Genomic DNA, 72,089 nt, shown 5'->3' with positions numbered 1-72,089 from the left:
CATGTTAAAGCTGTGAAAACGGGTTCAAACGTAATACCTTTTGGCCGCATCGGCATTAACATCTGTCTTGGGGTCATTTCCTTCAATGTCTCCCAAATACAGTGCTCCCTTCGGCAACACTCTTATTATAATGTACGGACCTTTCCAATTTTGAGAAAGTTTTCCTTTGTCTTCTTTATGATACGAGAGAATACGTCTCAGAAGGAGTTGCCCCACTTCGAATTTTCTAGGCCGCACTTTCTTGTTGTAGGCACGGACCATTCTTTTTTGATACAACTGCTTGTGGCAAAATGTGGTCATCCTCTTTTCATCGATCATAGTCAATTGTTCCAACCGGGTGTTGACCCATTCGTCATTCTCGATCTCGGCTTCAACAATGATGTGAAGAGAGGGAATCTCAACTTCTGCAGGTATTACGGCTTCAATGCCATAAACCAATAAGTAGGGGGTGGCCCCAAATGATATGTGCACGGTTGTGCAATATCCCAATAGTGCAAAAGGCAAGTTTTCATGCTATTGTCTAGAACCCTGAACCATTTCCCCGAGGATCTTCCTGATGTTCTTGTTTGCCGCTTAGGCCGATAAGGAGTAGAATTGTGACGTGTAATTTTAAATTGTTTTCCTACCTTCCTCATCAAGTGGCTATTTAGATTTACAGCATTGTTTGTAATGATAGTTTTAGGAATACCAAAACAACAAAAAATGTAGGAATGAACAAAGTCCATTACTGCTTTCTTGGTGACGGTTTTGAAAGCGACTTCTTCGACCTACGTAGTAAAATAATCAATGGCAACCAAGATGAATCTTTGCCCATTTGAAGATTTCAGCTTGATTGGCCCAATAACATACATGCCCCAAGCAACAAATGGCCAAGGTGCTACCATAGGATGTAACTCTGAAGGAGGTGCATGAATCAGGTCACCGTGTATTTGGCACTATGGCATTTTTTGACAAAACTAAAACAATCTTTTTCCATGGTCATCCAGTAATAACCTGCCCAGAGGATTTTCTTTGCAAGGACATATCCGTTTATGTGAGGCCCACATACCCTAGAATGCATTCCGCTCATGATCTTTTCAGCTTCTCGGGAATCTACGCACCTCAAAAGATTCAGATCTGGAGTTCTTTTGTATAGGACCTCTCCACTCAAAAAGAAATTGCTTGCAAGACTTCTGATAGTTCTCTTTTGATCTCCACTGGCCTGCTCATATTCTTTTGTTTCTAAAAACCTTTTGATATCATGATATCATTGTTGAACATCTGGCTCCATTTCAATTGTGTTACAATAACCATGTCTTTCTCCAACCTGGATTTCTAGCGGGTCAATATAAACATTACACAGGTATAATAACATTGACGCGAGAGTAGCTAGTGCATCAACTAACTCATTGTAAAATTAAGGTATATACTTGAACTCGATGAACTTGAACCGTTTATTGAGATCTTCCACATGTTGCCTGTGCGAGATGAGTTTGATGTCTAGAGTTTCCCATTCACCTTGGGCTTGCCGAATGATTAAATCAGAATCCTTCATGATTAATAACTCCTCTACATCCAGATCAACTGCCATGTTCATGCCTATGATGCAGGCTTCATGCTCGACAGTGTTGTTTGTACTAAAGAAACGAAGTTGGGTTGTTAACGGATAGTGCTGACTTGTGGGAGAAATCAGAATTGCTCCGATTCTGACGCCTTTTTGCGTTTACAGCCCCATCAAAGAACATTTTCTAGGCATTGGTGTTCTCTGGAACTACTTCAACAAAGTTTACTTCCTCATACAGAAAGTAAGTAATTAAGGGTTGGTATTCATCATCGACCGGGTTCTCAACTAGATGATCTACCAAGGCTTGGGCTTTCATCGTCGTGCAAGTGACATAGACAATGTCAAACTCGATGAGCAGGATATGTTATTTTTCTAACCTTCCTATGGGCATCGGCTTCTGAAATATATACTTCAAAGTATCCATTCTGGTTATGAGATACATTGTGTAGGCCAGCAAGTAATGTCTGAGCTTTTGGACGACCCAAGTTAGGGCGCAACAAGTTCTTTCCAATAAAGTATACTTGGCTTCATAATTGGTGAACTTATTTCTCACATAATATATGGCTTGTTCCCAGTTACATTGTGTTTCCCCAGGACACAGCCGAAAGAATTTTCCAGAACTGTTAGATATAAGAACAAAGGTCTTCCTGGTTTGTGCGGAACCAACATTGGTGGATTCGACAGATATTCTTTGATTTTATCGAAAACTTCTTGGCACTCGTATGTCCATTTAACTGCTGCATCTTGCTTCAACAACTTGAATATGGGCTCACAAGTTGTAGTAAATTGCGCGATGAATCTGCTCATGTAATTCAACCTCCCTAATAGACTCATGACATCTTTATTGCTCTTCGGAGGTGGCAAGTCCCGAATATACTTTATCATTGTTGGATCTAATTCGATACCCCTCCAACTGATTATAAACCCCAGGATCTTCCCAAACGGAACTCCGAATACATATTTAGCTGGGTTCAATTTGAAATCATACCTGCATAGACGCTCAAAGAACTTTCTCAGATCTCGCACATGGCCTTCTTGCGTTCTGGATTTAATGATCATATTATCCATATATACCTCTATTTCCTAATGCATCATGTCATGAAATATGGCAGTCATAGCTCTCATGTAGGTTGCCCCAGTATTTTTCAAACCAAATAGCATGACTCTATAACAGTAAGTTCCCCAAGGTGTGGTAAAAACGGTCTTTTCTACATCTTCTTTATCCATCAAAACCTGGTGATACCTAGCATAACAATCCACGAAAAACTATATCTTATGTTTAGCATAGTTGTCAACAAGAATTTGGATATTTGGCAATGGAAAGTTGTCCTTGGGACTCGCCTTGTTCAAATCTCGGTAATCAACACACACTCGGGTTTTTCCATCTTTCTTTGGCACCGGTACCACATTAGCTAGCCATGTGGTGTATCGGACCGCTCGGATCACAGTAGCTTTCAGCTGTTTGCTGACTTCTTCCTTGATCTTATCACCGATGTTGGTTTTGAACTTTCTTTGCTTCTGTTGGATGGGTGGATAAACGTGGTAGGTAGGCAATTTATGTACCACCAAGTCAATACCTCAGCCCTGGCATATCATCATAAGACCATACAAACACGTCTTTGAATTCAAACAAAAGTTGGATCAAGGCATATATATTTCTTTCATCAACGTGAATGCTTATCATGTTCTCTCGGATCTCTTCTGAATTGGCCAAATTAACTAGCTCGGTTTTATTTAAGTTTGGCTTAGGCTTATTCTGAAATTATTTCAATTCTCTATTTATTTCCCTGAAATCCTCATCTTTATCATATTCTAGCTCTTGATTCATTATTTCAAAGTTAGACAAAACTTTAGGATCTGGGCATGAAATCCACAAGCATGTGATGTTATTTAAGTCCTTATTATTCGAACTAAAAAGAAAAAGATAAGAAAAATAGTAAAATTAGAACAAAAGAAAAGAGACATCTATGAATGATGAAATATTGATTCCATTTCATTGAATTGAAAGATATGAGGGTTTACATCAGAATTAAAGACAATAAGGTAAAACATTCGAGTTACACCCTGAAATAACTCGTAATGCAGAAGAGATGGCAAGATTGAACTACCGGGACTCCTACCTGATAGGGAATGGGGTAGCCTCCCAGTGTTGGAGCTTGAAATCTGGTCACATATACTGCACCTCGGCACTGCTTGTGCCTTCCCCTGGGTGGACCATGTGGGACTCATATAACATTTGTTTCAAGGCTTCGCAAATATCATCGGTTTCTTCGGCTATGAAGGCCTCTTCTTCTTCCAAACACTTTGGTTTGACAAATGTTAGGGTGAGATGTGGAATGGGCTGGGACAGGACCCACCCATTTTCTTTGCGTTTATCGGACCGTTTTCTGTCAGTCTCTGTTGCTCGAAAACCCAAACTAAAACACTTCTCATTGCGATTGGGAAATGGGCTCAGTAATGCCTTGTAAAGATACTTCGAGCCCCTTTTCGGGCTTTTACCCATTTTCAAATCATTTGGGTGACGACCATGATCGAAGCATTAGATAGGCAAGGTTGAGGTAATGGAGCCCCTTCTTCAAATTGGTCAGCGACCACAATTTCGAAAGCTTGATACACAATGTGCTCACTGCCTAGCTTCAAGACATGGGACCGAGGGGTCTCGGTAGATGGATTGCTCTTCTTCTCCTTCGACAACAATCTCTTTATTATCATATTCAAACTTGACCATTTGATGAAGAGTGGAGGGAACAGCTCCAGCAGCATGAATCCATAATCTACCAAGGAGGAAATTGTATGAGGCTTCCATGTCCAAAACTTGGAAGGTCACCTCAAAATCTACGGGGCCAATAGTCAGAATTAGATCAATTTCTCATATTGTGTCTCTCTTGACACTATCAAAAGCTCGTACGTAGACGTTGTTAGCCTGAATTCTTTCTGTTCCAATATCCATTCTCTGAAGTGTTGAGAGAGGGCAAATATCTACCCTAGACCCACCATCTAACATCACTCTTTTCATATAATAGCTCTCATATTTGACAATCAGGTGGAGGGCTTTGTTGTGGGCAGCTCCCTCTGGGGAAAATCATCGCGGCTGAAGGAAATCTTGTTGACCTCAAAATATCTTTCGGCCATTCGTTCCAATTGTTCGATAGAAGTATCAACCGGGATATATGCTTCATTCGGTGTTGTGAGGAGCACTTTCTGGTGTTCATCCGAACTCAGCATCAGAGATAAAAGTGAGACTTAGGAAGGAGTTTTCCGGAGTTGGTCAATTATTAAGTATTCTAAACTTTTCATCTTTCTAAAGAACTCTTCTGCTTCCTCATTGATTACAAGATTCTTGGATGGCATCTTTTTATCCATGTTCTGTTTTGACTTCTTTAGCTCTTCTGGGGTATGGTACATCCCAGACTGATTCATTTCATTCACTTCCTCCATAACTTCTTTTCTTTTATATGTAACCACAGTTTTGTTGTAGTTCTAGGGGACTGCATTAGGATCTTTTATAGAACTCTGTGGTGCAGGGCTGATAACTATGGACTCAATCAGCCTTTGTGAAATTATCGGCCCCGAGCCACATATGTCCCTTTTGGTACATATAATCTTGGAACATTAATTATATCTTTCTTTTCATTAAATTTCTTAGGAGTACTGAGAATAAGATGTTCTTTTCCTGGGGCCTTAGGAACATAAAGAACCATGTTCTTGGCAGTTACTGCCCCACTTTTCGTTTTAAGGCATTGAGGGACCGGAGCAACTTTCTTTTTGGTTTTGGCCGGTTTTACCGTTGCTTTAGGTCTTGCCTCTGAATTGGCGATGGAAACAATGGCCTTTAATTCCGGGTCAAACTCTTTGTCATCATAAATCATACAAATGATCGGCCCATTATTGTGAGCTGGTAATGGATTGTTGGTCACATAAGGTATCTTCTCATCCCTCAACACAATTCTTTTTTCTTCGATTAGGCTTTTAAATGCCCTCTTGATGGTCCAATCATCTTATGTGTCATGGCATTCTACTCCTAAATGGTATTCACATCTGGTACCATCTCTGTATGATGGGGATTCGAGATTTTATCGATTGGGAGGCATAGGTTACAATAGACCAAGTTGGGTTAACTTCTGAAGCAGATTGGAGTAGCATTCACCAATTGGGGTGAAATTGTTTCTCCTGGAAGGCTCTCGAGGGCATGGATTATGTTAGTGTGTATTTTGTGGTGGGCGAGGGTTATAGGGAGCTTGGTAAGGATGGTTATTTCTGGGAGGTAGAGCTCGGATTTGGTTGTAATGTTGTCGGAGCTGTGTACAGAGTTGGGCATTCATCACCGCATAGTGAGGCGGTGTCACGTCATAGGCTACATCTTGATATGGATAATAGTGTTGTGGGGTTCTTGGTTGCATGTAAGAATATTCAAATGACCGGCGAGACCCCCTCGAAGCCATCATGGCTCCCTCTTCTATCTCATTGCGATTAGCCAAACCCCTTGAACCATTCTGAATGGCTTGTGATGTGGCTATCAAGGTGTATTGACTCAAGATCAGTCTTGTTTTCATACCATTCTCTACCATCTCTCCAATCTTGATCCTAGTAAATGGCTTGCACATAGCGGACATCATATTCTAGAAGTAATCAGCCTCTTGGGACTATGGAAAGACTGTAACTATTTTTTCTTCGTCCATCGGAGGCTTTACCCTGACGGCTTGCTCGTGGTAGCATACTCGTGGAAACTTTCCGTGATTTTCTTTTTCAAGTTGGACAAGGAGTTTCTGTCGGGAGCGATGTCCACGTTATACTAGAATTGCCAGACAAAATATCGGGCCAAATCGTCCCATATGTGCCAGTGGGTGATTTCTTAATCTATGTACCACTCGGAGGCGATTCCTGTTAAGCTTTCTCCGAAGTAGGCCATCAGAAGCTCTTCTATTCCACCAGCCCCTCTCAGCTGATTGTAGTATCTCTTTAAATGGGCGATTAGGTCTCCATGTCCGTCATACTTTTTGAACTTTGGTCTTTTGAAACCAGCAGGTAAATAAAAATTGGGAAACATGCACAAATCCCAATAGGAAACGTTTTTTAGCCACTCAAGCCTTGCATGTGTTTTCAAGCTCTATTCCAAGTTTTTCGTCTTCCGAGCCATTTCTTCCTGCCCAGAATTTCTAATTGTTCTTTCATGCTCAATTGGAGACTCAATTGTGGTTGTTGGGCATACAAATCCGGAGTGACATGAGTCATATCAGGTTGAGATTGCGGACCTTGGAAGGTGAATGTTAGGGGTTCAAAGCATGTCCTGAGTACAGTTGGTTTTGCCATGGTGAAAACCGATGGTGCGGAGAACAACGTTGAAGGTTCCCCTGAAAACGGTGCCTAGGGGCAAACCACAGAAGGCATACCGGTAAAGTTGGATGATATTATAGGGTATCACAAGAGGTAAATGGGTTGGTCATAGGGATGTTGGTGGTTCCACTCGTCCTTGGGATCAGCTCGGGGAATCCAGGAATTTAACTTGGCGGTTCTCTACTATTGGACCAGCAACCCACACTCCAGCATACGGAGATGCAACATCATATTTTCTTTGACAGTTGCCGATTCAGGTTGTGAAATAGCAAGTTCAGGGTTATCCTTAGTATTAATAATGCGGAGATTGCTTTCTAAAGCCATTGGATCCTTTCCTTTAGATCTTGTAAAATAATGTGAGAAGCCAGATTACCAATAAAACCAACCACCTGAACAGAACCTAGCTTATTTGCACACACAACAACCTTGTCAGTTTTGAAACATTTAAAAGATAGGGAATCGCACATTGGGAATGCAATGCACCTGAACAGTTAAACGTTTCTAAAATATTTTTGTAACATCTGCGTGTTTCATCCCTACTTTCATTATCTCTTTTCTGCTCTATAATTCTTTTTTTTCATTTCCACTCTCTTTTCACTTTTGTTTTGTCATTCCTGGTTTTTTCTTTTGTTTTTATCACACTTTTCCTCCTTTTCTATTACTTATTGTCTCTCAATTTTTTCTCTTATTGGTTGGTTTTCACTCAGATTAATTATGGTTATGATTGCATTCGATGGGGATTGCCTATGTATCATGATGCCGCATGAATCAGACAATTACGTAGTTCAGGAAAATAAATGCAAAATGAAAGCGAAGAAAATTTTAGGGTTTTTCAATATTTCATTAAGAAAAATATTTTTGGTTTTTTTCATTACAAAGACACGAAGATATTGATTACTGACGTAAAAAGGAACACATACAGACTCAAAATAAAACAACACCAGAATCTACATGGATGAAAGGACAAACAGACCCGACGCAAGAAACAAGTAAAATACAGAGTCAGTCTGAAAAATCAAGAACACAAATTGGCCTCAAATGTTATTCCGGGGGCCCGCGGGACATCAGTTGGTCTCGTCATGGGCCCGGTTGGAAGCTCTTCTTGAGGGAACTCTAGGTTGGTCATGACCTGGTGAGTGAAAGACTGCACTAAAGCAAAGAACATAGCTCAAGTCATACTCTCACACTCGATGCATTTCATTGTATTTCTTTGATTCTAAGTTTGATGGCGCCTTCTCCTGGAGCAATCGTCCAATTTGTTGTTCCCAGGCTTCCACTACCTGCATGGCCCAATTGTTTCGATCTTGCAACCTTAGCACACTCTCTTCCAATTTGTTAATCCATGAATAGCAGTGTTCTCTTTCCATTTTGAAGTCTTTGACCTGCTGACCCATTTCATTTTCGAGAGTGGCTAACTCTTTCCTCAGAATCGCGACTTCTCTATCGTAACTTTCCTTTGTCTGGCGAGCTAAACTTTTCTGTTCTTCTGCATCTTTCTCCACCCTTGCCCAAGCTTTTGCCAAATCTTTCTCGACCTTTGTCAGGTCGGCCTTATAGTCATGCACCTTTTACCTCAAGTTGCTCATGATTATTTCATCCCTTTCACTTCTTACCGGCGTCTCGGCAACTATCTTCATTTCCCGGAGCTAAGCTCAAAGGCTTCGTTTTCCCGGACCAACCTTTTCTTTTTTTCCCTCATCTTCAGCGATTTGCAACCCTTTCAAATTTGATGGTTCAGTCTTGGTGTTCAAGTTTGATGATGGTGGTCTGGTATTTCTTCTCTTTGGCTAACCAAAGTTGCTTTTGCGTTGTATCAATAAATTCCTGGACATGGGGCCTTTTAGTCGAACTTTCGAATTTATCATTTATTATGACTCTCTTTCCGTACCAAGCGACATACCCAAGTAGAACCTCGCCTTTAGACAAATCATGGACTCGAGTATTTGCCCCAAATACTGGCACTCGCTCCAAATTTGATGGATCGCGTCTTTGGAAAATTGAGCATCAGAGCAAATTTCAACCACATGAGTATTGAGGTCCACATCCATAGAAATTTTCTCACATCTTCCAAGTTGTCTCAAAACCCGATATGGGACATATGAATAGATGGTATGGATGCCTATTAGAAGGAAGGGTGGACCAGTGGCTAGCATATGAACAATCTTATCGACAAGGAGCCAACCTAATGTCCATTCTATCTGATCTGCGGTCAAAGACTGAAAGCGGGTGATCCAATTTTTGACTCGCCCTGGCATTACGAATCCTGTCATTTGCGTACCAAACTCTTTGATGCAGTTTTTCCCTGTAGAACCATAATTCATGTATCGGGGATGGTGATAAAGGTGTTCGATCATCCACATTTGTACTAACAAATTGCACCCCTCAAAAAATTTGACTCCAGCCTGACAGGATGTAAGGGCTCGAAATATATCTGATAAGATCATGGGTGCAAGGATACTTTTGGTTAGAGTAGTCAAAACATGGACAACTCTGACTATATGCAAGTCAATGTGCCCATCCTCCATTGGAAACACCAAAAGGCCTAGAAAGGCCACCATGAAGGTAAAACATCTATGCATCTCCCACTTTGACCGGTTACCTTTACTGCAAAGTACATTTTCTAGGTCTTCGAATCCGCCTAGATGCCCGTACCGCTGGTATAAAAGTGAAAGGTGCAAACTCCACCTGCCAGACTTTCTATCTTGATCAATCTAATTATTTTCAGTAAGTTTAGAAACTTGTGAGAGAGACGGTCCTTGGAGACACCAGATACTTGTGTCTCAATCCTTCCGTACTCCTGCCATAGCCTGCTATTTCTTCTAGAGTTGGTGTAAGCTCAAAATCTGAGAAGTGAAAAACATTGTGGGTTGGGTCCCAAAATGACACTAGCGCTTCTATCAGATCACTTCTAGGCTGAATCTTTAATCCGGTGAGTTGTGATGACCCGGCCAGTCGTCTCATGAGTTACTACTCCATTTTCCCCATTTCTACTTCTTTATGTTTTGTTTATCCGTGTTATGCGATATCGGGTTGGTCGGATCGAATCCGGAAGGAATTTGGTAAGATTTGAGACACTTAGTCTCTTTTGAGGGAGCTTAAGTTGGAAAAGTCAACCGAATGTTGACTTATGTGTTAGATGGCTCGGAAGTGAGTTCCAATGGTTCGGTTAGCTTTGGAAAGTGATTTTTGACTTAGGAGCGTGATCAGAATAAATTTTGGAGGTTCGTAGTAGATTTAGTCTTGAATTGGCGAAGTTGATATTTTGGCGATTTTCGGTTGGTAGGTAAGATTTTGACATAGGGGTCGGAATGGAATTCTGAGAGTTGCAGTAGCTTCGTTGGGTCATTTGGGAAGTGTGCACATTTTAAGGTCATTTGGACGTTGTTTGGTTGGGTTTTTGATCAAAAGCGAAATTCGGAAGATTTTAGAAAGTTTGGCTTGAATCCGATGTGTTTTGGGTGATTTGATATTGTTTGAGGTGTTTTGATGATTGGAACAAGTTTGATAAGGTTTTAGGATATGTTGGTGCCTTTGGTTGAGGCCTCGGGGGCCTCGGGTGAGTTCCGGGTGGTCAATCGGATCATTTTGGTGTTTAGGAAATTGCAGAAATTGCAGGTTCAGCTGTTGCAAGTTTTTACTCTTCGCGTTCGCGAGTGGACCCTCGCTTTTGCGAAGAGTCAGAGGAAGTCAGTGGAATTTTGGTCTTCGCATTCGCGAGAAGGGATTCGCATTCACGGAGGGATGGGAAGTGAAGCATTGCATTCACGTGAAGGGCTTCGCATTCGCGTAGAGGAATTGGGTCAGCTGGGTTTGAGGTCGAGTTGTTCATCGCGTTCGCGGGAGGGGAGAGCCTTCGCAAAGGTTCAACTGGGTAATGCATCACGTTCGTGAGGGCTTGGTCGCAATCGCGTAGGAGAAAAATTGGTCAAAGTAAATTTGTGCTTCGCGAACGGGATTGTTTGACCGTGTTCGCGAAGAAGGAAATTGGGCCTGGGCAGAAGGTTTTTAAACTCGGCTTGTCCGCGATTTTGGGGCTTATTTCCTCCATAGTTGATTGTTTTTGGAGATTTTTGAAGGAGATCGAAGAGTGATTCAAGGGGAAACGTTTGGAGGTAAGAATTTTGGACTTAAAACTCGATTATTATGTGAATTCCACCTAGAAAATCATGGAAATTAAGCCAAAAATTGAAGAACTAGGGCTTGAAATTAGACCTTTAATTGAGGAGTTAAAGGACCATTTGGGGTCAGATTAGAGAACTTTTGATATGTATGAACTTGTGGGAAAATAAGGAACTATTGGTGTAAAAACTTTTGAATTTCGAGATGTGGGCTCGGGGTTCGGGTTTTGGTGATTTCGGGATTTGTGCCATTTATTGATTATTTTTGCTTGGGCTTCGTTACCTTAGCATATTTTGACATCCTCATTCTGATTTTGGATAGATTCGACGCGGGTGGAGGCTGATTCAAGCGGCAAAGGCATCACGAGCTACAGATTTAGCTGGTTCGAGGTGAGTAATGATTGTAAATGATGTTCTCAGGGTTTGAAACCCCGGATTGAACATCGTAGTGCTATATTGAGGTGAGGTACACGCTGGATGACGAGCGTGGGGCCGTGCACTGTTGGGGATTGTGACTTGGTCCGTCCTAAATGACTATTTTACTGCGTATTTGATTGAAAACTATTTGCTATCATCATTATTTGGGATGAATGCCATATTTGGGCCTAGTGCCAACTATTTGAACCCTTCGGGGATTTTTATTGATATTTCCTCACTGTTTTGACTTTATACTTGAACTCAGTCATATTATTTTCTACTGTTTTACTACTCAGCCATGTTTACTCAATTTTAATACTTAAATGACATTTTAAATGATGTTTGGGCTAAGAAACACTGTTTTACTATTGCCCGAGGGGCTTTTGAGGATTTTGACTGAGTAAGGCCGAGGACCTATGTTGTGAGGATTTGACACTGATTATGAGGTCGAGGGCCTGAGATATGTATGCCACGAGGTGGCTTGTTTGATATGAGGCCGAGGGCCTAGTGATGATGCCACGAGGTGGCTTGATACTGCGATTGGGCTGTAAGGGGCCCCTCTAGGAGTCTGCACACCCCAGTGAGTGCGGGTACCCATTGTGATGTGAGATTGAGTCCGAGGGGATGGTGCTATTCTAAGATATTGCCCGAGGGGCGGATTTATCGATACAGTGCTCGAGGGGCGAACTTCTATTTATTTACTTTTCTTAACTGCTCGTCAAATTACCTATTTACTTGTTGAAAAAGGATTTTACTAAACTTTTCACTGGTTTACTGCTTTAAAAATGGTTTTACTGCTTCATTATAGAATTCCTTGTGCCTTACGTGTTTTATTACTTTCAGTCGTTATTTACATTTGTTACTCACTGAGTTGGAGTACTCACTTTACTCACTGCACCCTGTGTGCAGATTCAGGCGTAGCTGGTCCCGCTCCCGAGTGCTGATTCATTCTAGCTTCAGGCGGAGCTCGAGGAGTCTTTAGGTAGTTGTTGGCGTTCGCAGCTCGGAGCTCGTCCCTATATCTTTCCTTTATGTCCTTAGTTCAGTATTTAAACTCTGTAGTTACATTTGAGGACTTAGTGTTGTTAGATGCTCGTGACTTGTGACACCCCGTTTAGGGTTGTGTCGGGTTGTACTTCCACACTTTAATGATATTATCCGTTACTTAGTATTGCTAAATCATGTTTTAGACTACTTTTATGTTGTTTAATTGTTTAAAAAGTGAATTGGGTTTAATTGGTTGGCCTTGTCTTCACGAGAGGCGCCATCACGACCGAGTTTGGGTTTAGGGTTGTGACAAGTTGGTATCAGAGCCTAGGTTACATAGGTCTCATGAGTCATGAGCAAGTTTAGTAGAGCCTTGCGGATCGGTACAGAAACGTCTGTATTTATCCTCGAGATGCTGCAGAACCTTTAGGAAAAACTTCATATTCTTGAAATTCTTGTCGTGCGAACTTGTTGATCCGAGTACTAAACTTCTTTTGTTCTACTCTCTCACAAATGGTGAGTACACGCACTACTTATCGGGGTAGACGACCCCCAGTACCACCAGCTGTGGCCACCAAATGCCGAGGACGCGGTCGTGGTCGTGGTAGGGGCAAAGAAGCACCTACAGATCCACCGGCTGCCCCAGTTCAGGATCAGGTCCCAGTTATGGACACTCCAGCAGCACTAGCTCAGGCACCAGCTGTGCCTATCCTGATTCCGGGTCTTCAAGAGGCCTTGGCTCAGATCTTATCAATTTGCACTGGCCTAGCTTAGGCGGTTTCAGCCACTACAGTCGCAGCTACTTCGCAGGCCGGGGGAGGCAATCAGACTCCCGCCGCTCGCACATCTGATTAGGTCGTGTAGGGACTTCAGACGCTGGGGGCACATCCAGCCCAGCCGGTTGCAGCTTCTCAGAATTATGTAGTTCCTGCCATGCCAGAGGACGAGTAGTGTAGGTTGAGAGGTTTGGTAGACTTCAGCCTCCATCATCCAGCGGTGCAGAGGGCGAGGATGCCCAGGGCTTTTTGGACAAGTGTCAGAGGATGCTTCATACAACAGGTATTCTGGAGACCAGCGGAGTCGCTTTACCACCTATCAGTTTTCAGGAGCTATTTTCACTTGGTGGGAGGATCTTGAGAGGAGTAGGCCTGTTAGTGCAGCACCTCTTTCCTGGTAGCAGTTCTCCATTCTCTTTCTGGAGAACTATGTGCCTCAGTCTCGTAGAGAGGAACTACGTAGGTAGTTTGAGTGGTTGCGTCAAGGGGAGATGACCGTGTCACATTATGAGTTGAGGTTCTCTGAGTTGGCTCGTCATGCCATCTGGTTGGTTCCGATAGATCGAGAGAGGATCAGGAGGTTTGTGGATGGTCTTACTTATCAGCTCTATATTCTCATGACTAGGGAGATGGTATCTGGTGCTACTTTCGAGGAGGTTATGGATATCGCCTGTGAGATTGAGTTTGTTTGTCGCCAGGAGTGAGAGGAGAGGGAGGTCAAGAGGTCTTGAGGATCTTGTAGCTATAATGGTGCTCCTTCGAGGCGTCAGTTTCAACACAGCAGAGGCCATCCATTCACGTCTACTTAGCCAGCTCGCCCAGGTTATCGTAGGGCGTCGTCGGGTCATGGTTATCACAGTTCTCAGCAGGGCCAGTCATCACTTAGTGCCCTCCCAGCTCAAAGTTCGACCCGTGCTCCATCAGTTCAGGTCTCTTCTATGTCGAGTGCATCTACTAGTCACTCTGGTGTGAGGGGTTCCCTTCAGTCCCCTTCTCCAGCACATAGGATTTGTTTTGAGTGTGGTGAGATGGGTCACATATGGAGGCAGTGTCCTCATCGTTTTGCTAGTTCATCCCAATAGAAGGGCCAGGCATCGGCTTTAGCGCCAGTTGCTTCATCACCACCCGCCCCGCCAGCTAGGGGAGGAGGTCAGTCAGCTAGGGGTCGCCCCAGAGGGGGAGGTCAATCAAGGGGCGGTCAGTCCTGTTTCTGTGCACTCCTAGGCAGACCCGATGTTATTGCTTCAGACGATGTTACTATAGGTATTGTTTCAGTCTGCCACAGAGATGCCTATATATTATTTGATCCTGGTTCCACTTTTTCTTATGTATCATCATACTTTGCTCGTTATTTGGGTACACCCGTGAGTTTCATGCTTCACCTGTTCATGTATCTACCCCGGTGGGTAATACTGTTGTTGTATACCGTGTGTGTCAGTCATGTGTGGTGATTATTAGAGGTCTGGAGACCCGTGTGGATCTTTTATTATTGTGTATGGTAGATTTCAATGTCATTTTGGGCATGGATTGGCTATCTTCATGTCGTGCTTTTCTAGACTGTCATGCTAAGACAGTCATATTGGCTATACTGGGTGTGCCACGGATTGAGAGGCGAGGTATGACTGATTATATTCCCAGTAGAGTGATCTCATTCTTGAAAGCCCAGCGTATGGTTGGGAAGGTTGTCTTTCATATCTATCCTTTGTAAGGGATGTCGGTGCTGAGACTTCCAGTATTGATTCTATTCCAGTTGTGAGGGATTTTCCCGATCTGTTTCCTGCAGACCTATCGAGCATGCCACCGGACAGGGATATTGATCTTGGTATTGACCTGGTGTCGGCACTCAGCCCATTTCTATTCTGCCGTATCGTATGGCACCAGCGGAGTTGAAGGAATTAAAAGAACAGCTTCAGGAACTCCTTGATAAAGGATTCGGCCTAGTGTGTCACCTTGGGATGCGCCGGTTCTGTTTGTGAAGAAGAAGGATGGCACTATGAGGATGTGCATTGATTATAGGCAATTGAACAAGCTAACAATTAAGAACAAGTATCCTTTGCCTCGCAGTGATGATTTATTCGACCAGATTCGGGGAGCGAGAGTATTCTCCAATATTGATCTCCGTTCAGGTTATCACCAGTTAAAGATCAGGGACTCGGATATCCTTAAGACAGTTTTCAGGACCCCATACGGTCATTATGAGTTCTTGGTGATGTCTTTTGGGCTGACCAATGCCCCAGCAGCGTTCATGCATTTGATAAACAGCGTGTTCCGGCCTTATCTTGACTCATTTGTCATAGTCTTCATTGATGATATTCTGGTATATTCACGTAGTCAGGAGGAGCACACAGAGCATTTGAGAGTTGTGTTGCAGAGATTGAGGGAGGAGAAGCTTTATGCAAAATTCTCCAAATGTGAGTTTTGGCTCAGTTCAGTGGCTTTCTTAGGGCATGTGGTGTCCAGTGAGGGTATTTAGGTTGATCCAAAGAAGATAGAGGTGGTTCAGAGTTGGCCCAGACCGTCCTCAGCCATAGAGATTCGCAACTTTCTTGGTTTGGCGAGTTATTATCGCCGGTTTGTTCAGGATTCTCATCTATCGCATAGCCCTTGACTAAGTTGACTCGGAAAGGTGCTTCATTTGTATGGTCGGACGAGTGTGAGGAGAGCTTTCAGAAGCTTAAGACAGCTTTGACCACAGCTCCAGTGTTGGTCTTGCCATCAGTTTCAGGTTCATATACCGTGTATTGTGATACTTCGAGAGTTGGAATTGGTTGTATGTTGATGCAGGAGGGTAGAGTTATTGCTTATGCTTCTCGTCAGTTGAATCCCCATGAAAAGAAATACCCCGTTCATGATTTAGAGTTGGCTGCCATAGTTCACGCGTTAAAAATCTGGAGGCATTACTTGTATGGCGTGTCTTGTAAGGTGTTTATTGATCATCGCAGTCTTCAGCATTTGTTCAAGCAAAAGGATCTTAATTTGAGGCAGCGGAGATGGTTGGAGTTGCTTAAGGATTATTATATCACTATATTGTACCATCCGGGAAAGGCCAATGTGGTAGTCGATGCCTTGAGCTGAAAGGTAGTGAGTATGGAGAGTTTGGCATATATCCTAGTTGGGGAGAGACCTCTTGCAGTTGATGTTCAGGCCTTGGCCAATCGGTTCGTGAGGTTAGATATTTTGGAGCCCAATCGGGTATTGGCTTGTGTGGTTTCTCGATCTTCCTTATATGATTGCATCAGAGAGCGCCAGTATGATGATCCACATTTGCTAGTCCTTAGGGACAAAGTTCAGCATGATGATGCCAGAGATATGACCATTGGTGATGATGGGGTGTTGAGGATGCAGGGCCGGATTTGTGTGCCCAATGTGGATGGGCTTCAGGAGTTGATTCTGGAGGAATCCCATAGCTTGCGGTATTCCATTCATCTGGGTGCCACGAAGATGTATCAGAATTTGAGGCAACACTATTGGTGGAGAAGAATGAAGAAAGATATTATGGGATTTGTAGCTCGGTGTATCAATTGTCAGCAGGTGAAATATGACCATCAAAGACCGGGTGGCTTGCTTCAGCGGATAGATATTCTAGAATGGAAGTGAGAGAGGATCACTATGGACTTTGTAGTTGGACTTCCACAGACTTTGAGGAAGTTTGATGCTGTTTGGGTGATTGTGGATCGGCTGACCAAATCCGCACACTTTATTCTTGTGTGTACTACCTATTCCTCAGAGCGGTTGGCAGAGATCTATATCCGGGAGATTGTTCATCTACATGGTGTCCTAGTTTCCATCATCTCAGATAGGGGCACCCAGTTTACATCGCAGTTTTGGAGGTCTATGCAGCAAGAGTTGGGTACTCAGGTTGAGTTGAGCATAGCTTTTCACCCTCAGACGGACGGGCAGTTCGAGCGCACTATTCAGATATTAGAGGACATGTTGTGTGCTTGTGTCATTGATTTCGAAGGGTCATGGATGCGTTTCTACCACTTGCAGAGTTTTCTTATAACAACAGCTACTAGTCGAGTATTCAGATGGCTCCATATGAGGCTTTTGTACGGGAGACGGTATAGATCTCCAATTGGTTGGTTCGAGCCCGGTGAGGCTAGGCTATTGGGGACAGACTTGGTGCATGATGCTTTAGAAAAAGTGAAGGTGATTCAGGAGAGGCTTCGTATAGTGCAGTCGAGACAAAAGAGTTATGTTGATCGGAAGGTTCGAGATGTGTCCTACATGGTTGGCGAGAAGGTTCTGTTGAAAGTTGTAAGCACGTGATTTTTGCCCTATGAAAGAATTACTCCAAAAATTCAAAATAAAACGATTTTCCTTTGTGTGCAATTTTGAGAATTTTTGTGACATTTTGGATAATTATTTGTATTTGTCTGTGCATGTTTATTTGTTAAATTAACAAAAGAATACAAAAATATGTTGCATTTGCATTTAGGATTTAATTCTACAATTAGTAATAATTAAGTTTGCTTTACAAGAATGAAAATTACAAAAAATATGCATCGTTTGCATTTTTAGCATTTAATGTCCAATTGTACAATTTTATGCTTAATTATGTGTTAATTGTTTTTGGGAGTTAATTTGCGCTTTTATGAATTAATTTAGTTCTATATGATAATTTAAGGATTTTTAGAATTTAGTTTTAGAAAAATAAAAGAAGAAAAGAGAGCAAAACATAAAGAAAATCGGAATTGGGCTCTTCTCCCATTTTGAACCGAGGCCCAAAACACTTATACCCAACCTTCCCCTACGACCCGGTCCATTTCAAACCGGGTCGACCCAGTCCATAACCCAAATACCCAACACCCCTATCTCCCTATCTTACATTTCACAAAAACAAAAACAAAAAACCCTAAACCTAAAAGCTAATCCCATCTGCCACCCTCTCTTCTTCTTCTCCAAGACTTCACCATCTCCAAACCTCAGCCAACCATAGCTGCCCCCCCCCTCACACCTCCATCACCTTCGACACAAACACCACCACCCCAGTCCAACGACGCCTCACCACCACACTCACACACACACACCACTACGAAGCTCGTTTTCTCCATGTCGAGCTCGAAGCTCGTTCATGGCTGCCCTCTCCTTTCATCTTCGAACCAGCTCCAAACGACCACCTCCTTGCTACGTCTTCTTCTCAATCCCGTCACTGCTGCGTCATCTTCTTCGTCTCCGTCGAGCTCGAGCCTGAGCTCTCATGGCTGCTGGTTGCTGCGTCTTCTGCTTCACCACTGTTGCTTCTGCTACGTCCGTCGAACGACCATGGCTGCTGGTTGTTGCGTCTTCTGCTTCATCTCCAGCTGCCTCGTCGAGCCCCCATGTCCAGCAGTAATGGTTACTGTTGTTCCACTGCCATCTCCTCACGCCCAGCGGCGAATCAGCAACACCATACCAGGCGACCACCCAGTCGCCACCCTCACGTTCATACATGACCAAACAAACCATCCACCTCCCCTCCTTCTCTTCTCCGCGAGCACCAGTTAACCCATGGCTGTTACTTCCTCGTCGATCTCCAACAGACCCAAACGTCTCACCTTCCATGCTGCCTCGTCGAGCATCTGGTCCAAAAACGAGACTCAACCATCTCGTTTGTTCGAGCTTTGGTCGGGGTTTGTCGAAGCAGTTCATACACGGTCGAGGTCGTCGAGTTGCAGCGCATCGAGGTTGCCATTCAAACCAATCCCTTTAATATGGTAGGATTCCGACCTATTTTTGTGTTGCTGTTAGCTTTCGTTCATTTTCTGTTCAATTCTCATTCCGGGTAAAATTAAATGTTTGGTTTATTCTTTTTTTTCTCCTTCTTTGTATCGTTGCATATTTCAAGTTAGGAAGTTCAAATGTTTGGTTTAAATTGTGGCTATTCCCATGAGTGTTTATTCTTGTATTGGTTCAAATGGTTTCGTGTTGTGTATTGTTTGATTTCCTGCTTTTTGTTGTTCATCATATGATTTCAGTTTGCATTTTCGTTTCCGTTAATTGTGATTCATGTTGTTTCAGTTTACTTTTGTTGTTAATATTGTTGTCTCCTTGCTCGTTCATTTTTATCTAAGTTAACCAGGATTGGTTCCCAATATGGTTAACTTATTCCCATTAATTTGATGTTGTTCAATCTGTGTTCATGTGATTTGTTGTTTGAATTTGTTTAGAAATTGGTTATTTGCTATATTTTGGTTGGAATTGATTAGGTGAATTTGTTATAGCTGATGGGGGTAGATTGGTAAATTGCAGTACGTTCAGGGGTAAAATGGTAATTTCAGTAAGGTCGGAGGGGTATTTTTGGAATTGAACATTTGAACAATTATTTAATCTGGGTGCTTTGTCCACTAGGCATTAACAATACTAAAATAATACATTGTGGGGACAAGACATAAATTAGTGAGGAGATGATATAATTGTTTAATATAGTGGGGGACAAGACATAATGTAGTGAGGGAATAATGTAATTATTTAAGTTAAATATGGGAGACAAGATATAATGGGGTGAGGTTGATATATTTATTTAATGTAGTGGGGGACAAAATATGTGGGTATGGGGGAAAGGGGTTTAAAATAAAGAAGACATAGGGTAATGGGGAACAAAGCATGCAATTAGGAGAATATTTCGGGTTGGGGGTTCAAGACAAGAGTCTTGTTATAAATAGAGTCATTTGACACATTTTAAGGGGGGGATTTTGGAGAGAACATTTTAGGAAGACATTTTTTCACAAAGATAGTTTTAGAGAGGATTATTTTTGGAGAGAGGAAGACATTCTGAAAATCCTAAGAGAGTGTTGGAGAGTTTAAAAAGAGAAAACAAAAACAAAATGAGAAACGAGTTTAGTTTCGGGTTTAATACATGCGTGGGTTGTTGCTGTTTAGTTTGTTTACATACTTTTGGGTTTGTTCTATTGAGTTGTTCGGTTTTCTTCAAACTTTTCTGGGCCTTGAATCTGGTCCGAATTGCTGCTATTGGGTTGCTGTTGGGTTGTTGTGTTATTACTGCTGCTGACTCCTCCTTCTTTTTTTCTTGTACTGCCATTTCCAGGTACACATTTGTATACTCTCGGTTTGAAGCGAAATGAAGTATTAACCAGGCTTTGTTCCTGTTGAATGCCTCTTGTTTAGATTTGTGCTTGAATAGAATTTTCCTTTCTTTGTATAAAAATGTAGTTGACTGATTAATGAGTAATGGGGTTGCATATGTATAATTTTTTCATCTAATAATGTTAGTTTAAATTAATCAAAGACTAGTTAATTTGTTGTGATATTATGGTGTGTCAATCTCATGTTCTAGTATTATTAAATAATAGAATATAGAACGAAAGCAATCTTTCTTTGTACAAACTCGATTGCAATTTTCCATTCGCATTAGTCGTAAACTAATAACTAATAAGTTACGTCTTTTTTAGCATGTAATTAATCGGGAGATTTTCTTTTATTTTAGAGACGAACTTAATAGAAGAAATGTAGTCACTATAGGTTTATCCTTTTAAATAAAAATGAGATGAGTCTCGCCAAATAAAACGCACAGATCGTGGGGCCCTCACAAAAATGTATGTGTTAATTACTTAGAACTCGGGATAGGCCGCTTAGCGAACTCCACGGCCTTACCCAAAATAACAACACGCTAGTTTCTTTAGGACGCGTCTTAATTAATCTTACTTTCTTAAACTCGGGTGCACATTTATGTGACCCAAATCCGAATCTCAGCGGAGTTAAAATGTGTCTCTAATCACGGGTACATTGATTGTGACGCGGTTCGAGATGCGTGTCCATGACGTTGCAAATTCCTTTTTTAAAATAAGAATGAGATGAGGCTCACCGAATAAAAAATACAAAATTGCGGGGCCCTTAGTAAATATTTGCTTAAAAATTGCTTAGACTTGGTGATGGACCGTTTAGCAAAATTTCACGGCCCTACCCAAAGTAAATGATTCGCTAGTCGCTTTAGGCGCACCTTTAATAATTTAATTTTCTTAAACTCGGGTGCACATTTATGTGACCCAAATCCAAATCTCAACGGAGTCAAAGTGTGACGACCATGGGTACATTGATTGTGACGCGGTTCGAGATACATTTTCATAACGTTGCAATTCCCTGTAAAATAATAATAATAATAATAATAATGAAAGCGGTAAAGAGTTAAAATCTGCACATAAGCTCATAATTGTATGAAAAATCAGATAAACAAGCCGAATATGACAGTTGAGCGACCGTGCTAGAACCACGGAACTCGGGAATGCCTAACACCTTCTCCCGGGTTAACAGAATTCCTTATCCGGATTTCTGGTTCACGGACTGTAATACAGAGTCATTCTTTTCCTCGATTCGGGATTAAATTGGTGACTTGGGACACCCTAAATCTCCCAAGTGGCGACTCTAAAATAAATAAACAAATCCCGTTTCGATTGTCCTTTAATTGGAAAAACTCCTTGTATCCTTGCGGGTGCCGGAAAAAGGAGGTGTGACAAAAGTTTCACCCATGAAGGGTGTTATGAGATTTGGGAAGAAAGGGAAGTTGAGTCCTCGGTTCATTGGGCCTTTTGAGGTGCTTCGGAGGATTGGGGAGGTGTCTTATGAACTTGCTTTGCCACCTAGCTTGTCGAGTGTGCATTCGGTATTTCATGTTTCTATGCTTTGGAAGTATATTGGGATCCGTCTCATGTTTTGGATTTCAGTACAGTTCAGTTGGATGATGATTTGACTTATGATGTGGAGCCAATAGCTATTTTGGGTCGTCAGGTTCGAAAGTTGAGGTCAAAGGATATAGCTTCAGTGAAAGTGCAGTGGAGAGGTCGGCCTGTGGAGGAGGCTACCTAGGAGACCGAGCGAGAGATGTGGAGCAGATATCCACACCTGTTTGAGGCTTTAGGTATGTTTCCTGATTCGTTCGTGGATGAACGTTTGTTTAAGTTGGGGAGGATGTGACGACCCGGCCAGTCGTCTCATGAGTTACCGCTCTGTTTTCCCCATTTCTGCTTCTTTATGTTTTGTTTATCTATATTATGCGATATCGGGTTGGTCAGATCGAATCCGGAAGGAATTTGGTAAGGTTTGAGACACTTAGTCTCTTTTGAGGGAGCTTAAGTTGGAAAAGTCAACCGGATGTTGACTTATGTGTTAGAGGGCTCAGATGTGAGTTCCAATTGTTCGGTTAGCTTCGGGAGGTTATTTGTGACTTAGGAGCGTGATGGGAATGAATTTTGGAGGTTCGTAGTAGATTTAGGCTTGAATTGGAGAAGTTGATATTTTGGCGATTTCCGGTTGGTAGGCGAGATTTTGATATAGGGGTCGGAATAAAATTCTGAGAATTATAGTAGCTTCGTTGGGTCATTTGGGATGTGTGTGCAAATTTTTAGGTCATTCGGATGTGGTTTGGTTGGGTTTTTTATCAAAAGCGGAATTCGGAAGATTTTAGAAAGATTGGCTTAAATCCAATGTGTTTTGGGTGATTTGATGTTGTTTGAGGTGTTTTGATGATTTGAACAAGTTTGAATAAGGTTTTAGGATATGTTGGTGCCTTTGGTTGAGGCCTCGGGGGCCTTGGGTGAGTTTTGGGTGGTCAATCGGATCATTTTGGAGTTTAGGAAATTGCAGAAGTTGCAGGTTCAGCTGTTGCATGTTTTTACTCTTCGCATTCACGAGTGGACCCTCGCGTTCGCGAAGAGTCATAGGAAGTCAGTGGAATTTTGGCCTTCGCGTTCGCGAGAAGGTCTTCTCATTCGCGAAGGGCTGGGAAGTGATGCATCGTGTTCGTGTGAAGGGCTTCATGTTCGCGTAGAGGAATTAGGTCAGTTGGGTTTGAGGTCAAGTTGTTCATCGCGTTCGCGGGAGGGGGAGCGCATTCGCGAAGGTTCGTCGGGGTAAAGCATCATGTTCGCGAGGGCTTGATCGCATAGGAGAAAAATTAGTCAAAGTAAATTGTGCTACGAGAACGCGATTGTTTGACCGCGTTCGCGAAGAAGGAAAATGGGCATGGGTAGAAGGTTTTTAAACTCGTCTTCTCCGCGATTGTGGGGCTTATTTCCTCCATAGTTGATCATTTTTGGAGATTTTTGAAGGAGATTGAAGAGGGATTCAAGGGGAAATGTTTGGAAGTAAGTATTTTGGGCTAAAAACTCGATTATTATGTGAATTCCACCTAGAAAATCATGGAAATTAAGCCAAAAATTGAAGAACAAGGGCTTGGAAATTTAGACGTTTAATTGAGGATTTGAAGGACTATTTGGGGTCAGATTTGAGAACTTTTGATATGTATGAACTCGTGAGAAGATAAGGAATCTATTGGTGTAAAAAAATTTGAATTTAAAGACGTGGTCCCAAGGGTCGGGTTTTGATAATTTCGGGATTTGTGCCATTTATTGATTGTTTTTGCTTGGGCTTCGTTCCCTTAGCATATTTTGACGTCCTTGTTCTGATTTTGGATAGATTCGATGCGGATGGAGGCCGATTCGAGGGTCAAAGGTGTCGCAAGCTAGAGATTTAGCTGGTTCGAGGTGAGTAATGATTGTAAATGATGTTCTGAGGGTTTGAAACCCCGGATTGAACATCGTAGTGCTATATTGAGGTGAGGCACACGCTGGATGACGAGTGTGGGGTCGTGCACTGTTGGGGATTGTGACTTGGTCCATCCCGAATGACTATTTTACCGCGTATTTGATTGAAAACTATTTGCTATCATCATTATTTGGGTTGAATGTCATATTTGGGCCTAGTGCCAACTATTTGAACCCTTCGGGGATTTTTATTGATATTTCCTCACTGTTTTGCCTTTATACTTGAACTCAGTCATATTATTTTCTATTGTTTTACTACTCAGCCATGTTTACTTAATTTTAATACTTAAATGACATTTTAAATGATGTTTGGGCTATTAAACACTGTTTTACTATTGCTTGAGGGGCTTGTGAGGATTTTGACTGAGTAAGGCCGAAGGCCTATGTTGTGAGGATTTGACACTGATTATGAGGCCGAGGGCCTGAGATATGTATGCCACGAGGTGACTTGTTTGATATGAGGCCTAGGGCCTAGTGATGAAGCCACGAGGTGGCTTGATACTGCGCTTGGGCCGTAAGGGGCCTCTCTAGGAGTCTGCACACCCCAATTAGCACGGGTACCCATTGTGATGTGAGATTGAGTCCGAGGGGCTGGTGCTGTTCTACGATGTTGCCCGAGGGGCGGATTTGTCGATACAGTGCCCGAGGGGTGAACTTCTATTTATTTACTTTCCTTAACTGCTCGTCAAATTACCTATTTACTTGTTGAAAAAGGATTTTACTAAACTTTTCACCGGTTTACTGCTTTAAAAATGGTTTTACTGCTTCATTATAGAATGTCTTGTGTCTTACGTATTTTATTACTTTCAGTCGTTATTTACATTTGTTACTCACTGAGTTGGAGTACTCACTTTACTCCCTGCACCCTGTGTGTAGATTCAGGCGTAGCTGGTCCCGCTCCTAAGTGTTGATTCATTCCAACTTCAGATGGATCTCGAGGAGTCTTTAGGTAGTTGTTGGCGTTCGCAGCTCGGAGCTCCTCCCTATCTCTTTCCTTTATGTCCTTAGTTCAATATTTAAACTCTATAGTTACATTTGAGGACTTAGTGTTGTTAGATGCTCGTGACTTGTGACACCCCGGTTAGGGCTGTGTCGGGTTGTACTTCTGCACTTTAATGATATTATCCGCTACTTAGTATTGCTAAATCATGTTTTAGAGTGCTTTTATGTTGTTTAACTGTTTAAAAAGGAAATTGGGTTTAATTGGCTGGTCTTGTCTTCATGAGAGACACCATCACGACCAGGTTCGGGTTTAGGATCGTGACATGAGCGCCCCCCAAGTACTGATTGACTCGGTCTCGTTCTTTTTTTCTCAAATCTTCCCACCACATGTGGAGTGTCAAAGGGATCTAGTCTACAACCTTCAAAGGTAAATTTTGAACAATGCTAATTCTGCACATTTTTTAATGGGGTGACTTGATTAAATTGTTAAAAAAAGTTGACGACAAGATATTAATTTTGCAAAACCCAAGTTAAAACAAAATACGGTTACTTTTGCAAATACAGCCCTTCAGCACTTCGGAAGAGAAGATTTTAGGGTTGTACTTGCTAAGTGGCCTAAAATAAAATAAAAAAATAAGATCATAGGTGGCTATTCTTGAAAAATAGACTTCCGGCGTCCCGGACATTTCGGGCTTGAAAATCTGATGAGATTGTAATTGTATACAGAAAGGGAACATAACTATATACCTGTTGGAGTTGAAATGGTTAGAGAGAAACCAGGAAAAGCTGGCCGTTCAAAAGAACTCAACTGGATTCCGGTGGCCGTGAGATGAACTAAGACTAACATCTTGCTCTCATCAAGAGCAATCAATTGATGTATGTTTCGAGTTCAAAAGGGTCGAGATTGAGGAGAAATCAGAAAAGGACAGATTTAGGGTTTTTTTCGACCTTCTTAGATCTACGATTCGACCAATTTGATGGGGCTTTTGGGAAAATTGAAGGTAGATTAGGACTGAGAGGGTGCTGGAGGTTGTAGGGTGTAAATTTGGAGGCATCTAAAGTTATGCCGCCTCCATGGGGTGATTTCCGGCGGCTCTGGGAGAGAGTGAAAGATGAGAGATATGGGGGGAAATGAGATTGGTCTCTGGGGTTTTGAGAGCTGTTTCGGACAATTTTATGGGATGGGGAATCCAGTTCCGGTCTGTTAGATCTAGCTTGATGAACAACTGAGATTTGCTTGACACCCAAACGACGTCGTTTGAGTTAGCAATAGGGTGGACCGGACTTGCACTGGGTTTGGGCTGGGGCAGATTTTCATGAACTAGGCTGCTGAGGTGCTTGGCCCTTTTTGAACACAACATCCCTATTTTATTTATTTATTTATTTATCTTCCTTCACTTGAATTTTAGACTTAACCATTTTTATTTTATACTCTTAATTCAAACTAATTTGCACAATTAACCTAAACACCTATTTTAGTTTAGCAATTAACTAACTAATTAATTAACAATGTGAATTAATGAAAGAAAATTACAAATTTAAATCTAAAAGTTAAAATGCAACATGACTACTGTATTTTTGTTATTTTCATTTGACAATGCATTTAATACGTAATTAAATCCTAAAAATACAATTAAAACCTAAATGCTATAAAAATAAAAATTTGAACATTCTTATGGATTTTTTTATAATTTTAAGACATTAAATATGCAATAAAAAGAAAACAAATAAAGAGAAATTGCTAGAAATTTTATAAAAATCAAAACAAATGAATAATATTTTTTATTTTGTAGGGGTATTTTTTGTGGGGCAAAAATTACATGCTCACGTAGCCCATTCCTATAACTGCAAGAAGCGTGATTGACTCTAACTTAACATAACCATGGCTTTCGGGAAGATGTGTGCACCATTACTTTTAAGATAAATATTGAGTTTGATGATACAAAAATTTTACAATACAATAACTTAGCTAGCAAAAAATAATTAGTTTCACTATCATAAAAAAAGAAAACATCACCAATTTATAATTGTGTTCGACGAGTTTACATACTTTAATAATTATCTATAATAGCATCATTACTTACAGTTGCAAATACCTTACGCTCTATATTGCAAACTAAACAACCATTCAAAAATTCTTCAATAATGCTATTACGTAAATCCTTTTTTATGAGCTTCGTTGAGGAGAATATTTTTTCTACGTTTGCATTAGCAACAAGTAGAATCAAAGTCAGTTAAGCATGACACTAAATTGCATTAGTAGGAACAAAAGGAAAAGAAACATTCAAGAAAAAATTTAAAACAAAAAATTAGGTAGAAATTTGATCCCTTCACCTTAGGCTATAGGCTATTGAGAATAAGGGGCCAAAACCAATGCATCACTTCACCTCTTTTGTCATGGGTGCCATCATATATGTATACGTATTTTTTGCAAATTATGTACATCATATACATATTTTAACCAGAGCACCATAGATTCACGTGAATCATATTATATCCTTTGGGTCCGCCCTTGACTGCATTTGAAAAGAAGAAATAAGCTTATAGAAGAAAAAGAAAGCTAAATTGGTGGATGAATAATGTGATTTTGTCGACTACATAACATTTTATTCTTTCTGTTTTAATTTACGAGACGTAATTTGATTCTGATATGAAATTTAAGGAAAGAAAATTTTTGGAATTTGTGTTTGTAAATATGCTATAATATCTGTATGACTATATGACATTTGAAACTTGTGGTTTTTAAGCATATCCATAATATTTGTATGGCCGTAAAAATTTTATTAACAGTAAAATAAAAAAGTTTAAAATTAAATTATTTTAAAATATATAGAAAAAAATTGAAATTGACTAACTAGGGAAGTATATCTCATGAACTGAAGAAGTATGTATTAATACTCACTGGTAATAGCATTGCATAACAATACGTACATGTTATTCACTTGTAATATCTAGATAAAAGTAAGTTTAAAAAAATTGTGAGTGAAAATCATAATTTCACTTAAAATACTCCTCAAACAGGTATTTTACAAATATTTCAATAGCGAATTTCAGAATTAACAAATATCGAAAAACTTGTTTCAATAGAATAATGATTTTCAATTATAAAAAATCAACTTTTTTCGAGTAAAAATCAACTCTAAATATAACTTCAACTTTCCAATACTCTTATTCATGAATTTCAACTTGAAATACTTTTTTTCAATTTCAAATCAAATATTATCCGAGCACACAAACAAGTCAAAAGAGAAATATTTATTGGGTGAAATGTTTTTCTAAGTTTTGCAAAACCTGTAAAAAAAAGAAATTTGAAAAAACTTTCCCCCCGAAACGCTAAAATTCTTTCATTTTTTTTTCATCCTCAACATCAAGCTTAGTGATAATTTTGGTATTTACTTAGGATTTCCTATTATTAACTCGAAACCTAGTCACAAAGACTATCAATTTGTGATCGATATAATGAGAATGAAGTTGGGAAGTTGGAAAGCTAGATGGCTAAATATGACTGATAGATGCACTCTAGTCACATCCACTCTCAATAACATACCAAATCATATCATGCAATATTCCCATCTCCCTACAAAAACAATCAAGGACATTGACAAGATTCAATGAGATTTCATATGGGACTCTACTCCCAACAAAAGAAAAATCCACCTTCTTAGCTGAAACTCCATTACGAGGGATAAAGAAAAAGGGGGACTAGGAATTAGGAAAGCTAGAAGCAAAAACCTGACTTTACTTACCAGTCTAACTTGGAGACTAATAAACACTACCTATCTATGGACCCAAATTATAACTAATAAATATGGGAGTACTAGGAATAAAAATCATCACTCTTTCATATGGAAAAGTATATTGAAAGGTTGGTATTATTGCAATAAAGGAACCAGATGGGATATCAGCAACACCAACCTTAATATTTGGGAATCAAATTGGATCCCTAACATAAGTAACCTAAGGAACTCTATTGAAAGCCCCCTAAACCAAAATGAAGACAAACTCACTATTGGTAATATAACTTCGGGGAAGAATTGGGACCTCACAAAGTTATCTTTTGAGTTTCCAAATAGCATCTTAAATAACATAAATGCTATTATGAAATACAATACTCCTCTGACTATTTCAATTCTTAATATTTGGAGCCTTAGTTTAAATGGGATGTTCTCAACTTCTTCGTGCTATAAACTCATTAATCAACACGAACCATGCGAAAAAGATTACAACTGGCTATGGAATCTTCACTGTCCAAATAAAATAAAAATCTTCATCTGGAAATACTACCATAATAGGATCCCCACTAGGGCCTACCTAGCCCATATAGCGATAAACATTAACCCTAAACGCCACACATGCAAACTACATGATAAAACTATTCATCACACTTTCTAGGGTTGTGCCTCTATTAAGCACATCTGGATTGATCTTGGAATTCGTCTCAATTACACCTCAAAAGACCACTGGATAGACCAAATAAGGGATGCAAACCATACTTTTCACCATACATACCTCAAATGGGATGATATATACCCTTTCGCAATTTGGCTAATCTGGAAAAACAGGAACAACAATAACCATAATAATACAAATTATAGCCTAAATTGGAACTCCGTTATAAAGCATGTTGTTGAATATAACCTATTAACAAAGAAAGGTATCAATAGTACAATCCATAAACAAATCAAGATACACCGGCATAAACCACCAAAAGGCTGGTACAAATTCAACATAGATGGTGCTTTCAATGGTAATAATTGCCAAGGTGGTATAGGTGGAGTAGCAAGAAATCACACAGAAAGCTGGATACTAGGATTTCACATGAAAGTTCCGACCCTATCAGCAACACAAGTGGAGCTCCAAACCTTGAGAGGATGTTTGCAAATTATAATGCAGCACAACTTAACGCCAGTGGAAATAGAAACAGATGCATCAGAGGTTATCAATATGTTAGACAATGATCACCCTACTTACATGAACCTTATCTTTGAATACAGGTGGTTGATGAAACAAACAAGGAGGAAGGGTCAAGTGGTACTCAGGCATAGCTTCAGACAAGACAACGAGGTGGTGCATGGCATGGCAAAAATGGTACTAATGCAGACCAACATAAATAAATTTCCATTTTGGCAACTCCACTGAAACTAGCGATACAACAATATCAATAGAATCTCGATGATTTTTCTTCTGTTAAATATGTTTGTGCTAGTGTTTGTTTGAAGTTGGCTGCTTTGGGAAACTTAAAAGTTCTTTCATTTTTACCAAAAAAATTGTCGTGCCTGTACAGATTCGAGAAAAAAACACTCTTACGGCAGCTCTCCGTTCCAGCAATGGCGATGAGCACCAGTGCTGGAAAAAAAATCCAGGCAAACGCTAAAATTTCTTATTTTCGTTTTCTCCAAATAATTGTCGAGAAAAAGCCAGACACAATTAAGCCTAAAAAAACCTAGCACCATAGGAACAAAAAGCAGTAGCATCTACGCTCTCACCCTTGTAACGCCGCCACTGTTCCACCCTTTGACTACCATTGGAAAGAACCCATAAACCAACACCTTCTCATCTATATCGGATCTCCTCAACAACCACAGTCCAAATCCTAGCAGCCTAGGAACAAAGAGCAGTAGCAAGCTAAGCTCACCTTCACCGTCTCTCGCCACCACTGTTCCACCCTTTGACCACCATTGGAAAGTGTGGCTATTTTAATGACAAGTGTCTTAGCCTTCTAGAAGACTATGCCAAGTGGCAAACTTGATTAGCCACTTTCATGCCATGCAATTTCAAGTATAAATAGTCATCATTTGGCTGCACGATAATACACCCATCAGAAGTGTTTTTCTATTTAACCTTCTTCCCTTTCTCTCTTAGCTTCTCTTACTTCCAATTTTTCTTATAAATTTTCTTTGTCCTATTCTCTTTTCAATCTTGTTGGATTATTGTAATATAAATATTTTGCTGATTCCTATATCCTCTAAATAAATCAGAGATGAACTTGTTTAATCCTGGAAAAACATTTCATATTGCTGAAATAGTTTCTTAGGACAGTGCCCAGCACGACTCAAGTCAATCCGTGTATCTTCTTACAAATAATATTGAAGCAGTATTATTATTGTTATTTTTCGGTGTCATTTTCCTACAATCTAAGAAACTATGGCAAGTAATACTACTATAGAAATTTTTGAGTGTGCTACCAATTTTGGTGTTATCTCCGCTGCTACTGTTCCAACTGTCCTGCCAGATATCCATGGTGTTGCAAATAGGTTATTGCATCCACAACTTGGACAGACACTAATGTCAAAACACAGGTATGTGAATAGACATAGTTACATATCTAATGCTAATATTAAAACCTTCAAGAAAAATGCACCTCAATGCAAAAGAAGAGTTGGAATATGTGATGACCCAAAAGGTCATCACTCGTTTTGAAAGTAAATTCTGTGTTTCGAGGCCTTAAAAACCCCTCTTTTTTGTCTTACCTTGATTTGCATGCGCAGTCCGGGCGCATTTCCGGAAAACTTTTTGTGAGATCTAAGAAAAATAAGGAAATTAGCTTTTAAAATTGATTAAAGTTGACTTTGGTCAACATTCTTGGTAAACGGACCCGGACCCGTGATCCGACAGTTTCGTAGGGTCCGTATTAAAATATGGGACTTGGGCGTATGCCCGGAATCGAATTCCGAGGTCCCAAGCCCGAGAAATGAATTTTTGAAAGAAATTGTTTAACTGAAATTATAAGTGTTTTTGGAAAAGAAAAGATGTTTGAAATTGATGGTATCAGACCCGTATTTTGGTTTCGGAGCCCGGTACAGGTCTTATATAATAATTAAGTTGAATCTGTGAAGTTTGGTAAGAATCGAAGTTCGTTTAGTATAAATCGGACCTTTATTTTGAGAAAATGGAAATTTTGATGTTCTTGAGTGATTTCATGAATTTGAGGTTTAATTTATAGTTGTTGATGTTATTTTGATGATTTGATCGCACGAGCAAGTCCATATGATGTTTTTAGACTTGCATGCATGTTTGGTTTGGAGCCCCGAGGGTTCAGGTGAGTTTTGGATAGGTCGCGGAGTGTTTTGAATTTAGGAGCAGCTGCTGAATGCGAAGCCTTGATCGCAAATGCGAGCTCGCATTTACGACTAACCATCGCATTTGCTGTGACTGGGCAGGGGGGGGTGACCTTCGCGTTTGCGAAGCTCTATGTCGCAAAACGACTCCATCAGTGATCGCAATTGCGAACGATGGTTCGCATTTGCGAAGTTAACAGGGCAGGCCTACCTTCGCATTTGTGAAGCCTGGGCCGCAATTGCGAGTTTGCATTTGCGAACATGACATCGCAAATGCGATATCTGCGCCTGCGTAAAATCAAACTTAGACGAAATTTTCTTCATTTTTCTAACTTCCTCCAACCCTAAGCTCCCTTGGGCGATTTTTCAAAGAAAGGTTCTTCTTCAAATCATAGGTAAACAACTTCTAACTTATTTCCTTCAATCTATAACATCTTTTTACATGATTTTAATTCAAAATCAAGGGTTTTCATGGGGAAATTGGGCGTTTTTGGGTAGAACTTAGGATTTTCAATTTTTGGGGATTTGGACCTCGATTTCAGGTCCGATTTCAAAACAAATTATATATTTGAGTTCGTGAGTGAATGGTTAATCGGGTTTTGGTTCGAACCTCGGGTTTTGACCATGTGGGCCCGGGGTCGATTTTTGACTTTTTGGGAAAATCATTATAAAACCTATTTTTCATGCATTAGAATTGATTCATTTAGCATTTATTGATATCATTAAGTAAATTGTAACTAGATACAAGCGAATTAGTGGTGAAATCGAGGGCTAAAGCGATAGTTGAGCTTGAGTGTATTCATGGCATTGAGGTAAGTGTTTGGTCTAACCTTAGCTTGAGGGATTAGGAGTTGTGTCTTATTTGTTATGCGTTAGTTGTTGAGTACGACGTATAGGTGTGGTGACAAGTATCTATACGTCGGTATCAAGCATGCCCGTGAGTCTTATACTATGATTGATGTGACTCCGTTTGGTATTGTCCATGCTTAATATGATGATTTATAATGTTGAACAAGGCTTATAGAAGTATTCTTGGTAATTGAACATTGTAGACCATTGGCTCAAGTTGAGAATTGAGTTGTGAAGTAATTGTGTAAAAGAGAAGAGGTTTATGATATTGTCTCCCTTGCCGGGATGTTATTGCTTTGATATTGTTTCCCTTGCCGGGATGTTATTGCTCATCATGTTGTTTCCCTTGCCGGGATATTATTAATATACTATTGTTTCCTTGCCGGGATATTATTGATATACTATTGTTCCCTTGCCGGGATTCTATTGTGATTTTATTGATTCCCTTGCCCGAATTGCTTTGTGATTGTTGCTTGGGTAAGGAAGAGTGTAAAAACACGAAGGGTGATGCCGTGCATGATATTTGTGAGTGAGTGTTAATGCACGAAGGGTGATGCCGTGCCGATATTGTAAATGTAAAAGCACAAATCAAAGACTGAAATTCTGTGGTACTTTAAGGTTGTAGGGTTTATTAAATATTTAACCTCTTCCATATACTAAACGGTTGTGGGGTTTATTCTTATATATTTAACCTCTTCCCAATTAATCAACAAGACCAAGCCAACAACACAACTCCAGTAGTCTGAGATCTGCGGGAAATTAAGCTTTCTTGAAATGGCATAAGTTGTTCCATTATGGGGGTTGTGGGTAAAAGTGATAGTGGGAAGAGAATCACAAAAGAAAAAGAAAAAAAAAGAGTTTCTCTTCTTTCTTACGAGTATAATGTGATGGTTGATGGAGTGACTACTTTGCATGGACCTATAACCTTCATAGAGAGTTGTCAACATTTGACATCCGAACTGAAGTTGATGCAATATTCTGAGTTGATGCTGTACTCAGGTATTACAACAACATTTTCACAATTTCTTATTCATTTTTACTATTTTCCAGATAACATCTTTAACTTGATCATCATATTTGATTTAATAAAATGAACTAGTAGAGTTTTGTGGTTTGAATTAGTTTAGCATCATAAAATGTTGGTGCTTTAAGTGAAAATTTTGTTACATTTTGGTGCTTGAAAAGAATAGTTTCCAGATATTTTGACTCTTCCTTGATTCATGAGTTAACCTTAGAATGGACTAATGTAAATTTATTGTGCCCGCTTCTGTGCATACCTTTTCAAGCAATGTGACCTAGCTCTAAATACAGAAATAACATTTATGTTGCGACATGCTTGATTGTGTATTGTAAAAACTGGATCCAGCGTTGGTTGTGTAAAATGTCTTGTGCCTATGGATACCATAAAATGTAGCGAGTACCGTTCACTTCCAAAAGGCTGCATGATAGTAAATAGAAAACAGAAGGATAAATTCAAATGGAAGCATATGGTACAAAATAGGACCATTCTTTCCTACTGGTCAACAAGGCTCGCGAAGCTCTTCCAATGTCCTAACTCCTAGGCCAGTGGATCAATTCTATAGCACTGAGCCCGCTTTATTTTGTCAAGCAAATTAATTACAAGAAATTAATTAGTTGCATTGACAGTGGCCAATTCTTCCAGTGTTTGAGTTGCCAAATACCCTGCAAACATGCATTTTCTTTTCTCTGAATGTCGTGAAAAACAGAATGCCAACAGTAAAGAGTCTTCAGTTAATTCTAAATGTGGTGGTTGGATTAGTTGGTCAGAGCTTCTATCTAGAAATTGTTGTGACAAAAGTAACTGCATGTGATGGTTCCACACAGCAATTTCTTCTTGATGGATATCTATATAAAAGTTATTATTTGCCGTTTAAAAAAAAAGTAACGGCATGTGATGTTACATTCGAGGAATTAGACATTATTTCTAGGGATGCAGGACAGGAGGATGCTACTGAGATTTTTCTGAAAATTCTTAGGATTGATGTTGATGTCATCCTATTAGTTCATTTAATCAGCTGGCAGCACTATGACACATGTAGGATGGGTTGGTTGTTTATTTCATTTGTGATAATTTGGTTTCTTTTAGTAGCAGTTAGTGGAATATGGAAGGAATCGGCAATGAAGGTGTCTCTGGCAAACAATGACACTGGTGTCGCTGTCTCATTAGCTTATGATCTTGTTGAGAGAATTAACAAAACTACCGTGGTGTTTGATCTTGGTGGGTAACACCTTTGCTGGATTAGTGTGTGAGCATGATAACAAAGTTGTTGAGGGTCAAAATGCTGCAGTAGAACTTGCTGTTGCTGGGATATATTGGATGATGTCAATAAGAAAAATATCTATCATACGCTTGGTTTTAAAGATGAGTTTGCACTATGGCTATCCAACGGGACGGGACAAAATTAATGGGACAGGACGGGAGGACATTTAGCCGGGACGGTGGCGGGACGGGACAAACAGGACGAAACGGTAGGCCCATCCCGTCGCGCTAACAAAAGGGATGGGACGGGATGGGATGGGTTCGTGGGCCTTAAGTGCAGTTTTTTTTTAAAAAAAAAACGCCTAGTTTTTTGACAATGACTAAGTTTTTTTTTTTTTTTTTTGGCAATCCGCTAGGCAAGCGCCTATGGCTAGGTTTTTATTAATAAAAGAAAGAAAAATACAACAATTAGGAAAAGTACAAATAAGGGGGACAATAGCACCGGTATTGTTACCCATATACCTTGGCTATATAATCACTCCTCTGCGCCTCACATTTCCTTATGATGATAGCCTCATGTAGAGGATTCATGGTGTAGCTGCCGGCAAAGTCTCACGAGGGCATATAATCTCATAGCCATGTGGATATTGTTCTAAAGGCATAGGACCAAGGCAACTCAAACCGGGCTAAACCTTACCTTACTAATCCTATTGAGACAAAGAAAATGATTAAGTTTTTAAAGTTTGCAACGGCTAGTTTTTTGACTTATTTAATAAACTTAAATGTTAAAACGGAAATTAGAAAACTAAGTAAAGAATTATAAAATATTAAAATAAAAGACTTGTAATGAAATATTCTAGTAATTATAATAGAGTTATAATTTATTTAATATAATTTCAAAGTATTAAGTAACTAAGACAATTCATACAAAAAATTCAATGCTTAGAGCCTTTTATTTTATTACTCTAACTTTCAAATCTCACATACAAATATAATTCTTTTGAAGAGCACCTAATCTATGCAACCACCTTCTAGGAAGGGTTTTGTTTGAACTAGGCCTCTTAGTAGCCAATTACAAATTATCATACTAATATTTGTAAGCTCCTATATAGCTTCTTTGTAACTTATCAATAATTTCTCTCAGACATTGTTCTGGAATTGGCAATGTTGATTGATGTTCCATGAGCTCCATGCCGTCATCACTCCCAGTGCTAAGTATCTCATTGTGTTCTTCTTCTTCCCTAGTGGTTAATTTTTCAAAACCAAGATTTCTTCTTTCTGAATTAATCCAGTCTCTGAATAATACGGAAATCTCTAGACTGTCCTCCGCTAATGAATGTCTATGTTCTCCAATTTGAAATCTTGCTGCGCTAAAGCACTCTCCGATGCTACTGATGATGCTTGAATAGACAGGATATCTCGGGCCATTATTGAAAGTGTTGGAAAAGCCTTGCCACGCTCCCTCCACCATGCCAAAAGTTGTTCGTTGCCTTCTTCGTCTTTAATGCTTTCCAATCCTTGATTAAGATAAGAATCAAGTTCATCATCAATAGAGGAATCAAAACTTGTTATATCATCCATTTCATTCGATAAAACTTCTGCTCTAGACTTAGAAGTAGAAGGAGAAATTTCACAACCTGTTGTAAGCCACAGACAACCACCATTTTTGCTAAGTTCTCACGATTTCTATCTTTGTTATAGGGGCGTAAAACAGTACCAGAAGCAGGGTCAAGCTGTTGTTGTACAAAATTAGAACCCCCGCCAGATCCACTAGGAGTGCCAGTACCGGTGCTAGGATCCATAATTTTTCCGGATTCTATGTTAGCTTGTATCCATAAAGATTTGTGATCTTTACGTAAGTTTCTAGTTAAACCCCTCATCCCACCACTTTTTGTGTGTGCAAATTGTTGCTTACATTTTTCACATATAGCACTATTATTGACTTTATCATGTTTAAAAAATTTCTATACTGATGTTTTGGGAAGTTCAGCCTTAAGCTTACCCCTGGGTACAGGGGGTAAAGCTTCAGACCGAGATTGACTCTGAGTTGAAGCTTGTGTTGCGCGACTAGTGGATGTTTCATCTAATTCTTCTTCCTCATTTTCTTCATCCTCATTTTCTTCGTCCTCAAAAAAAATATCATTGCCAAATTGTCTTTGTAAAGTTTTATGATCTAGTTGTTCTCCGAAATTAATATTATAACATGCGGGGGGTTGGAAAAATGTAGTTTCATCAACATGAGTCATTTCATCTATATGTTTTCTAATTCTAGGAGAAGGGTTAGGATTAGGACTAGGATTAGGATTACTACAAACCTTTACTATTTTTTTACTACTTTTTTTAAACATGCCAAATACATTTTTAGGTGCCATAATTTAAATACGAAATTAAATTAAAAAGTTAACACAAAAATTAAACACACAAATGAAATATGAAAATATAACACGTAAAGTAAACACAAAAATTAAGCACTAAAATGATACGCGAAAATTATATATTAAAATTAGGAGATGGAACGAGTGCACCGTGATTAAATATTGAAACTTGAAGAAATTGCCCAAAATATTGCTCCAAATACTTGATGAATTAATTTGAAGCTTGAAAGTTGCTCAAAAAATTTGCCCCAATACTTGAAAGTTATCACTTGATAGTGAGAAAATTGAAAGAATAATATAGATAGAATATAAGAGATTTGAGAGAGGATAATTATTTTTTTGTGGGAAAAATGGAGAAGGATGGGATTTTTGTAGTAGAAAATAGGGCCAAAGTGTAATTTAATAAACTTAGAGGTTATATTAAAAGTTTGGGGGGAGGGGTGTTTTTTTTGGGGGGGGGGGGGGTGGAGGCCATTTATGACCGTTTTTGGCCATTGGGAACGGCTATTTTTTGCAATTGAAGCCGTTGCCCAACAGCTAGAATTCAAAAAAAAAAAAAATTACGCGGGACAGGACGAAATGGCCGTCCCGTCCCATCCCGTGTCCCGTTTAACATTGGCCCATCCCGTTTAAAATGAAGTGGGCCTGGCCGGGACGCGGGACGGGACGGCCCGTCCCGTTGGACAGCCATAGTTTGCATTTATTAGTGCACTGAGCTTATATTGCACAATGCAAGCTTTGAGCTTGTTTCTTAAGATGTCAGATTCAAAGAGAATGTTCCATAATTATATTCCACTTACCATTCTGATGGATTGTGCCAATTCAGCAAAGTCAAGAGTTGGTCATGAAATGTTGGTAGGGTGTGAACTTGCTAATTTTACAAGCTACAATATTGTAGGAATTTTTCAACATCGTACTGGTGCAGTTATATGGGAGATAGTTCCACTTAAGACTTCTTTTGAGAGAGGACTAATCTTAGTAGCGATGGCTATGTTATGAACAATCATTGTTTAGCCTGTGCTGTGGTATGAAGAAGTGGAGCTACGGATGTGCCAAGTATTTTAATTTTCCTCAAGATTGATGTTGATTTAGTTCCAAAAGCTAAATAAGCTGAAATATGCTGTAGTTCTCTCCACTTCAACTACAATTTTCAGCAGCGATATTGCTGCAGCTACTGCATATGCATTCGACAAGAAAGGTGGCGAGGAGTCTATTTTTATTTTTTATCCTAGAGGTGTTTTTTGCTGTACCAGTTGTGAAGAAGGAGACAATGTCTTTGAGGTATCCTCGGAAGATCAGAAAACAAAAGTAAGGATTTTCAAGGTTAAGTGGTCATTTTCGTCTATGATACATCAGTCTATTGATAAAGTACCAGTCAAGTTCCTAAGAGGGCAACACTAGATCCTTATTGTTTGTAGTCCTTAAAAGTTTTCGAACTATCGGATGTTTTCTAATTTTCAAGAAGTTAGAACCACTAATTTGTTGGCTTTATGCATTCCCTTTTCAAATAATCTAGCAAGGTTTCAGTTTTAACTATGTAGCGCCACTTTAAGTTTCTGCTTCCAAGTTAGTTCTCATTCCTGTTGTTAGAGTTTTTAGGGGTTTGCAAATTAAGCCTGGTCTTTCTTAGCTACAAAAAGGTTACTATTGAAGATTATGTGCATCGATGAATGACTGAAATTCAATTTACTTTCATATCTTTATCTTGTTTTCCTTTTAGCTCCTCTTCGTTTATGACTGATTCTGTTTTAACTTTCTTCTTCTATGCAATCAGTCCATTTGTGATTGGTATATTGTGAAGTATACGAAGGCAGTACTGCAGCACCATCAGGAGAAGGGTCCGTTTTGATCGAGCCCTCAGGTTGATTGTTCATATCGCGGTTGAGTTCTCAAAATCAGAGGACCCGAGTAGCAATATATGCGCATTTAATGGTATGTTTTGTATCAAATATTCTCATCTTGTGAAAGCAAGGATATTATCCTTTGAATTGCAGTAAACAACTTTTTAGCTTTGCAATGTTTTAGCATATCGGAAACAATTATGCTTAGTTCTCTTATTTATGTTTCTGGCTGGAAAAATGGTAAATATTGCTTATTTTATAGATAAGAGTTTAAATTCTTAATGATTTCTTTTGTAAGTGTTAGATTGTCAATGATATGCGATTACTCTTTGGATTATCTGTAAGAAAAGCATTTCATTAATCACAAAAAAAGGGCAGTCCGGTGCACTAAAGAAGAAAAGAAACTCATTTATGTCTCTGCTTGTAACTTCACAGTTCACACTATCACTTTTAACCACAATCCCCAAAATGGAACAACTGATGCCATTTCAAGAAAACTTAATTTTCAGCAGCTCTCAGATAACTGGGTAAGAGTTGTTGGCTCATGTAATGGCTTGGTCTTGGTATTGAATGATGAAATGATTAAATATTTAATCAACCCCACAACCTTAGAGTACCATAGAATTGCAAACTTTCATTTGGCTATTCCCTTACCTGGTAGTTGTAGCGTGTATGGTCTAGGGTATGATTTTGCTACTGATGATTATAAGATGGTTACTCTTTCTCGATATCGAGGGCATATTGAATGTACTTTTGTTGATGTCTACTCTCTGAGAGCGAGTCCATGGAGGAGACTTCAGAGTTTACCTCATTATGGTGCAGTTCGTATGCGTGCTTCTGGTGTTTTGGTAAATGGGGCTTTGCATTGGTTGGCTAGGAAAGCTCCTGATTATTCATATGTAATTGTTGCTTTTGATTTCAGTAATGAGAAATTCTTGGAGGTGCCAACACCTGCTACTCTTGATAACAATAATTTTGTGTTTAATAAGCTTTCGGCTCTTAGAGGGTGTCTTTGTATGTTATTTGATACATTAGAAAACGAAGTTGATGTTTGGATGATGAGAGAGTATGGAGATGAGGAGTCTTGGACTAGATTTAGGATTGCTAGACTATATTTAGAGTATGGTTCGGTACCATTTTGTTCAATCAGTGATGATGATGATGTTGACTATCTACAGCATGAAAGAGGATCAATGGAGAGATTTGAAGGTTGATGGAATAACTGCCAAGTTTGAAAGAATTGGAACTTTCATGGAGAGTCTTGTCTCTCCTATGTTTATCAAGGGAACCGAGGGTTACCATATTGCTTGATGTAATATGCCGAGATGATGCTGTTCTCAGGTATTAGACTAATATTGATGTAATATGCCGAGATGATGCTGTTCTCAGGTATTAGACTAATATTGTCATGATTCCTTGTTCATTTTTGGTGTATTTTGCATATATATTTTTGATTTGGTCCTCATACTTGATTCAATAAAATGAACCATAGAATTTTATGAATGGTAACCCTTTGTCCTCATAGAGTTGTGTGAATGGTAATTCGCCGTCTCATAGAGTTTTGTAATGGTTATTCTTCACCCTGAAGAAAATATGCAGTGATTAATTGTATTACATTACAAAGAAATAACTTGGATTTGTCGCTTGCATTAATTCAGCATCAGAAAATAATGGTGCTTAATAAGGGGGGGGGGGGGAGAGAGAGAAGTAGTTGCATTGTGGGCATGGGCTGTTTGAAAAGAATAGTTTATGTAAATTTTATTGTGGCTGCTTCTGTGCAATACGGTCTTTAAGCAATCTGACCGCAAGTCTTATCTAGCTGCTTTAAATACAGAAATAACATTTATGTTGCTACCTGCATGATCGTGTAACAGCCAAGATCTATGACTACAAAGAAGCAGCTACCCGCTAGTTAGTGCGTTTTTTTGGTTTTATTATGGGATAATCAAACCTCAAAGCTCTTTTGAACTCTTGATACAAAAATATGTTGTTATTTTCTGCTTCATTTATTCGCTACAATAGGATGGTATGCCGGTGATTGTCTTGTTTACCATGTAAATTATTCAAAAGCCACTAGTATTTTATTTGCATAGGAACACTGGTAGCAATTTGGATAGGTAACAGTTTCAGCAGTATTGTAAGGCTACGCCTGTTGCTATTTTCTGCTTTGTTTTTTCGCTACAATAGGATGGTTTGTCAGTGATTGTCTTGTTTACCCTGTAAATTATTCAAAAGCCACTATTTTATTTGCATAGGAGCACAGCAATTTTGATAGGTAACAGCTGAAAATGAAGGCTACACCTTTAGCCAAATCCGTTGCTTTTAATGAATGTTGCTGGTTTTCATATTTATTCTTCTGAAGTTGCTATCATGTTACTACAGGGTGACATATGCATTTCTGTTTCTTGTAATGCCAAATAATACCATTTGACACTTGTTCTATGCCTTGCACAGGAGTTAATCTGGTTCTATGAGATAGAAAGTTAGTAGAACTGTGGACATAGTCACAGAGGCTTGGATCTCAATATATTCTAGTTCCAAGGGGTTACTCCTGCAGTTTCTTTTCCTCTTTGTCCAAGAAACCTCGAGTTTATTCGATCCTTTCTTCTTGATTTTTGTACTCTCTTTTCACCAGAATTAACCGTGGTGCCCAACATGCTAAATGCGAAAAGGCACAGGTTTGAAGATCCAGCTGAAATCGAGCTCGAGCCCAAACCCTCATAGCAAAAGTGGATTATGAAATCTAGCAACTCCAGATTGGATGAGTGGGGTTTCAGGGAGTAAAAATAACGAAAGAAGTCATTTATCTGGTAGTGACTTGGTGCTAATCAATCAAGATCATAAGATGCATAAAGTTATCAGGGCTAAATTTGTATCTGGTTTGGGAGCACTAGCATCATTAATTCATATGAATGCTTGTTCCAGCTCTGTTTCACAAAGAAAGTTTTAATCTTTCCTTCTAGTTACTAAAGCCATGGAGAAAAAGTGCAATGGAATGCTAATAGGAAGGTTGGTCTGGAGCTTCCAAGAGAATCATTGACATAATTTCTAATGGTTTTGTTCAAGTTCTGCCATGGAGTTCAATTTTCTGCTCCTGATTACCTTCTTGATTGTCTCCAAACTAATATTCAAGACTAAGGCGTTTATTGATTTGCGAATTGGTACTAGGAAGATTGGAAGTACTAACTCCTTGTTCACAACAGTTTAGAGAGGATCAACTCTTGATTCTGGGGTTGACAACTTAATATCTCCAAGAAAGTATATAGTTTGGAGTAGTCGTCTGAATACGCATGTCTTCCCTGAAGTCGTGGTCAGTTTCAGAGCTTCGTCGATGAATTTCCAACTCTTTTAAAGAATTATATTTAGCAAGGATTTCCTTTGATGCTTTGTTTCACCAGATTATCAAACATCTTGCCTTCTCATGCTATCAAGTTGATAAGAAAATATCAGAATGATCATCAAAAGGGGAAGATCACTTTGTTAGGCAAGTGGCAGGAAACACTTTGTTCATAAAATCTATCTGGTCTCAGGTAACAATCACCCCACCACTTCATTGAAGCAATCATTAGACCTGGCCTTGCACTAAAAATCCCCCGTCGCAGCGCAGTTATTGCAATATTTATTCCTCATAAGTCATGGTAGTGTCAAATTGTCAATTAACTAGCTCAACGTTATTAAAAGCTATTACTTTGTACAGTGCTGCAGAAGACGAAATGATGCAACAAAATTCATGCAAAGAAATAACAATAGCGTGCAAATACAATAGTGTACGTTCCACTAAATAGTACATCAAACCAGCATGCCAACCCATGAATTCTAGTACTAACAACAACAACTACTATTATGTCTCGGTCCTAAACAAGTTGGGTTCTGATTCTAATGCTAATAGAGGGAGGATATACATCTCAACGGGATGTATAGATCTTCCTCCAGTAATATAGACCCAGGTTATTCTCATTTCAAGCTTAAAGTATGTTTCAACTTCTCCAAGATGCTAGTACTGTGCCTCAATGGAAACTTCAACTCCTCCATAGGTAAAAGATTATGTCATGAGATATTACAGGAGAGACAATATACCTTGGACCACAATATATGAACAAATGGTGCTTAATAATACGTTTACTCAAGTGAAATTTATTGGATGAGATATTGCAGGAGCTACAAATAACCTTGAAACAAATGCATCAACCCATTGGCTGCAAAGAGCACAAACATCCAAAGGAATAGAAACCATGAGATGCTGAAGAAACTTTTCCAACAAAATATATACAAGGAACGCGATAAAAATGTGCATACAACAAAAGAACTTTTCCAAAGAATTGAAACTAAAACTAAATTACCAATTTTTGGGGGCATAAAGCACATCTAGTTCATCTTAAATGCACATCCTTTTTACCAGATCTTAAAAAGAAAATTCACAAAAACTCAGTATAGCATTTTGATGGGTTTTCAATGTTTTATGCTTCTTATGTTTTGATGATCTAACAAACTTGTTGTGAATAACAAGATAGAGAACCTGGCCCACATGGTATACATTTTAACTGACCTGGTTCAAGCCTGAAAACCAGCAAATGAATGAAAGACCACAGGGAGGAACACAACAGGGACCTGGTGACTTGGTCCCTTAGGGTTCTCCGACACAAGTACAAGTCAGTGACTGTCCGCAATTATTATAAAGAGGAACACAACAAAGACCTGGTCCTTTAGGGTTCTCTGACAGAAGTACAAGTCAACTGTACAGCTGGAACGTAACAGCATAAAGTGACCATCTCGCAACTGTTACAAAAGAGTAACACAACTAGGACCTGGTCCGTTAGTGTTCTCTGATAGAAGTACAAGTCGACTATCCAGCTGGAACGCAACTCCACAGAAGTGGTTGTGCAGACAGTACAACAGTCACTTCTCATTGGGAAGAAGCGTGTACCAAGAATTGACATCACTATCTATTGTGATGTCTTTTGTGACATAACAACCTGGTGCAAGGCACAACATTTTTGTGCATTCCGTCATATTCTCTCAAGCATAACAGTGTTCATCCGGCATTGAAGTCACTGTTGTATCAAAAACAAGAAGACAACTCCACTAAAGATCAGTTTCTTAATGAGTTTATGTACATCCGTAGTTGAGTTGTAATCTTGTCATTTGCTCTTCATTATTTTTCCTAGTTTGCTTTCTTAGAAGCTTTGTCTTAGAAAAAAACCAAACATCTGTAAACTTTCGAGTTTATGTTGTGACTAGGAATAGTCATAAGTTTAAAGCCTTTGTAACTAGGATAGTTATAAAGTGGCTCGTGGTGAGAGCATCACAAGTTAGTTGAAGTCTTTGTAATAGGGCTATTGCAAAGTGGCTTGTAATAGGGAGATTGCAAGGTAGTGAAGTTAAAAGGCTATAATAGTAGGTCGTGGTTTTTTTATCCCCTTGTGTGGGATTTTTTCACGTAAAAATCCTTTGTTTTCTTTACTTTCAGTTTCTATAGCATTCTCAGCACCATCTCATATAGGACCAGGTACTCTATAGTTTGGTGGACTCATACAAACTAATAATTAGTATCAGAGCAGGTTCTTTCTATAAGGTTAACACATAGAAAGGATCTCAATGACTGCTCCACCCATCTTTGAGGAAGGACAATCAACATACAGGCCTCCCAGATTCAATGGTCAGTACTATGGCTGGTGGAAGACCCGCATGCATGATTTTGTGATGGTAGAAGATTCAGAACTGTGGGATATCATTTGTGATAGTCCACATGTCCCCATGAAGAAGCTTGAAGAAACAGGACCAATGGTGCCGAAAGGTAGAAAAGAGTACAGCGACATTGATAGAAAAGTTGTAGAAAAGAACTATCGTGCCAAGAAATCTTGATGTGTGGCATAGGACCTAATGAGTACAATAGAGTCTCAGCTTGTGACATTGCCAAAAAAATATGGGAAGCATTGCAAACCGCACATGAAAGAACCACTCAGGTCAAATAGTCCAAGATCGACATGCTCACCACGGAATATGAGCTCTTTGGGATGAAGGATGATGAGTCTATATAAGATATGCACACCAGATTCACCTCCATCATAAATGAGCTTCATTCACTTGGAGATGTCATTCCCAGAAACAAGCTTGTAAGGAAAATCCTCAGTGTTCTACATGGTTCTTGGGAAAGTAAGGTAAATGTCATTATTGAAGCTAAAGATCTACAAACTCTGATTATGGATAAGTTCATTGGTAATATGAAGACATACGTGATGAAAAGAAAGAAATATAGTAAAAGAAGAGAACCTAAGAGAAGGAAAAGAACCTGGTACTCAAAGCTGAAAGCAGTGACTCAAGTGATGAAGATAGTGGCATAGCCTATCTTACTAAGAGATTTCAAAAGATGGTTCGAAGAAATGGTGGTATACCAAAGTGGGGCAATTCAAGTAAAGCAAGGAACAACTATCTCTGTCACAGATGTGGAAAGCTAGGGCATTTTATCAAAGACTTTCTACTCGCGAAACAGGAGCAATACAAACAAAATCCTGACAAAGCAGCAAAAAGGAACCCGGTTCCAGACAAATGATTCAATCAAAAAAGTATTGCTGACAATATTGTTAAGCAGGCTCTTGCTGCTTGGGGAGACTCCTCTAGTGAATCCGAAAGGGAACCAGATGCAAAAAACAGTTCCATGATGGTAGTGGAAACTGAAGCAAAGAAGTATGATTCACTGTTCGCGCTGATGGCTCAGTCTGATGATGATGAAGAAGATGAAGACGATGAGGTAAATTTCAGGGATGTTCAGAGAAATCTGAAATCCTACTCTTCTAAGAAGCTAAGGTCGTTATAAAATATCCTCATTGATGCTTATTATAGCCTTGTTAATAATAAGGAGATCATGACCATAGAACTAGGAGAGGCCAAGCAATCTAGAGATGATCTGGTGGTCTGTGTAGTGGACCTAAATGAGACCATAGCTAACCTTGAAAAAGAAAAGGAAGCCTTGAATGAAAGAATAACTAGTGTGGAAAATGAGAGAGACGACCTGATGGTAGTAGTTGTTTATTTAAAGAAACAATAGAAGGTCTTAGCAATAAGAAACACATCTTAGAAGGAAAAATTGCAACTACTGAGGAAGAGAGGGATGACCTTTTAGTGATATGCACTGATCTAGAGGAAACCATTGAGGGACTCAATAGAGAATACAAAAATGTGAGTCTTGGGAAAGGGAAGGAAGTAGCTAGTGAGACACACATCTTGCTTGAAAAGGAATTAACTGTTGTGAAAAACAGCCTATGTAGTGAACTCGAGAAGAATCGACAACTTCAAGCTGAATTGGAGAAAGTAAGAATTGATCTTGAGAAATCTCTGAAATGGACCTAGTACTCAGATGATGTCATTGCCATGTATCTTAACAATAGTGGAAACAGGTAGGGCATCGGGTTCCAAAGGGAGAAAACTCCTTACAACCCTCACAGCAAGTATGTCACTGTCCCTGATAACTGGCTATGTACCCACTGTGGAAAAAATGGGCATTTTAAAGAAAATTATCAGGCCAGGGTTTAGTCTGTTCAGAAAAATAAAGTGTTTACTGATAAAGTGACTACTAACAAAGGACCAGGTACCACTCGCAAGAAGCAGATGTTGCCTGCATGGACTAGGAAAACCCTTATTCATCCTTTCTATCATAACAAGGGACCCAAACTAGTTTGGGTTCCTAAATCTAGCCTTTGATTTGCATGTGTAAGGAACAGTGAGAGGAACCAGACTGCGATGGACTATGGACTGTAGATGCTCAAAGCACGTGACTGAAAACATTATGAAGTTTTTCTCACCGAAAGCCCTACAGGAATGGGAATGTATCCTCAAAAAGAAAGGAGAGGGTACATTCTCAGTAAATATAAAGTTGGAAAGTTTTTTTTGGCACTCAATTGGGAACATGTACTATATGAATGGCCTAAAGTACAGGCACCAATCTGATAGATGGCCGAGTGGTCTCAGTGGACAAAGGAAACAAGAACATCCACTTGGTCGACCATTAATCTCCAAAGGTGAAGTCGGAAAATTGGCATGAAATATTGGTGTATGCAAGCTTCTCACCTCCAAATAAATTAACCCAAAAGGACCTGGTACTTGGTCTGCCAAACTCAAGAGTCACCTAGACACGGGTTCATAAAACAAAGGATGAGACTCTCGAGGTGTTAATGGTTCTTGTCAAGAAGATTCAAGTGAAAAAAGGGGGTCACGCACAATTTCTCTATACCAAGGACTCCACAGCAAAATGGTATTGCTGAAAGAAAGAACAAAACTAGAAGATGTGGCATGGACAATGCTCATTGACTATGGAATCGCCAGGAAATTTTGGGCAAAAGCAGTAAATATTGCTTTCTACTTGGTGAACAGGTGTCTGATCAGGTCTCTTCTGAATCAAAACCCACTATGAACTGACAAATGGAAGAAAATGCCTTCTTGAATGAAAGATAACTCATCTGAGAACCTTCTTGACTAAAAATGCCATGTTCCCGACGGGAAGGATCAGCTTGGAAAGTTCAATGCACAAAGACAAATGAAGGAATCCTTCTGGGGTACTCTCCACAAAGCAAGGCCCCAAAGTCTATAACAAAGGGCACACTAAATAAAAGGAAGTGCTCATAGGGTATTCAACAAGATACCTTCATCTAGCCAAGGAAGAAACAGTGATGATCAAATGATGAACCAACTCTGGTCCTTGAGACACATCTGAGGCTTCAAATAGGGAGGCTGATAAAATGAGTAAGATGAAGGAGACTGGTGAAAGACAATGCAACATCATCTTTCACTTCTCACAAGGAACCTGGTAATACTCACTTACTACCACTAAAGCTGAAGAAAGAGTGGAGATGCAGCTCATGGCACCTCTCAAGCAATAGAACACACAGTGTAGGGAAATCAAATTCTTCCAAATCTCCCATACCAATCAAACTTCAGTCCCAAACTGGAAACGCAAAAGCTCTCATCTATGTGACATGTTAATCACTTTCTTTTATTCTAGAGTTAGATAAAAAAAATTCAAAAAAAGAAACATTTTTCCTTAGTTCCTTCTGTATCACCACTCCAAAATAGAATCCAAAGTGAAAGTCCGTAGGAATCCTACTTGAAAGATGCCCACAGAAGTTTGAGATACCTTAAGGGAACTCAGGACCTAGTCCTGTGTTACCACTCAGGTGACATCATTTTTAATCCTGTTAGGTATTATGATGTTAACTGTGCAGGTTTTTCTGTGGAAAGGAAAAACACTTCTGGAACGGTTCACCTACCATGATCATGCCTCATCCCTTGGGGCACAAGGAAGCAAAACTCAATGGCATCGTCAACAACTTATGAAGAATCTCAAAAAAAAAGGACCAAGCACATTGGGGTGGGATTATCTTCTGAGTGTTAATATGAAGAAAGGGTTGATCTGTGGAAAGTCTTGCAAAACAGAAAACCAAATTCCAGATATCTTTGTCAAAGCCTTAAGTAGAGAATATTCTTGATCAAACAAGGTGAAGATGGGGTCATAAGAGTCTAATAAAGAACCTGATCCTCCATCAGCTGGCTATGCAAGACATCGTCAAGTAAAGGTGGCTAAAGTATTTTCTGACCAAGCCTCACATTAATACCGTTGCAGGTAAACACGCATGACGATCATAGAAGCTAAAGGTACAGTATGAACTGCGAGAGAGGAGATGCTAAAACCTTTTTCAAAAAATTGGTCTGGCATCAGATTCTTGTACCCCAGGTTAGTAGTAATGTGCTTATTCTGCATGCCTTCACAAAACAAAACAAAAATTAAAACAAAAATAACTTAACTGCCACATCATTCGACTTTTCAAAGTCTGCATGTCATATCTTGTCTTTCAAATCCCTTCATACCCTCTACATGGTAAAGTTTTCCCACAAACCTACCTCTGTTTTCAGAACTATTCAGAACCTATTTCTCTCTCCTCTCATTATTAGCCCTTCCTCCAATAAAACTTTCTTTTTCTCTCGTAGCAAGTCATGAACCTTCATCTCTTTTGTGTAGTTGTGATCCTCTCTTCATCTCTCTCTCACTCTACTCATCTTCAAAGTAATCCTATGATGGCAATCAAACAATCGCCTTCTTCTCCCACCATTAACACCACTCCCACTTCCTTATCATCCTTGAAATCATCCCTAGAGCTTCACTATTTCACTTCTTCTACTACTTTACCCACTCCTAGCTCTTCTTCCTTTCCTACAGTTTTCCCTTTTTCTGATAAACCTTGTTCTCTCTTGTTTTGAAAACCCTATGTCTAGCTATTCCTCTGATCTCATCAACGTACACTCAGGAGGTTTTACCTCTCAAGTGTCGAAAGTTCCTGAGGATGATCCTGACCAATATCTAAACTCCTCCATCCTGGACTTAGTGACTCTCTCAGAGTCACCAGAAAAGGAAATAGCGCATAACATCATGGCTATCATTGCTGAAAGTCTGATGAATGAAGGAGCATATCTCTCATCTGGGTATCAAAGGGAAGAAACTCCATTCCTAGGAGATGTAAGAACCATAGTACTCCTTGAGTCTTTGGCTCATGAGATGTTCTCAGAAAAACCTTCTGAAGAACCTGATTCTCTTCCATGCAAACCCACTCCTGCACCTCCTGATCATTCTAAGCTTGTAGAATCCTCCTCCAAGACACCCACTATCAGGTCACAATAGCAAGAGAGTTTTGAGTCCACATTGTAGAAAAATAAGAGGAGTGTCAAGAAAAGGAAAAAAAGGATAATGAATCAAAGGAAATTTGTCACTCACAAGAGTGTTCCAGTAAGTGGGATTGACAAAAATGCTCCAAGAAAACCCGGTTCCCTAGTACAACAATCTTTGAAAGCTCTAAAGTCTGTGGATAAAGCTACTGATGAAACTATTGAGCAACAAAATGGTTCATCCGTGAAGGGCAGCAGCAAGTCCAAAAGGGGTCAAACTGAACAAGCCATGTCTGAAGTTAATACTGTGGGGTTAGTAAGCTGGAAAGGAAAGTCTGGTGAAGGGTCTAGCAAACGAAAACGAGAAACTATTAAGGAACCTGGTGCACTGAGGACCATGTCCTGTGATAGTGGTCTTTGGCAGCAGAGACTAAGAACTCAGAAAGTCTTCTGGGGTCGTACATTTGACATAGCAATCTCGGAGATGGCCGGTATGAGAAAAATTCTTGAGATTATGGAATTGCAACAATGGAAACACTTGTTTGAAGGAAGCATGCCTCTGGTGTACGAAGATACGGTACAAATTCTTTACACATCTCTCTTCACTATTGAGGGGGATCACATTTGTGCGCTAGTAAATGGAGTAGACATTGTACTTGATGCTTCAACATTGGGAAATGTTCTCAGAATTCCATGTGAAGGGATGTCCTCTGTCAAGGGTGTCTGTAGATTAAACTTCAGGAGAGCCATCATGAAGGAGCAAGCTATTCAACAAGGGGAACAGGTGCATAAGAAGGCATTGCTTCCTGAGTATCAACTTCTCTTTGAACTGGTCAATAAGGTGCTCTTGCCTCGTTCTGAGAGGCTATCTATTGCTACAAAATAGGCTATGGTCTTAATGGAAGCGCTTGATGAGTTTGTCCCAATCAATTTGCCAACAATCATGATAGATCATATGCAAAAGGTGGCAAACTTTAAAGGTGGGAATCATGGGCTACCATATGGCTTTCTTCTTACTCAGGTGTTCAGATTCTACAAGGTCCCCTTGGGGAATCTCAGAGTAGGCACCCACAAGCAAACCTTCTCTAAGACCACTTTAGAATAATGTGAATGTGTAGAAAGAGTTGGTAGAAGCATCTCGACCATTTCTCAGTTGATCAACGCTCAAAATGTAACTTCTGAAGAGATCAGAAGGTTGAGGGCTCGAAATGCCATACTGAAGACTCAACTCAGTCAAACAGTTAAAGGACCTGATTCTGTTAATAAAGAAGTTGCATGACTGACAAAGGAAAATGATAGACTTCAGGCACAATTACTTGAAGAACAACTGTCTGCAAATGCTCGACTGGACCTGGTTCTCAAAACCATTGGCATCTCTTTTTCCAAGCCTCCTTCTTCTAGTGTCCCCTAGAATCATCTTAGTGACCAGCTATTTTTTCTCTAATATTTTGTGGTTGCTGTTTTATTTTTGTTTGCTTTTGTTTTTGTGATGGTATGCTGGAATTCACCATTATTGCTCCTGTCTTACTCAGTCCATTGTAAACATTAATAAAATAGCTCCCCTTCCTCTGGCTTCTCTTTTCTGTCATGTTGTGTGCACATATATGGCATGGGCTAACTGTGTTATACTTCTTTATGCTACATTCCTGCTTGTGCTCTTTTTAATGATGCTAAAAGGGGGAAATAATAGAATATAAAATTCAGGGGGATAGAATATAAGATTCAGTGGGAACCTTATGTGGGAATGATTTTAGGAAAGCTCTGAGATTAAGGGGGAACCTTGTGTAGTTTATGGTACCTTATCTGGTTATTTCTGCTCTAAACAAATACTATCCTTGCCTAAGTTTGTCATCATCAAAAAGGGGGAAATTGATGGATTTTCAATGTTTTATGCTTCTTATATTTTGATGATCTAATAAACTTGTTGTAAAGAACCAGATAGAGAACCTAGCCCACATGGTATACATTTTAACTGACATGGATCAAGCCTGAAAACCAGCAAATGAATGAACGACCACAGGGACGAACACAACAAGGACCTGGTGACCTGGTCCCTTAGGGTTCTCCGACACAAATACAAGTCAGTGACTGTTCACAATCATTATAAAGAGGAACACAACAGGTACCTGGTCCCTTAGGGTTCTCTGACAGAAGTACAAGTCAATTGTACAGCTAGAACGTAGCAGCAAAAATTGACCATCTCGCAACTGTTACAAAAGAGGAACACAACTAGGACCTGGTCCGTTAGTGTTCTCTGACAAAAGTACAAGTCGACTATCCAGCTGGAACGCAACTGCACAGAAGTGATTGTGCAGACAGTACAACAGTCACTTCTCATTGGGAAGAAGCTTGTACCAAGAATTGACATCACTATCTATTATAATGTCTTTTGTGATATACCAACCTGGTGCAAGACACAACATTTTGTGCATTCAGTGATATTGTCTTAAGCATAAGAGTGTTCATCCGACATTGAAGTCACTGGTGTGTCAAGAACAAGAAGACAACTCCACTAAGGATCAGTTTCTTAATGAGTTTATGTACATCCGTAGTTGAGTTGTAATCTTGTCATTTGCTCTTCATTGTATTTCCTAGTTTGCTTTCTCAGAAGCTTTGTCTTAGGAAAAAAACAAAAATCCGTAAACTTTCGAGTTTATGTTGTGACTAGGAATAGTCATAAGTTTAAAGCCATTGTAACTAGGATAGATATAAAATGGCTTGTGGGAGAGAATCACAAGTTAGTTGAAGTTTTTGTAATAGGGTTATTGCAAAGTGGCTTGTAATAGGGAGATTACAAGTTAGTGAAGTTAAAAGGCTACAAGAGTAGGTCGTGGTTTTTTTATCCCTTTGTGTGAGATTTTTTCACGTAAAAATCCCTTATCTTCTTTACTTTCCGTTTCTATAGCATTCTCAGCATATCTCATATAGGACCAGGTACTCTATAGTTTGGTGGACTCATACAAACTAACACATTTTAAATTAATAAATTGTCGGTTATTCCATCATTTCTATATTGTACTTCAATTGATACTAAACTAACTGATGACATGATTCTGGCATATTACTCGACAGATAAGTATTAAACTTTTACAATGATAAGCAACATAAACAATAATTTATACCACCCTCCCATTAAAAACATAGTTGATTCGGAAAAGGATCAAAAATCCTTTTCTACTATACGAAAAGAATCATATGTACCCTCCGTTATACTATCCGTCTATCACAGCCTCTAACGTTATAAAATTGATATTTTCCTTCCTTCGTTAGAGCCTCCACCATGTCCAATCCCATCCAACGTGGCCTGGCATTTTGTTGAGATAGATGCCACATAAAAATGCCACTTCACCACTCTAACTCTATTTTTCCCTTCCTTCATTTTACATCTTTTTCTTTCTTCTACACTCCAAATCAATGTTAAACCTAACTACGTCTAGTGACAATTTAAGTTCCTTCCACCAGGAACCATTGCGAATCCCAGGAGTTATAGTGATAGAGCTCGAATTTCTCAGTTATCAAATTAGTGGATGATCTCAGTTCAATCAATATAGTAACCAAATTGTAGCTAGCTCAAGCAGACAACTCCAATTTCAAACCCAAATGAGGTTTCAAGTGCATGTGTTCCCATATTGCCAATCTGTCTTCAAATTTTAGGGTGTGTTTGGTATGAAGGAAGATATTTTCTGAAAAATATTTTTTAATTTTTCATGTTTGATTGATTTAAATATTTTGAAAAATATTTTTCTCATGAACTATTTTCCTCCAATTGAAGAAAAATATTTTCCCTAGCAAGAGAAGGAAAAATATTTTTCAAAACTCTTTTTCAATCATCGTCGCCCGATTTCCATTCCACAAACTCTCACCACCCCACCTACATACCCAACCCCCACACATGCCCACCCTCACCCACCCAACACCCCGACCCCTACAAACCTCCACTTAGCCCCCACCCCCACCCTCACCCCCAACTGCCCAACCCCATGTCTGACGCCCAACTCCACGTTACCCCTTACCATTTCGTCTCTCATAGTATTTGCTTAAATATATATTTTTCGAGAAATAAATCTCACTCAGCAATCAAATAGGAGAAAATAAATAATAAGCCACTCATTTCCTTCGTACCAAACACATTCTTAGCTACAAACTCCCAGTAGCAACAACTCAAGGATTTCAAATAATCAAGACATTAAAACATTATATATGCCACTTTATGTTACTTGTGTGGGTACATAAAACCCTAACTTTAGCTCCCCACACATGGGCGTGGGAGCAAATTGGACTTGAGATTGGCTCTAAAAACGAGCCCAGAACCAAAATGATGCGTTTTTGGACTCAAGACACAGAAATGAATGGAAAAAACTATTGATAACTTTTTTTTATATAGTGCATATTTTGTGCGCTATACCTTAACGGTCAGTTACCCCGTTAAAGTGTAGCGCATGTACGCTTATTATTTGCAAAGATTCAGTATATATTACATGTGCTATATCCGAGTCGGTCAGGTATAGCGCATGTAATGTGTATTACTTATATAAATATATCAAACCTCTTCTTCCCCGACAGAAGCCTGAAAAATCCCCCCCCCCCCCCAATAAAACTCCGTTGGAGCCCACTTTGTTCCCCTAAATCTTTTGTCATTCATATTTTACCGATAAAAGACACGATTCAAGGCTGCCTTGTGGAGTTGAACACGATTTGTGCTCGATTCACTTGTAAAAATGGCATATCTTCTCCGGTCAAAAATAGGTATTTCGAAACACTCTTTTACCCGAATTAATTTAATGTTTAGTAATTTTTTCAAAAATTGTTTATTATATCATTGTTATAAAGTTGTTGAATATTTTTATAAATGTACAACAAAAATATGTGCCTTTAGTATCCTTTAGTAATGTCCTTTAGTGTAATAGAATAATAAATACGTTATAATTTATGCTAGTTGTTTAATATTTTTATAATTATTAAAAAATGCCTTTAGTGCCCTTTGGTATAGAACACTAACTACGTGCAATCAGCCGGTTAGAGTAATTAATTACGGATCAGATATTAATCAATTATTCATATAGTAAAAGTACCATCAGATATGAATCAAATAAAACACGATAAGTTAATTAATTAACAGTTTAGTATTTTGACTGATGAATAGTAAAATAATTAGTTTCCAGTATAAAAAAGACTATGTCGGGTTTTTGTGTAAAATATAATAAATTAACATATAAATCGTTACGAACGAAATAAATAATTCATAATACTTTATATAAAAATAATTATTAAAACTTTACAAATTATATCGATAAGTAAAAAAAATTAAGTATTTAGTATTATTTTAATGACGACTAAAATTGTTAAAATATTGACAGTATACAAAAGAGACCCTATCATTTTTTTGTTTTGGTAACAGGTAACAAATTTACATATAAATTGATACAAACTAAATAAATACTTAATAAGTTAATAGTAATTTATATAAGAATAATTATAAAAAATATTTAAATTTATCTTGGTAAGTTAAACAAATTAAATATTTAGTATTCTTATAATGACAAATAAAAATGATAAAAAGTTGACAGTGCAAATAAAACTCTATCGAATTTTAGTCGTAAAATCCTAAAAACTAACATATAAATAAATACTTTATATCAAATTCAATAATAATATAAAAATTTATGAATTAAATAATAATATATAAAAATATCGCAAGATATTTTGAGACGCTAAACGATTAAAAAAGATATTAGTGTAATTAATATTATTCAATTTACAAACATTATTATGGATCGTCTGTCTGTGCATCCTGGACCTGTTTCTCGTGAGCTACTTTTTCTCTAGGCGGGCCATAGGTCTTCACATACCTGGGATGGGGAGTTGCTTAACTAGAACTTCCGCTCGAGATTCATTGACAATTTTTGAGAGTTTATTAGGGACCACCCACTTCATCCTCGTACAATTGTGTGCCTCACTCGGACTTATTTTTATCGAGTTGTTGAGGTCGACTGATTGCAGTTCCATTGGCCCCTAATCATGGCTCTAATCGAGCGGTGGAGATCTGAGACTCATAAATTTCATTTGCCTATAGGCGAGGCAACCATCACGCTAGATAACGTGGAGGTATTGTTCGGGTTGCCCATTGACGGCCTTGTTGTCCACTACCCGCCTGCTCTTAGGGAATATAAGAGGCATGGCTATCTACAGATGCTGGAGAGGCTCATTGGATTCCTGCCAGCGGAGCAGACAGCTATTAGTGGTGTTAGTAGATTATAGCCATCGCCTATTAGGCAACACCTGGAGGCGCTTCACGAGCAGATCACGGATGAGTCACCAGTTGAGGCTATTGAGCGACAGTCAATGCTGTTGATTTGATGATAATTGGTGGAATTTGTTTTCCGATACTTTGGGGAACCTTGTGAGCCTACGTTTCTTGCATCATCTGGAGCTCTCAGATCACTTACCCATGCACAGTTAGAGTGGTGTCGTTCTAACGTACCTTTATAGGTAGTTGTGCATGACATCAATCGGTAGCGTGAGAGACGTCACTGGATTTATTCCGCAACTGCATGTGATAAAATTATTTTTTTTCATGATTATCATAGATATAGTTAAAAATACTCAATTTTACGTCCTCAGTCATATTAGGAGAGATTCTTGTAGATACAACCCCCTCCTTGACCGCTAGCTCCAGATGCACCACCTCCGCCATTTCTATCACATGCTAGGAGGTGGGTAGATAGGCGAGGTCGTGCCCGCGATGTCGAGGCTCGATATCATCTCCCTCTTTACAAGGATATGTTAGATCTACTAGAAGCTGCTCAAATAAATATTTGACTAAGTTTGTTTGATAATGCTTGATTTGTCTTGCGCTTACTTACTATTCTTGCGTTTAATAAATAGTTCATATAGAGGCCATATAGTGACGAGCTCGTCGCCCGTTTGCCTGTGTATAGTTGTGTGGATGTCTGAAGTCCCACTGATATGTCTCAATATAGTTTAGCATTATCCGACCGGAAAGGTCCTGCGATAGTTTGGTCGCCAACAGCTTATACCTGCTCCTCTCAGTTGGCATTCCATATATTACAAGTAGAATGATCGCAGTAGAGTTGACCAGGTATACTTGGCCTGGCTAGAGGCCCAGATAGAGGTGTGAGATCAGAGACTTGTCATGATTCCGACGAACCCCCCATGGTGAGCATGAGTATATGACTTGGCATCAGCATGTTACTCGCACTCCGATCGGTAATCCCGATTATCGGGAGGGTGGTCGGTACGTTCAATACGCGGACGCATAAGGCACCGGTATGTTATTTTGATATATTTACATATCCGTTAGATTTTCTTATCTTCCTTAATTAATGTTATATGCTATGGAGGCTATTGGCTTACACTATTTTTACCAGATGGGTATGCAAATGCAACAGCATATAGGCGACAGAGTGCCATTTATGCACCATTAGGATCGTTGGGTTTCTCAGGCTACTGCCACATTGGTAGCTACATAAGTGGATGCACATTAGATTTTGATGTTGCATATGTGCCGCCTGAGGATTATCATCATGGGCCAGGTGTGCCCCCAATACATGGTAGACGTGCCATGCGTACTAAGAGAGAAAGGGGTGCCCCGCGTGCTCGGGGTGGTCGGCGAGGATGAGTGGCCAACAAAAGGGCGCTTAGGCAACCATGGAGGATATTGGTGCAAATTTGTCGGGTGACTTTGGCGAGGCACATGATGCTGGCGATGATATGCCTGCATTCAGTCTGTTGTCACCGGGGACTCCACAGTTTATCCTGATAGCTCAATTATTGATCGGGGGCAGTGGTATTACGTCGTTTGATTGGGATGAGTATTATCCTGATGCTCCAGGCGCATCAAGGGTTGCAGAGGAATGTCCGGTATGAGATGTGCATAGTGGCAGACGTTTGAGTTATGGCTCTACATCGAGGGATGCTAAGGATCCTCCAGGCACAGAGAGGAAGACGTCACATCTGGTGGAGATGGCATAGCCTTCATCTAGTCCAGTTCAACTTGGAGTTTTCCCGAAGCATTGTGTGCCTACTCAGGCACATATTTGTTTGTATTACCATTATTTTAAATTTATTTGACCTTAATTATAGTCAATAATATTTAATTTGTTTATATTTTTTTAAGATTTCGCCATCACCTATCACAGAGATGACATCGTGTGATATTCCATCGGCGGAGATGCAGGATCTTATTTAGGAGCCAACTGAGAGACTAGTTTGACTATAAATTTTTAAGCTATTATATTACTATTCTATATATCACGTACTAAAATTTGCTAATATTCTATAGCTTACTAATGGCCCAACAGACGCCTCTACTGATCCTGCTAGCCTTTCAGACGATCATGTTGCAGCGCTTCCTCAGATAAAGAGGCGACGAGATGAGGATGATCTGGATAGCATAGCCGGTCAGGATGGTATGCGCCTCAGGCCAGCTAATGCACTAAAGCATATAGGCTGTAGGACACATCGATATTTAGTTTGCTTTGTATATGTTACATTAAATCTTATTTTTAATATTATTGATGTTGTTACATTATAAGTTTTTTGTTTTTAGTTTTAGTCTTATTGATTAGGTTAATAGTAGAGCATAAAAAATAAGTTGGACTAACATACATTAAAATATGATTTAAAAATCACATAATACATGAAATCTAAAATATAAAATAAACAATACACTTAAAATAGGCATGTGTTCGTTTAGTCACTGTCGCCTATCATTCTCTGCTTCAGCCACTAAATTTTTCTTGCAATCGATTATTTTCTTCTTCTGCCTCTTTCTTAACTACCTCCTATTTGGTTATTCTTAAGTAGAACCAAATTTTATTTTTCCAGTTATTCATTTAAAAAACCGTTTAAAAAATGCCACTCATATTTAATAAGTGGTTTAAGAAGAGGTAAAAGGGTGAAGGTAATTCAAAAGATCCACACGGAATATGTCAGAACACAATGATACCTTTCTTAAAAAACATGCTAGGTTACTATATTGATTTGGTGGATGATACGTATTTTACGTCCCTTGGAAAATAATCCCGTCAATATACATATAGATTTGAAAATTGTAGGGCACATTATTGAGGGGGAAGCATATTCTACAAAGCCTGAAAGTATGCCAATTTGGGATGAAAATCTACAATGGATTTTCCTATAATAAAAAAGGTGTGATTATGAAGTATTATATTGGCATGGGCTAGTTGTACCATGAGTATTGTCTGCAATATTCCAAACTAACATACACAAAGATGAACCAGAAGTTGTTCGACATTTGATGAAGGGGATTTTAGAGATAGAAAAGGCACTAGCCATTCATTATGCATTGGATGATCTTAACTACCTCTAAGGAACGGAGGATCAGTATTGATCTTTATTAGAGAATGAAAAATTGCATAGAGACTTGATTATCTTGTGTTCCCAACAGTTTGGAGTGGGAGGGACTACCAAAATTTTTACCATAAATATTGAACATATGAGTGTCATATTGTTGTAGAAATCAAGCAAGTGGTCTTATTGATGATAGTGATGAAATACGAGAAATGTGTGTTAATTGGGGCCTATTATGATGTCCTTGGTACGAACGGATGCGAACAAGGCGGTGACAAAGAAGATGAAGGAAAGGGCAATAAACAGACCGACGAAAGTAACAATGAATTAGTGCCCGACAGTGACGATAATGACAAATGAAAATCATTATTTTTTTCCTCAAGTTTTTTTTTTAAATATTCTATTGAATCTTCAATGATAAGTTTCGATTAGAGATAACACTATTGAAAATATAATTTTATTTCATTAATATTGCAAGCACACACCATCACATATACTTATTCCTACTAAATATACTGCTACAAAAACTAATTTTATGCTTGAAAATTACCAATATTGGATGAACTGCCACCAAGAGCTAAATTACTATCGTGTCCCAAACGAGTGTAGGACATTTACGGCGATCATGTCCTGTATGGGACCATAGACCACATTTACACGCATATACAGTATCATAACATCCATTTGGTTCTGTATCCGTATTCTTTATACACTTGCCTGTGACACAAGAAATCCTTATTACAAACTATTTTAAATGGTTCTGGCGGTCAATAATGCTCAAAACCCACTAGTTAGAAGTGGTCGCTATAAGTGGTTGCTTATACAGCCACACTATATTCTCTATCAACATATCTCATTGCTGCAAACCCAGTATATTAAAAGCACTTCATGGCATGTGAGCATGGCAAGTGATAAATCGACCATTTCCCACATGAACATAATCGCGTGAATGCATTAGTGGTGTGGGTATTATTACCATGATTTTGATGCAAACCGGCGCGAACTTCAAAATATATTTTGGTCACTGCAATGTTGCAAATATGTATGCCACTATGACCGCTTCCTATGATGTTCGAACTGTTTCATCGGTTGTAGAATAAATTAAATACCTCTTTCCAATAATGGCGATACACTGCGGAATCTATCAACATACCTATAGCAATCCACGGGCAGACTTCAACAACCCGTTGAAAGAATCTGACACATTTGTAGTCAAAATTTTCCATCTTCTACCACCATCCTTATTCAAAGTCCACTTATCAAGCTCATATTGCATCAACCAACGATAAGCTCCTTCGTCTTCCTGGCTAATCAATTCTATTTGCATCCTGAATTTACACTCTTGATGATCTGTTGCAGCCATCCACATAAAATCATGTGAGTTCTTGTTCGGATAAGCCCGTTGGAAGTTGGCCTTCAAGTGCCTAACAAAGTAACGGTGGTAGGCATAACGGTGGTAGGCATACGGCTCCTTCCACGCATCTAAAGTATGCACAGAACTTAAACTCCCATCGTGTCGATCAGATATTAGACAAATACCTGAACGTTGTCTCATAACGTGCTCCTTCAAGTGGTTTAAAACCCATGTCCAAGTCTCTTGACTTTAATTGGAACAAATAGCAAATTCAAGGGGAAAATGCTTCCATTAGCATCTATTGCAATGGAAATCAACATCTTTATATCATACTTTCCATATAATGTGTGTCGTTTATGGAGATTACCGACCGACAATGAACAAAACCATCAATGGATGATTTAAATGCCCGGAACACATATCAAAATATGTATTCTGGTAAGTCAGGACTCCGATCATGCTTCCATTCAGGGGTTAAAATATTGCAAAGCAGCCATGTACCTCGGTAGAGCTATAAATGACTATTCCAATTGCCATAAACAATCTCAAATGCATGTTTACGCATGAAAAATGCTTTTCATTTGGTCATGGTGCATCCATATACCTACACAACTGATGTTATATACTCTTTGACCTTGTACCTTATGGACAATTCAATATATGGAATCAAAAGGGAAATCAAATCCACATTCAAGTTAAAATAATTCCCATTGAATGTGTTCATATCACAAGTGTGCTTGCCAATATATTTCCCCACGATCCACATATTATTTTTCAACTTTCTCGCACGCAACAACCACTTACAACCTTGGTCCCATCTACGACAAACAACCTTATATATTTTCTTAGATGACTCAAAAACCTCGATCTCACGACAGTTTTTATGCTATAAATTTGCACCGTCCTAGTAAGGTGTGACTTGTCTCCAAAAAGCATATTCTTACAAAGCTCTGTTGGTCTAGATTCATAATATATTGTTGTACGAATGTCATCATGATCCTTTGTGAGGGCATCCAACATATTGGGTAAGTGAAAGATAGGGAATCTCCTTGAATGAAAAGGCTCACGGGACTCGTACACTGTGGGTCTAACGGTAGGTGAAATCTGCATATACGGAGTATGCTCAGTTGTGGCATCACGCTCCCTCGACAAATTGGGTTGTCATTCTTACTCTCGTCTACAAAGTGTTGTTCCCCATCGTCGCTCTAATCAGGGAAGGGTGTATCATCTCAAGACTCATCAGCGTTGTTGTTATAATCACTATCATCTTCCTCACTCTATGCATCTACCATATCCCGATTCAATATATGTCATCCCGCAACTGAGTTAGGACAGGACTATCATGTTGCTCGTTTCCACAACACAATCAATAAAATAATGAGTTTCTCAGAGTCATCCTAACATAATATTAACTTCATCTATAAGTTATAATTCATAACTTGTAGATAGTCCATGATGCACATTATCGAATTATTGATGACTCGCGGATGGACTAGCATGATCCAAACCTCCAAAATTAGGTATATTCCAACTGTTGGTTGTTTCATAACTTGTAAAATTTATATTTGGCTGATAACCCCTTTGAAAGTGTCACGACCCCAACCGGACACAGCCATGATGGCGCCTCTCATGAAGATAAGGTCAGTCGACACAATTTGCAAAACAACCATTTACCATTTAAAAGTGGGTTTTTATACCATTTATAAGCCATTAATCTCATAATGAACATTTAAAAGAAAAATGCGGAATAATTACACAAGCCCGACATCGGGGTGTCACTAGTCATGGGCATCTACCAAGGTCTGAATACAACAAAACAGTCAAGTGTACTAAGTATAGAAATGGAAATGAGATGAAGAAAACAGTGCTGCAAACGTCATGCAGCCGCCTTGCTAACTCTGATGATTCCGTGTCTGAGCAATCAATACCCGCTGTCGGGTTCTGAAATACCTGAATCTACACACGAGGTGCATGGAGTAATGTGAGTACTCCAACCTAGTAAGTAATAAGAGTAAATAAAGACTGAGCAGTAGGAAACAATGAATCCACATTCATGATAACTCAATAAGCACACAGGCTGCTAATTTAGAATACGAGTCGATCATCTTATTAAAATCAAGCTTTTTGGTTAAAATCATTTGAAAATGCTTTCCGACCGTTTCAGTAGGGGTTCAATACCATTTATAATAAAAGAGATGAAAAACCATAATCAGCCCCTCGGGCAAAACATAGTTTGTAAACCGCCCCTCGAGAAAAATAGGAATCATAAACACCTTATAACATGAAAATCTCAGTGTAAATAACAAGGCAAATCAGTGATTAACTTCTGAACATCTCGTAAACCCCAACTTAAATGGAAGTTGTTTTAAAACATTTGTTCAGCACTTTCGACAGAGGCTCATTATAAAGATGAGTGAAAACAGTTAATAAATCAACATATTCGATAGAAACTCATTTTAAAGAGGAGTTAAAATCAATAAGTTCATAAACAGGCCCCTCAGGCAAAGCATCACTCATGTGCATGTATATATCTATCGCTCCTCGGGCAAGCCTCTCAGTCACTCATGACCCAGCTCTTACCAATCAGCGCTCACACTCAGCACTCACACTCAATAGGTACCATATAGTAACCGCTGCGGCGCGCAGCCCGATCCATATATCTCGTCGACGACGCTTACTGGGGGTGTGCAAACTCCGGGGGCTCCTACAGCCCAAGCGCTATATCGCTGAGGTGTGTAGCCCGATCCAACATATCTCGTCGACTGCTCTCACTGGGGGTGTGCAGACTCCGGAGGGGCTCCTACAGCCCAAGCGCTATATTGTTGTGGCGTGCAACCCGATCCAAAATATCGATGCGGCGTGCAGCCCGATCCATATAAGTATCGCTGCGGCGTGCAGCCCGATCCATATATATATATATATATATATATATATATATATATATATATATATATATATATATATTGCTGCTGCGTGCAGGCCGATCTATAACTATATAATCCTCACAACCAGGCTCTCGGCCTCTCTCAGTCATTAACCTCACAATCAGACTCTCGGTCTATCTCAGTCATCAACCTCACGATCACTCGGACCATCAGTAAAATAGGGAACTCAGCCCAAACAATTTTCATATTTTTAAGAAACAAAGTGATAAACCAGATTTAGACAATAAATAGGTACAACACGACTGAAGATATGCTTTCAAAACAAATAGAGTGAGGAAAAATAGTGGAGGTGCCCCTAAGGGTCTCAGCAGGTCGGCACAAGGCCCCAAACATGGCATACAACCCAAAATATAATAACATCAAACAATTAACTATCAATTACGCATTAAAATAATTGTTCGAAATGGACAAGTCACAATCCCCAGAGGTGCTCTACCTCACGCTCGTCATCTAGCGTGTAATTTACCTCAACATAGCACAACGATGTGTAATCCGGGGTTTCAAACCCTCAGAACTGCATTTACAATCATTACTTACCTCGAACCGGCTAAATCTCTAGCTCGCGATGCCCTTGACCCTCAAATCGCCCTCCACGCGCGTCGAATCTATCCAAAATCAGAACGAATACATCACAATATGCTAAGGAAGCAAAGCCCAAGCAAAAACAATCGAAAAATATTGAAAATCCCAAAATTAGCAAAACCAGAGCCCCGGGCCCACTCCCTAAAACTCAGAAATTTTTACATCATTAGATTCCTTATCACCCCACGAGTTCATACATATCAAAAATTCTCAAATCCGATCCCAAATGGTCCTCCAAATCCCCAATCAAAGATTAAAAATCCCAAGCCCTAGTTCTTCCATTTTTAGCTTAAGTTTCCATGATTTTCAAGGTGGATTTCACAATAGATTCAAGTTTAGGTTCGAAAATCTTACTCCAAACGTTTCTCCTTGAATCCCTCGTTGATTTCCTTCAAAAAAACCAACTATAGAGGAAAAATGACCCAAAAATTGCGAATGAAATAACTTAAAACATTCTGCCCAGGGGTTTTCGCATCTGCGACCCCACCACCACTCCTGCGGTACCGCTTCCGCGGTCATTTTCTATGCATCTGCGGAATCCACTTGACGAGCCAAAAATGCATCTGCGGTACACTACCGCATCTACGGGTCCGCATCTGCGGTTTCTGACCTCTCTCCTCAAACCCGCATCTGCAGAAATTCCTTCGAACATGCGATGCCGCACCTGCGGTCCCCTAACCACAGGTGCAGAAATACCAGAAGCAGCAATCTTTTGAAATCTCTTAAGTCTAAAATCTTCCCGTTGACCATCCGAATTCACCCTGAGGCCCCCGGGACCTCAGCCAAAAGCACCAACATGACCCAATACCTTATTCAAACTTGTTCCAATCATCAAAGCACCTCAAACAACATCAAGTTACTCAAAACACATTGGATTCAAGCCTAATTTTTGAGAAATCTTCCGAAATACGTTTCCGATCAAAACCCAACCAAAACATGTCCGAATGACCTAAAATTTTGCACACACATCCCAAATGACATAATAAAGCTACTACAACTCTCGAAATTCCATTCCGACTCCCGGATCAAACTCTCGCCTATCAACCGGAAATTGCCAAAATATCAACTTCGCCAATTCAAGCCTAATTCTATTCCGGACCTCCAAAACCCATTCCGATCACACTCCTAAGTCACAAATCACCTCCCGAAGCTAACCGAACCATCGGAATTCGTATCCAAGCCCTCTAACATAATAGTCAACATCCGGTTGACTTTTTCCAAATCAAACCTTCTTAAAAGAGACTAAGTGTCTCATTCCTTACCAAATCCTCCTCGAATAGAGACTTATCGACTTGATCACATAAAACACGAATAACGGAGCATAAAGAAGCAGAAATGAAGGAAAATAGAGCGGTAACTCATGAGACGACTGGTCGGATCGTCACAAAAAGATATAAGTGTTTGTCACGACCCAAGTTCTCCCTCCATGAACTATTGTGACAGCACCTAGTCTCTACGACTAGGTAAGCCTAATAATTTGCGAAAAGAAAATAAAGATACAAAACTAGCAATTTACGGGTAACATAATAGAGAAGTTTAAAATGTCGCTCGACATATACAATATCACTCTCTCAAATTGAACACAAAACACTCCCAAAATCCGGAATCTCATGAAATCACAAGCTACAGAAGTACATAATGTATCTAATCTCCAGAAAGTCTAACAACAAAGAAAAATACAGGAATTCTGTAACTAACGGAGGAATAGAGAGGGACTTCTAGGTCTGCGGACGCGGTAGATATACTTCGAAGTCTCTCGATCACCTCGCCTCACTGGAAGTATGGCTGAGAAGTAGAACCTGGATCTGCACACGAAAAACATGTGCAGGAAAGGGCATGAGTACACCACAACGGTACCTAGTAAGTGCCAAGCCTAACCTCGGTCGAGTAGTTGACGAAGAAGGTCAGGGCCCTACTGGTTATATATATACAAAACAAGGTAAAAAAGTATGAAATGTGACAGTATAGTTAAAATACTAATAGTCGAATAAGAATAACATCACAGAAAGAATATAACTCAGTACACGGAAATAGCAACAGGGGATCTCCCAGGATATCGTCCCCTAGTCCAAATTATTAATATGTAGGGGAATCTCCGGAATACGGATCCGTAGTTCCAAAGTAATTATCCGGTACAGGGGAAATCTCCTGGGATATCATCCCGTAGTCCCAATTATAAATGTGTATCGGGATCTCCCGGAATGCCGATCCGTAGTCCCAAAGTAAACATGCAGGGAGATCTCCCGGAATACCGATCCATAGTCCCAAAGTAAACACACAATAGTCTCAAGAAAGAATCCTACAATTCTATTCAAGTTTGTATCAGGGAATTTCTACTCTACACATGCTACACAAAAATCCAAGTAAGCAGTTTAAGCAGGTAAGACAGTTAAGCCACATACACATGCTTTACCAAGCTACATAGGAGGCTTTGTATACTAGTGTTACTCAGTTAAAAGAAAAAGTAGATATTTTCTTAATGAAAATAAGGTTTTTCAACAATTAGAACATGTACACACTCGTTACCTCACGTACGCAACATTCATATAACAATAGTACCAAAATCCTAAGAGGAGTTCCCCCACACAAGGTTAGGCAAGTCACTTACCTCGAACCAGCTCAAAATCAATCTAAAATTACGCTCTTACCATGAGTATCCAACTCCGAGTGGCCCAAAATCAATTTCATAGAGTAAATATAACTACAAACAATGAGTTTATCTAAAGGAATCGAAACTAAGGCAAGAAAATAGAAAATTGACCAAAAATCCTCCCCGGGACCATGTCTCAAAATCGGGTAAAAGTCACAAATTATGAATACTCATTCACTCACGAGTCTAACCATACCAAAATCACTCAAATCCGATACCAAAATCTCGATCAAAATCCCAAAATTTGGCCTAAGAACTTTCCTCAATTTTTCATTCCAAATTCCGAAATTAAATGATAAAACTAACAACAGATTAATGTATTAGAACCAAATTAGAAGTAGAATTCGTTACCCAATCTTTCTCCTTCCAAATCTCTCTAGAAATCGCCCTCTACCGAGCTTCAATTCGATTGTTAGAGTTATGAACTCAAACCCTCGATTTTTTCTCTTTTCTGCCCAGCAATTTCCACTTCTGCGAGGGGTTAACGACACCTGCAGTCCCGCTTCTGTGGCCAATACTCCGCACCTGCGGAATTTCATTAAACTACCAGATTCCACACCTGCGGCCCTTTACACGCAGATGTGGTTCCGCTTCTCCGGTCCATGGGCTGCATCTGTGACCACTTCCCTTATGCCTTAGACCACACCTGCGGTTTCCTAACCGCTTCTGCGGCACTGCACCAGCGGTCCAAACTCCGCAGGTGCGAAACCAACAGGTTCAGCAATTTCCTAAGTCCAATTCAACTTCCGTTAAGCATCCGAAACTCACCCGAGACCCTCGGGAACTCAACCAAACATGGAAACCAATCTTAAACATCATACGAACTTAATCCAACCCTCGAATCACATCAAACAACACTAAAACCGCGATTCATCCTCCAATCCAAACCTAATGGACTTGAAATCTCAAGAATTCTACAATAGATGCCGAAACCAACCAAATCACGTCCGATTGACCACAAATTTTGCATACAAGTCACATTCAAGACTACGGAACTATTCCAACTTTCGGAATCGGATTCTGACCCCAATATAAAAATCTCAATATCGATCCAGAAACTTTAAAAATTCAACTTTCGGCATTTCAAGCCTAAATAAGCTACGGACATCCAAAACACAATCTTAACACGCCCCTAAGCCCGAAATCACCTAACGGAACTAACAGAATCAACGAAATTTTATTTCGAGGCCGTCTTCACACCATTCCAACTACGATCCAAATTCTAAAACTTAAGCTCTCATTTAGGGACTAAATATCCCAAAACACTCCAAAACTCGAAACGAATCTTCCCGGCAACTCACAATAGCAGAAACAAACACGGGAAAAACAGTTAATAAGTGATCGGGGCATTAATTCTCAAAATGACCGGCCGGGTCATTATAGTGTTAGTACGAATATGGTACATAAAAGAAACAATTATACTACAATAAGAAAAATTAAAATTTATCACTCGGTGTGTGAATTATGCAAATGTGGCGACCTCCAAGCTGCTGCATTGAGGAGAAATTATGTCCTCGCTCCTCATTCATCCGTGGAGATAAGTTTATCCAGACTCTTTCATATGGAACCTGTTCAGATAAAATAGCTCCAAAAACACCACCAAATGATTGAGTGTTATCCATATTTTGCAGAATCAATATTGTTGACGTATTCAAACTTGACGTACATTTCCAACATTTTTATCACAAGAACATCCCGGTGTTCATCCAGAGTCCTCAAAAATCTTGCAGAGTTTCATCGTCTTCAATGTTAAACACGACATAACAAACAACTCCTTGCGGAGTAAGCGAATAAGGATATCTTCTGGTTATCTTAATATTAACCCAACGTTTATGCATACTCGTTCTTTTACAAATCAAAGATACCAATCTGTCGTACTCAAATATGAGTGGAAACTTAACAATACTCTATGGAGAACAACTATAGTATACCGAGTTATTCTCCACCACAATCTCGCCATCCCAATATAATGCAACCCTAATTTTTTGCTCTTCAAACATTGTAGCAAAATTCAAAAAATATACTATGAAATGATATAAAGGATGCTGAAGAATAATTTTTAGAAGAACAAATTTTCATCCTGAAGTAAAAGGGGATGACAATTGGTAAGTATATACATATAGTGCATATAATATATTAACGGGTAACTGGCCGTTAAGATATAACGCATTAAAAACTTATTGATGCAGATTTGGAATCTGTAGCTAATCTGGGTTGTACAAAGAGCTCGTGTCGTAGTACTTAGCAGTTAAATTAGTTAAGAGGGTCCTGTAGGTGAAGTTCTGAGTATGAACAATTGAGGCCTGTTATTTAAATGCAAGTTTTGGTAAAGACACATTGACCCCGTTACTTGTTAATTGTAGGATCTGGGGGTCCATTAGGATTGTTAAACTCTTTTGTATTTTAGCTAGTAGTGGAGTATATATCCTCTGTAATTGGACGCTAAAATCATATATGAGAATATCCTTGTTTTACTTTCTTTTTCTCTTCCTTAGCTAGCTGTAGATTTAGCCCTAAAAACTAGCTGCCGCATCAGTGGTATCAGAGCATCCTTCCAATCTGTGGGATAATGTCGACGGAAATAAACAAGGTGATGAATCTGTTGCAGAAAATGTCAACAGTCATGTCCAGTTTTGTAGCTAGACAAAACCAATTAGAAGCTAACCATGAGCAGAGTTTTAGAGGTCAAGAAGAATCCCTGAGCGAGATCAGGAGTGTGCTCAACGAGGTTATTCATGGAGGCAAGAGACCGGAAAGAGATAAGAATGTTAGCTGCACGGGAGAGGAACTGTACTCCCCAACTGATAAACCATTCGATTTTGGTGAGTTATCTACTCCCTCTACTACTGGGGTTAGCATTCCTGTGGGGGTAAGTGGGGGTGTAATGCCTACTGTGCTATCACCTGTTAATGAGTAAGTACAAGAATTCTTACAACCAGCCGGCCCTAGCCACCCTCCACTAGGTCCTCTAACTCATGGATCTATTACACCAACCCAACCCTTTCAATCGTTTGTTAAACAATCCTTACCATTCCCTACTCAAGGCAGTCAACCAAACCACTCATCCTTCACAAGGATTAGCCAAACATCTCCACAACCCTTTATTGGTCCACCTGAGTTAGGTAGACCTGCTTATCCCTACCAAAACCAGCACCAAGGGTAGGCTAATAACCACCCAGTACCACCCCACTTACACCCTCAACAAACACATTTTCTATCAGCCTATAATTCCCCTAACACACATGTCCCTCCTTCTCTATACCATCAGCTTCCATACATACCTCAATCACCACCAACTCCTCATTACCATAATACACCTGTAACCAACAACCCACAACTAAACCATAATAACCACAATGTTCCCTTACCTAGGATTCCATTCACTAAGTATTCCAAAGTTGAATTTCCCAAGTTTGATGGGGAGGACCTAAGGACCTGGTTATATAAGGCAGATTAGTTCTTTGTTGATGAAGAAGTCACAATACAACAAAGAATGAAACTGGTATCCTTACACTTTAAAGGGGATGCATTACAATGGCACTTGGGAGTAGGGGCAATTACCCTTGCCTAGCTAGGAAGAATACATTTGGGCCCTATGTGATAGTTTTGGTGCTGAATATTTAGACCCCATGACAGAGATCATGAATATTAAGCACACTAGTTCAGTCAAGGAGTACTAGAAGGCTTTTGTAGGGGTAATGACTAGGTTGGATATATCAGTGGAACATGCCATCAACATATTTTTGCACAATCTTAAGCCTGAATTAAGTCACGCAGTCAAGGTGGGGAACCCATGTACCCTGCCTCAAGCATATTATCTAGCTAGACTCCATGAGGCTAGTTTTGCTGCCCAAAATAAGGCCATAAAGGCCTTGTCAACAGGAACTCTTGGAATAGGAGTCAAGGCACAAACATGCAGTCCAGAAACAATGCTATTATACCAAGGAAACCTACTATAGTTAAGTTTGAGAACACTAAGAGGAGGAGACTCACTCCTGTAGAAATGGAAGAAAAAAGGGCTCAAGGCTTATGTTTCTTTTGTGATAAAAAGTATGTGGTAGGACACAAATGTCAAGCTAAAAGGCAGCTCTTCTCATTAGAAGTGGAGGAGTGTGGAACCATAGAAGAAGAACAAGTAACAGAGGGAAAAGAGGAAGAAGAAGAAGCAATAGAGGTAAAGGTTTTGGAGAATTGTGCCATATCATTGCAGGCTTTGAAAGGGACAATGGGGTACCAAACTCTGAGACTCAGAAGTTTTATGGAGCAACAGCCTTTAGAGATATTTATAGATTGTAGATCAACACACAATTTTATAGATGAATACACATCTAAAAGACTAGGGTGCAAAATCAGTAAAATAAAACATCAATTGGTCCAAGTAGCAGATGGAAGGGAAGTGCCTACAGATAGTATGTGTAAGGGATTCCAATGGTTGATGCAAGGGACTGTGTTTCAAGACGATTTCTTAGTGTTTCCTATTGGGAAAAGTGATTTATTCCTTGGCATTCAGTGGCTATATCCTTTAGATGACATCAAGTTCAACTTTAAGAAGTTATTGATGGAGTTTGAGTACCAAGGTAAGTTGTTGACCTTGAGAGGAATACAACCTAAGTTCAAAACTATGAAGGCTAAGTCATTGGAGAAAATAGTAGTGGGGGGTTCTCAACTCTTCATGGTAAAGGTACATGCAGCAGGAACTGAAAGCACAGGGGTGAAAGAAGGTCATATAGAGGAGCAACCTACAGAAGTTAAAGGGTACTTGAGAAGTATGCAGAGGTGTTTGGAGAACCAACTCAGTTACCACCTTCGAGGGGTGTTTTTGACCACCATATTCCACTATTGGAAGGCACATCACCCATGAATTCCAGACCCTACAGGTATTCTCCCCTCCAGAATGATATAATTGAAAGTATGATCAAGGAAATGCTGAAGCAAGGGATTATCCAGTATAGTTCAAGCCCTTATGCCTCACCTGTAGTATTAGTAGGAAAAAAAGATGGCTCGTAGAGGTTGTGTGTAGATTACAGAGCATTGAACAAGGAAACTGTGAAGGACAAATTCCCAATTCCCATCATAGAAGAGTTGCTGGATGAGCTAGGGGGATCTCAAGTCTATTCCAAAATAGAATTAAGGGCTGGCTATCACCAAAAAAGGATGGCTGAATCAGATGTTCATAAAACAGCCTTTAAAACACACTCGGGACATTATGAGTACTTGCTCATGCCATTTGGTTTGATCAATGCACCCTCAAGCTTCCAAAGGTTAATGAACCATGTATTCCAAAATTATCTCAGAAAGTTTATTATGTTTTTTTTTATAATATTTTGGTTTACAGCAAGAGTATGGAAGAGCACCTTCAACACCTAGAGATGGCATTTGAATTTTTGGTGCAACATCAGCTTTTAGCCAAAAAAGCAAATGTGTTTTTGCTGCTGAAAGGATAGAGTATCTGGGGCACTACATTGCAGCAGACGGGGTGTCTACTGACCCAAGAAAGGTGGAAGCTGTGAGTCTATGGCATGAACCTCAGACAGTGACCCAATTGAGAGGATTCTTGGGCCTAGCAGGGTACTATA

The 72,089-nt window shown here is 39.4% G+C and overlaps 1 protein-coding gene and 1 long non-coding RNA gene across 7 annotated transcripts in view; both read left to right on the top strand.

Moving 5' to 3' along the window:
• Positions 1-29,509: 29,509 nt before the first annotated feature.
• Positions 29,510-42,393, top strand: LOC138874447 (uncharacterized). 6 transcript variants are annotated; one of them, XR_011401447.1, is made up of 4 exons: positions 29,511-29,743; positions 29,940-30,954; positions 38,057-39,090; positions 40,178-40,444. It is a non-coding gene; the product is annotated as an uncharacterized lncRNA (long non-coding RNA). The 6 variants fall into 6 exon arrangements; XR_011401452.1 differs by lacking the exon at positions 29,940-30,954 and having other exon boundaries at positions 29,510-29,743; XR_011401438.1 differs by having other exon boundaries at positions 29,510-30,954.
• Positions 42,394-70,426: 28,033 nt separating this feature from the next.
• Positions 70,427-72,089, top strand: part of LOC104229608 (uncharacterized) — a 2,247-nt gene continuing 584 nt past the window's right edge. Inside the window, exons 1-2 of the mRNA XM_009782267.1 lie at positions 70,427-71,279; positions 71,913-72,089. The exon at positions 71,913-72,089 is cut by the window's right edge and continues 584 nt beyond it. Coding sequence (XP_009780569.1) covers positions 70,427-71,279; positions 71,913-72,089 — 1,030 coding nt within the window. The remainder of the gene's footprint in view (positions 71,280-71,912) is intronic.

Source organism: Nicotiana sylvestris, chromosome 1 (assembly GCF_000393655.2).
Source record: "Nicotiana sylvestris chromosome 1, ASM39365v2, whole genome shotgun sequence".
Taxonomy (NCBI): domain Eukaryota; kingdom Viridiplantae; phylum Streptophyta; class Magnoliopsida; order Solanales; family Solanaceae; genus Nicotiana; species Nicotiana sylvestris.
The sequence above is the reverse complement of the archived record's forward strand: the minus strand, read 5'-3'. Positions and strand labels throughout refer to the sequence as shown.